The 72089-nt window shown below is 32.8% G+C and overlaps 1 protein-coding gene across 4 annotated transcripts; it reads right to left on the bottom strand.

Moving 5' to 3' along the window:
* Positions 1 to 34085: 34085 nt before the first annotated feature.
* LOC143244692 (uncharacterized) lies at positions 34086 to 45491 on the bottom strand. Of its 4 annotated transcripts, none has more exons than XM_076489801.1 (4): positions 45345 to 45491; positions 35477 to 36164; positions 34763 to 34911; positions 34086 to 34354 (listed from the first exon to the last, which is right to left on the bottom strand). In XM_076489801.1, the coding sequence occupies exons 1-4, from the start codon at positions 45442 to 45444 to the stop codon at positions 34215 to 34217; spliced, it is 1077 nt and encodes a 358-aa protein (XP_076345916.1). In that variant the 5' UTR covers positions 45445 to 45491; the 3' UTR covers positions 34086 to 34214. The 4 variants fall into 4 exon arrangements, with proteins under 4 accessions (XP_076345916.1, XP_076345919.1, XP_076345918.1 ...); XM_076489804.1 differs by having other exon boundaries at positions 45340 to 45472; XM_076489803.1 differs by lacking the exon at positions 45345 to 45491 and adding an exon at positions 42948 to 43093.
* Positions 45492 to 72089: the final 26598 nt, after the last annotated feature.

The raw sequence follows: 72089 nt of genomic DNA on the forward strand, positions 1-72089 counted from the left end.
TTCTATATTTTTTATCAAAGATAACGAAAAATATTCTTAAGTTTATTGGCAGTTGACTGAAAATTAATCAAGTAATTATTATATTTACAATAAATTTAATTAATTATAAGAAAATGAAACAATGTCTAAGGTAAACAAAGCTGTGATATGAAGATAGTACAATCAGTATGTCCGTTAATATGATTAATTTTGGTTTAGTTTGAATTTCGCGCAAAGCTACTCGAGGGCTATCTGCGCTAGCCGTCTTTAATTTAGCAGTGTAAGGCCAGAGGGAAAACAGCTAGTAATCATCACCCACCGCCAACTCTTGATCTACTCTTTTACTAACGAATAGTAGGATTGACCGTTACATTATAACACCCTCACATTTGAAAGCGCGAGTATGTTTGGTGTGACGAGGATTCGAATCCGCGACTCTCGGAATACGAGTCGAACGCCTTAACCACCGCGCCGTGCCTGGCCTAATATGATTGAAATCTCGTTCACAATGACAAACAACTTGACGCTTATTATTCAGTTGACCAAACTCTCTGTATTTACACCCCCGCCGTGCTTGCGTCAAAGTGCCACCTAAATGTTGTTTTGCACACTACACAACATGAGCGGTGGTTTCTCTATAAACCTCTTATTATCTACAGGTACAAAAGGGGATTACTGATGTAAATTATATTGTAAATCTAGACCAAAGCTTACTGATTTTTGTATTTGGTTAACTTTAAAGTAGCAACAACTTAAAAAAGTAAAGAAATAATTTAGTTTAAAATCTTTTATTGAACTTCTATTTTATTAATTTATATTACAAAACTTGATATCAAATTGTAGAATATAATTCAAACTTTACTATTATATATTATTTAATTTCTCAGTTTAAAAGTAATTGTTAAAAGAACGTGTATAAATATAGATTTTTGTGAGTTACGTAGTGTGTTGAATGCAGCACTTGTTTAAATTAGATGTTTGTAATGCCAAAATACTAATTCGTACGAATTAGGAACTTAAATTCCCGATAATGACAAGCTAAAATATAAAATAAGAAACTCATATATTTTAATGTTGCTGAGAGATGGATTATGTACTGAATCCAACATAGTGGCTCCGTTCACCTCTTTCCATTTTTGGAAATGGTTCAATATATACAACTAATTCAAGGATGTTCGCTGATGACTTTAGTTTGCTCGAAATTTCATGTTTTTTAAAAAACATAAATACAGCTTAGTTATAAAGCTTGATAAATTATATTGAAATTATATGGTATGGATACAGTAACTTATGATTTTTTTATTATTCAAGTGTATATATAAAACCTAAAAACAATTTCATTTCATATCCGTCAGTGCAAAATTTTACAAAGCTTTTCAACCTATATCAGACTGCAACTAAGCACAAAGATCATAGCCAGAAGAAGTTTGCTTTATTTGTTTCATATTTGAAGAAAAATAAATTTAATAAGTTATTTCTGAATAGTAATTATCTATATTTGTTTTGTTTTTTTTAATTTTGCGCAAAACTACACGAGGGCTATCTGAGTTAGCTGTCCCTAATTTAGCACTTTAAGCTCTTGGGCTACTCTTTCACCAACAAATAGTGGGATTGATTGTAACACTGTAATGCCCCCATGGCTGGGAGGACGATCATGTTTGGTATGAGGGGGATTCGAACCTGCGACTTTCAGATTATGAGTGGAGCGCCCTAACCACCTGGCCACACCGAGAATACGAAGGAAATTATATGGACCTTTGGCTGCAGACTTGGATGACCTCAGCATGAGATCTACAGCCTGTCATAGAATATGGCTCCGTGATTTTTTTCTTTAATGATGAAAACGGGCACAGCAGAAACAAGAAGTTCTACATTGTTCACCTATTCACTATCAAAAGAGCGTTTTTGTTAGTGATTGAAAAACCACTTATAGAGTGTGTAACGTTCGTTTCGTATCTACTAGACATCATTGATTCTTAAGATATGAGCATAAGTTTTTATGACTAATTTAAAGAAGAACCGTGCGATAATGCGATATAACATTATCATATTTCTCTTACTACAATGAAACTTATCATTTTCCCTCTATCTTTTAACAGTTCAGTTGAGGGTTAAGGTGTACGAAGTAAAATTCTGTTATTATGTTATACAGTAGTAATAGTACTTACTTAAGTATAATAATGGTCTAGGCAGGTAATACACATTTGACCAACAGTCTCTGGACGTAAAGCCCCCCCAGTGGCTCAGCGGTATATCTGTGGACTTACAACGCTAAAAACCGGGTTTCGATACCCGTGGTGGGCAGAGCACAGATAGCCCATTGAGTATCTTTGTGCTTAATTCAAAACAAAACAAACTGGACGTAAATTATTAAACTAAATATAATCACACTGATGAATGTCTGACATGTTTTTATGTGCATTTATATGAACGCGTTTTATGAATTGATTTCATGTTAGAGGATGGGTATATTTTTTTTGTGGAACATACCTTTTATAGTGATATCACAGAATTTGGGAGTATATTTTCATATTGAAAACGTTTACTATGGTATTCACAGTGCTTATTATATGTGATATAACAACATCACGGTAGTTAACGTGTTCTCCATTATTTGTATCTTACAAGAGCTTGACAGTTTTAACTCCACCTCTTTAGGAGTCGTGAAAAACGTCAACATATCGCAGTTTTCTTCAGCACTGAAGGAACTAGGCTTTGATCGTTTATAAAATATAAATGAATTATAACGTTATCGCACTACAGCTAATAGCTAGTTTACCAGAACGCTATAATGTTTACAAATTCTCAGTATCTCTGTGACAACAATGTGATTTTTACAGTTATAACTGATATTATGTGTTATTATATACAAGACGAATCTAAAACATATCAGTTTTTGTTTTCATTACGTTCAAATCTTACATGCCAGTAGAATAGGTTAATTATCAGGTTGAGATAATTGACAGCCACAAGACTAATTAAAAAACAAGTCAGGAAGAAAGCCTAATTTAGCAGAAAATATACAGGAATTGTTCACTGACTGAGATGTGCATATTGATAATTTCCGTCAAATTTGAGAATCAAAGTATCATGAACAATTAATGTTTTCTATTACTATGTAAAGTGAAATAATCAATCAACTAGGTTTACTGACTTTTAAATTCAGTGACATATAAAGGTTGGTCATCACTAATTAAGTTATAGTGAACATAGCTTACTTTGGTTGTAAAGTATATTATATAATTTATCAGATGTGTCTTTTCTTGTAGACCATATCTTTTACAGCGAGAAACAACAAAAGTGTTACCACTTTTCCTTTCTCCCAGTTAAAACCCTGATGATATGGGGATATTTTATAATGATTATGCCAAATTATTTACTAATTCAGATTTATTTTTGTGTTTTCAAAATTTTGCATTTTTTGAAGTTTTTTAGTTTTAAATAGTTTAGAAGCCTTATACACACACACACACCATTGGTACGTTTTTAATGATTCACGTAGACCAAGGAACTAATTTCACTTATTCTTTAAGTTAAGCATAGAATTCAGTGTGATGAAGGTGTGGATTTCATCTTATCATCCAAAGTTACCAACATTATATAGAAAATACAATGCAACAACTGCCATGACTTCTGTATTGGAGAAACAGACAAGAAAATGGAAACCAGCTTCAAAGAACACACACAAACACATTCACATAGTTAAATAAATACAACATAACCATAGAAAACACCAAGGTACTAAGTAGGGAAACAAATATAAACAAACGCAAAATCAAAGAAGCCCTACTTATACAACAACTAAAACTAAAATTAAACAAATATAAAGGACCACCTTTATACCTATACCAATTAATAACTTAGTAGCTCACTGCAACACCCCTACAATCCCATACCCGTTTACACTTTTGCCTCTATACCATTGTGCAAATTAATTGAAACAAATTGTCATTTTACAATATTTTAAGCATGGCGGTCGGTGCAGGCCCGCTGGACCCGCTGATTTCCTTTAATAGTCATTTTTTCACACAGACGTCGTCATTAGCTGTTTTTTTGCAGTACAGTCGATCTATTTTTGAGATATATGACGAAATGTTGAGGAATATAACGTAATTCGAAATTGCGTTAGAATGGCAAGGAGACCAGTCAAAAAACAACTTCTTACCAACTCAATGAAGAAAAAACGGTATCAATGGGGTCTGAAATACAAGAACTGGATGCAAGAACAATGGAGGAAGGTGTTATTCAGTGACGAGACTCGTTACTTCGTACAGGGTCAAAGAAGTGTGCATGTTCGCAGATCTCTAGGTGAGAAACTTCGAGAATCTCACATCAATCAGTTCGTAAAATATCCCTTGAAGAAGATGTTTTAGGGCTTTTTTCAGCTACTATGGCGTCAAGGGCTTATATATCGTAGAAGGTATGATGCAAGGACCACAGTACATTGAAGTTTTGCAGAGAAGAGTCGCTCCAGAATTGAAAAAGAGATTTCCAGATGGATCTGGCATTTTTCAGCAAGATCTGGCTCCGTGCCACACATCGAAACTTGTGAAGAATTTTATGACTACAACCCGAATAAAGGTGCAGGACTGGCCTCGGAACTCTCCGTACGTAAATCCTATTGAAAATCTTTGGGCGATTTGTGAAGAAAGACTTCGGGGAAAAGACTGTACTACGAAAGATAAGCTAATTGAGGCCATAATTGAGGTGTGGTACCGCAATCCAAAAATTAGTAAAGATTGCAGTCAATTCGTGGACTCGATGCCAAAGCGGATTAATGATCTTCTGAAAAATAAAGGCGGTCATATCATGAATTAATTTGTGATTAATTTTTGGATTCTCAGAAATAAGAGGCAAACAATTGAAAAAATCGTAATTTTCCGTCTTGTTTCAATTCATTTGCACAAGGTTGTAAGACATGTGCCCTGTAACGGTTAGTTGCAAACTTTCTCCTCGTTGATCTGAAGATGACCTAAGAAAGTTGAAACGTTGTTCCGTACTTTATGTTAATTAAAGTGCTAATACCCATATCAGTCTTCTTAATAATACATTTTTACTTCGAGTGGGCTTCTCGTCATCACGACGTACTCAAATATATTGTACTTATGGGTGATTTGAGGCTATCATGTGATTTTACACGTGTCAATAATTTTTTTTGGTGGATCCAATATAGCTTAATTGAGTAGTTTATAATCTACAAAAAAATGATAGTAAAATCGAAATTTGTTCTTTAAAGTTACAGAAAAATTTAAAACGAAAATTAGGTTTAAACTCAAAATGCATTAATTGGCTCATTATGAGTTTTCAACATTCTCCAGAAAAATAAAAGAACTAAAATCCCATTAATTAAGTGAAGGAATTTTAAGCTTGTGGAATGGAAAGAATTTGCAAAACAATTATAAAATATATAGATATGCCCTGCAACAGCTCATGGGAAAAAATAACCGGTTATTAATCATGGAGATATAGTTACAACAATTAAGAGCATAGACAGAGCGAATTTTATTTAAATGAATCCATTTTGCCCTTTGTTTATTTCTGTCTTGAATGTTGTTATGAAATTTTGTCTACTCTTATTAATAATTTGAGTCGAGTAAGGATTAATCTCACTTATTCTGAAAGTATGTGGTACATATTTAGACGAATTATAAAGAAAATATTATTTTATATCAGTTGACACATTATATCGCCCCCACGGCTGAAAAGGCGTTTTTGTTTAGTGTGATGGGGATTTTAACCCGTGACCCTAAGATTACGAGTAGAGCGTCTTAACCACCTGGCCATGCCGGGCCCATGAAGAACCAACAAACGTGTACTTCAAATAATAAAGTCCTGCAAGAATCGTATTTGTCTATGTGTGAAACTATTATAATTATTATGTGTATTATTGTTGATGACATGATTCAAAATAAAAATTAAGTAAATATAATAATGATATGTTTTTCTAATATTATTTTAAATTGATTTCGTGTAAAAGTTCTCTAAAATATAGTATTTTTTTTTTATAAATTAAATGGTCATATCTTTGTTGTAAGGAATAACAATAAAAATCGTTTGACAATAACTTGGTTTGATAGTACCAACTATTTAAAGAGTTTGTTCAATCTTAAAGTCTTTAAATGCATGACACTTACACATAATATCGTCTTTTTTCTACAGCATTCTTGAAAATGAATTGGTCCGAGTAAAGTGAGCAGATCTTTGGTGAAACACACGTCAAGTAATATATTTTATTTTGTTTCTATTTACTCATGTCATTGCATGTCTTATATGTAGCCAAACATTTTTGTTTGTCTAACATGATACGCTGTGATGACCCTAAATACCATAATCGATTTCACGTGCTTCACACTCATCTCTCTTCAATGCTTGTAAAGCATGACACAAATGTTTAGTATAAGTATTAATAAGCAGTTTTAAGCTTGTCTTTTGATCCAGTTTATTATCTGTCTGAGTGTTGAAAACAGTGTTTAAAGAAGCGTCAACATAACATGCCTGAGCACACAACCCATACAAGCTTGATCTTGATAAAACAATGAGGGCTTTATTAAATTTCATATTGGTACCATGATTATTCAAGTGATACATAAAGAAAACAGAAAAAACAGTATTAACATAATTAGCATGATTCTAGAAGATAATCTTAATCAGTTTTACATTTTACAACAACACTCACTGTTGATAAATATTGTTTAAACACTTCCAATTCTTGTGAATATAAAAAATGTAATATTTTCATGGTGAGTTCTTAATTCCCTTTTTTAAAATCCTAGAACTGAAGAATGTAATTATTCTATCTATCCCCCTGGCGTAATACTGTGATGAATTGCTCATATCTAACAAGACTAGCATGAGATAACTCAGGATCTTCTTCATGTCCTATAATGGTCGACGAACTAGACTGATGCTTCTGGTTGATGATGAAACTTGACTACTTATTTTAGTCCTTTTTTCAGCATTTTTTATCATCAGTAGCATTTTTTTCCAGTAAAGTAGGGAGCTATTATTTATGAAGATAATAATAACACTTAAAATCATGTTTTAGGTTAATGTATATAATACAAAAAATTAAACATTTTTTTTACTAAGCACAAAAAAGCTACATAAATAAATAATAATAAATAAATAAATAAGCTACATAAAAGGCTATCTGTGTTCTGCCTACTATTGGTATCGAAATCCTATTTCTAGCAGTGTAAGTTTACAGACATACTATTATGCCAGTGAGGGGCAGAAAAATAAACAATTTAGAAATAAGCACAAGTATAATAAATTTGTCTGTAACAGATTGATTCTTGACGATTCTTCAATAATTTTAATTTAGGCAGACAATGTAACTAAACACAATGTTTCTATAGATCCATACAATTTTAGCACACCCTCTGTTTTACAAAACTCTTATTTAATTTAAATGAAACAACTATTATAGTAGTGTTACATGTGTTAGTTTGTATCATTCATTCCCAATATATGAGCGAGGTAATTATTAAATTCAAGAATTTACTTTTCATACTTTTACAGTTATCCATCACTTTATATATAAAGCACTTCATCAGTTTATTTGTTATTAATGAGTTGTAAAACATTTAGTCATCCTGAATAGGATGCTTATTTAAATCTCATGTCTAGCTTTATAAGTTGATTTTTTTTCACTGAAGGTTAAAAGACATACGTAATTGCTTAACTACTTTTACCTTTCTGCAGACAACCTTTGACAAATAATAAGAGAGTAGGTATAATGCTGAGTGATACCTACTAAAACACGCCAACACAGATATATACACAGACAATACAGATATAAACAAATTTTCAGTGCAATACAAATGTAAACGAAGTTTCTTCTACAACAGACATTGATAGATAACTTCTATTTGAGTAATAATTTCATACTCGCTTTGATTCAAGATCACTGACAAGCTCAAGAAATTTTGATTGTTAAAAATACAAAGGTGAAGAGAGGTCGTCATGTGGCAAATCACTTCTTAAAACTTGTCTGGATGTTGAAAGTTTTGTAACACACACACGAACACATACATACTTATATATATTATTACTAATGGAGCTTTAGAGTATATATATATTCATTAACAAATCAGAATTTGTATGTCCATATTTTTCAAAACCAGTTTATGTAGATTGTAACAAATAAATTTATTTTGTAATAAATGATATGAATGAACAAAGTTTATAAAGAATAGAGTGCTGTTCTTGTATTTGAGTGAATCATAATTTAAAACAAAAACAATTTATATACACTAGCCAATCATATATTTTTTGATCGTTGCGTCTTTCTTTACTTACATATGTGTTTATCCATAGCTCAATAGCTGTCATTTAATTCCTATAATTCAATAAAATTCGTTTATTTACGTTAATATTTGACTTCTGAAATTTTAAGATTTCTATTCTTAATATTAACAAGCTTCTGATTCCATGTTATGATAAATAATTGGTCATTTTTAGACTCGGAAAATGTAATTTTTCATTTTTTCTATCATAGATTTTAAAATGATGTTAAGGTAACGTATTATCCTTTTAAAAAAAATTCTACTAGTCGTCAGTTATAAATCAGTGTTCTATGATTTTTTGGTTATGAAACGTTTAATCATAGCTCAATATACTGTCATAAATATATGTAAGCATAATTTCAATTTTAACAAGCATACTGAAATATTCATTAACAAAATTCAACTTAAACATCTTGTAATGAATTTACTGTCATACATTTATTTTAATATGTCATTGTTTCAGTTTAATGCATGTAACGTATATTGTTAAAGGTGAATTTTACAGAAAAAGAAAACTTTGCAGTCAAAAGAACTACTCACACTGATTAATTTTGTAGGTTCACATTTTTTATAAAACATATGTCTAATAAATGAAACATAGAACTTGGTGCCAGCGCGTTGAATGTAAATAAACATGGCCAGTGCATACGGAGAAACAAAGCCGGATATGTTTTGACTTTGTGTTCTGAACAGTGTCGAGTAGCACCATATCAATTCAAACCTACTCTGAACGAACCTAGAACAGTTACTTTTGACACAGATCTGACAAGTTCTAGTGATGAGAACAGTTCCACGAACGAGAGTAGCGGAACTGTGAGTGATACTGAAGAAATAAGATTTTTTTTTTTTTTTTTTTTGGAATTTCGCACAAAGCTACTCAAGGGCTATCTGTGCTAGCCGTCCCTAATTTAGCAGTGTAAGACTAGAGGGAAGGCAGCTAGTCATCACCACCCACCGCCAACTCTTGGGCTACTCTTTTACCAACGAATAGTGGGATTGACCGTCACATTATACACCCCCACGGCTGGGAGGGCGAGCATGTTTAGCATAAGATTATATATTAAAACAACATGCTTTATGAGGTTTATGACATTTACATTTAATATGACAATGCCAAAGTACTGTGTTAAGATTAATTTTATTATGATGAGTTATGGCAATATGTTATGGAGTTTGTATTTGATTGTTTACAAGTCTACAATGTTTTGTTTTTTTTAAATACATAAAATGTACTTGATTACTTCAACATGTTCGAGACATGATCTTATTTCAATTTATCTTGAAATGTTAAATTTGAAAAATGGTATTTTTCAAACTTTTCCATGTGTAAAAATGATACAAAAACATTTATAAAATGATCTACCAGCTTTTAAACGTGGAATATACTCTACCTGGGATAGATTTTTTCACTGTCTAGACTAGGAAATCAAGGTTTCACTGACTTTCAGGTGCTACAAATGCAAAACACGCTCATGAATGTGAAATGTGTATGTCTAGTTACATTCTTCAAAAACTTGTACTTTTTAAATTATTATATTATACTAGTTATTGTTTATCGCTTTATATTGCACACATACCTTTAAGTTTGTTCTTTTCGTGATGGCAAGGGTGGCTTCAGAGGGGTGGAACCTGTACGCTGCAGGCTGGGGTCAGTCCTCAGCTCTACACGAAGAAAGATGGTGGGGACGATCCTGTCTACTGCCGATGGTTTTTTCAGTCTCAACCTGCCTGGCTTGAAACCCACGGAATCCAAAGCAGTGGGATCCGACACAAAACATGAGCGTTTAAAGTGATCTTGACAAAGCTTTGCATGGTGTAAAAGAGTCCAGTTCTTCCTATTGACCATCCGCACCCACTGTCGCCACCTTGCCGGTTTCTCCTCCTTGCACGGAAACGAAAAGAAGATTTTGCCCGATGCCGAACCGTTTTTACAACCATAAGCAACGCAGTAAACCATGTTATCATAAAACAAACATAAAGTAGCAATACCAAGACAAAAAATAGTCTCACAAAGTATGTAATCCGAGAAAAGCACCGATGATAGATTTACATAAAAACACCAGCACTGAAAGGAACACAATGGTCGGCGCGCAACGAAGCGTGTTTGGCAACTATTACGTCATAGTTGTAAAACGTTACAGAAACAGCCGAACGACCGAGAGGAACTTGAATTCGAGGTCCCGCATATTTTGTTTCATATTTTACTCAAAAACTAAAGTGTTTAAAAATATGGCAACCACACAGGAATTATACCTAACCAAAGTACAGTTTCTAAGGCAATTATTAAACTTGTTGAAAATTCACCTTTAAATGCGTATTGCGCAAATCCCGCCTGGTTTCTAAATTTGTAGAAGATTCTCGATAGTAAGTGTAAACAATATACGTTTTACGAAAGCATCAGCGAATATTGCTGGGCTGAGTAAACTTTCTAGAACTTCTCTTAAAGATTAGAAATCGATGCACCAAGAAACAGTTTCAGAACACTATTTGATCGCTACAGCAGAACCTGTAAGCCTTGGAAGCCATAACTGTAAAAAACGCTTTAACCGGAAAGCTACAGATATTTAATGAGGAATGTATATAGATTTCGAACATTACAAACTTCAGTGAATTAACTTCGGATGCTAAGATTTCTACGAGGATATTAGATGTCTTCTTTGCTAGAAGGTGAGCTTATAAACCTTGTAAGGCCAACCAAGGAGAGAGCTAGCTAGGTTTTCTGTCAAAAGAAGTGTAACAATACCAACTCAATATTAATTCGCTCGTCTGGACCGAAATAGACTTTCGACAAGATATTCAGTTTCTGACCATAGAGAAGACTGAACATTGTTTGTGAGTTTGTAGAATGTTTGTATATTAAAATACGATTGTGTTAAGAAAGAAAATTATGTGTATCAATTTTGTTGACAAATATTATAAATTTGATACATATTGACATTTAATTAACTTCTAGCTTTAAATTAAAATTTATGGTAATTTGAAAATTAGTAAAGTTCAGTGCAAGATAAACTCGTAATATGATATCACATGGTACTGTCTTAAGTAAGAGTAATAATAAACACACTGTTAGATTAAGGAGTAAATGGTGTCTAGTAGGGATGAGAAAATAAAAAAGCTATTTTGATGTTTAATAAGTGTACAACACAGACTCTCTTAATGCTGACGACTGTAAACACTGCAGTCACACTGACTGTCTCAGTATGAGACCAAAGATACAAAGAATGTAGACAAGCACTGTAATAGTTAGAGTTTTCCTTGTGTAATATATATAGTCACAAAATCTTGTATTAAATTTATGATAAACATACATTTTCTTCCTTGAGTTCTGGGAATGTCCAAACTCATTGCAATAAGACTGATATTTATTAGTCTTTGCTACGGATTTCCAATGAAAAGAAACACGATGGTAACTGGAATGCACACACTTTGTGATGCATGCTGCTGCCAATGAGTTATTTTGCCTAATATTAGACCTCGTTCAGTTCTGTAAATGTAAAAATATTTCAGTCATAACACAATTTATATAATTAATGAATTATACAAGACTTAGTTGGTTGGATTTACGGCTAACACAATGAGTTTTGGTACTTAATGAAAGGCCTCACTGGCAGCTGTGTGCGATGCAAGGTGCATACACTCTAGTTACTGTTAGATTTTTTCTTATTGAAAATGTATAGTAAAGGGTAAGTAAATAAAGACTTGTGAAGTAATATGATGAGTCAAACTGCCATACATTTGAATATTCCTATAACTCAAGAATAGTAATTGTACATTTAGCATATATTACATGTATATTTTTATCACTCTGTATGCTATACAAAGGAAACTCTTATTATTGCAATGCTTGTGTATATTTAATAGATCCTTAGTCTCAGCATGAGATCTTGAGGCTGCCAACAAAGATGGATCCCTTTTTTATTTTGCAAAGAAAATAGACACTGCAGCAGCAAGAGGGTTCGTGTTGTATATTTCTTTACCATCAAAAGAATTTTTTAATTGGTGATTGTAAAAATTGTTCAAGATTGTATAATGTTCATCTCGTCCCTGCTAACCACCATTGGTTCCTTAACCCTATGATAACTGGCACCATCTTTAAATTCATTTCTGACGTATTATTGAGTATCCACCTCTAGAAACACTACATTAGTTAAGGCAATTCTCCTGTGTCCAATCTGTGCATATGTGTGTGTGACTATTATATTTTTTGAAATCCTATAACCTATGGAGTAGTGGACTCACAAAACTTTGTGAAAATAAATAATTTACATAATTAATATAAATTACCTGAGCTCATTGATAAATTTTATATTAAAATATGTACACCATTTTCAAGATTATTGCAATTACACTGAAGTATGGGACATGTTGTCTAAAAACGAAATTAGAATTATTTAGCTAATTATTAGTTAGCAATCCACATGTTAATTGAATATATTCTTAATTCTACAGGTAATATTAAAATAAATACTGAATTTCCTGTAATGTAATACGTGTAACACAATTTCTCTAGGCACCTTTTCTTTTCTATTTTATCTACACTCCTTCAAGATTTACGAAATTAAATAAAAATTACTCACTTTAAAATTGTCATTGCTCAGACAAACTATAATTTGTATAGTTTTCAATTTTGTTTGGTTAGAGAACTGTGAAAAATCATACCCCTCTTGCCTTACCCACGTGTAACATTCGCTTTCTCCGGATTTACTAATAGTTTTTCTTACGCTTAATTATATTATATATAACCAACAGAAAATCAAGGATTTAAGCTATTGACTAATGTTGTATTACGTTGTGTTCTGAACAGATAAACATTAGTTTCATTTATAATACAACTTTCGTTCCCACGTGAGTCAAAACGAGTAGTATGGTTGAATTCGTAACTGCTAGTGTCGTATAGTTAGAAAGCCAGAAAAATTGATTGTTAGAAAAAATTGTCTGCTTTATTGCATGTTATTATTCTATGTTATTTGGTGAATTATTTAATGAAATAAAAATTATTAATGCGCTATCACCTTTAGTATAAAAAACAAGCTTAAATATTCTCGACAATCGACAGCAAGAAAAAAGAATAGGTAAGTACATTATTTTTCGTTTATCGTATTTATTCTTTACTTATTATTATAAAAGTAACTAAAATGTAAAAATAGGGATTTTTTAGCTTAGCAAAGGCTAAATTAGGTAAAATTAGTAATAATAATAAGTTTCACGAGGGACGCAAGCAAGTAGGTGTTAGTAGCTCATGAGTGACGTAATTCGACAACTGAACTTAAGCTACACGTGCTCCGAGTGATTTACAACTTATAATGGTGCGGATAGAAGATAGACTCAGTTCAAAGTGAAATTAAGTGGTTGTAAGCTTGACCAAATTAACCTATCCTTTCTCGAAATGGGGAAGAGAATATAAAAGATAAAATATATATTTTGAAAATGTATGTTGAAAGTTTTTAGGTATCACACAAAGGAAATCTGAAATTTTTCAGAGAAGGAAAAGTATGTTTAATATTAACATGGAAATTACTTTGCACACTGACAATTCCAAAACAGACTCATTATATTCATGGCTATATATTTATTTTAGGTTATTAAAACTACCAAACTATAGATATGAATTTTAGTGTGGAAGACATAATATTAACTGAAAAACTGCCAAATTTTGTAAAAATATACACACTATGTTGAAAGTTAGAAATATTAAACCTATAAAAATTTTAAATAGCACAAAGAGGTCACGTAGTCGGTGAAATTGTAACGAGCCTGTATTGAGAGAGTTAATACAATAATATAGGTATCTGTAAATTAAGAAGAAATATGTGATAATGTGCTATGACTTTAACTTATTTCTGTTACCGCAACGAACTTTAATGAAATTTTGCAGTTTTATGACAATTTCATGAAGGATTAAGATATAAGAACTAAGTGTCGGGTTTTATGTATATATGGGCTGGATTCTTTAAATTTGGTGTCTGTGATTTGCCGGTGATAAATTTCAACAATAAAGAAACAGCACACAGACCATTTGTTCAAAATAATGTATTAAAACAAGTCAAATGCATAAACAAACGGTCACTAACTGTTGGTTATCACAGTTACATCCAAAGCTATAAATAGTTATATCTTGTTTGTCAAAACCCTTAGAGACTTGTTATTTTAAAACACAATTTCACACAAATTACTTTTGTTGATCTGTTATTACAAAGCACTTTGTGATAAATTCACTTTAAAGTCATCACTATAACTGTTGATTAGCACAGTTGTAACAGACATTTAAATAATTGTCCTCTGTCCGTCAAAGTCCCTATACCGGCTCAGTTACTTTAAAACATAACTGACAAGACAAATTCTTCTTCTCTACACTGTTATTACAATAAAATATGTGATAATTGTACTTTAAGAATCACTTCTGTATGGTTTTATAGATAAATTCAAAATTACAGTCTAGACTTATCTAACTAAGCTTTCAATTACATAAGTTCTACATCAAAACAGAAAGTAGTAACTTAAAAAAAAATATTTTTCAATATACCATTAAATAATGAGAAATTCATTAGTGTAGAATTAGCCTTCTGCATCTTTATGTAAATTATAATAACAGACAAAGTTGCTTTGTGACTCTGAATCTCAGTGTGATACAATAGTAGGTTAAGTATATACAATACTTGTGAATTTTACTTACGCGATAAAAATAACTAAAATCGCCAAAATAAGGGATTCGATTCTCTTCAGTGAACACAGAAAATAGCTCGATGTGGTTTTGCTATAAGAAAAACACACACAAACACATTAATTGAAGAATGAAGTACTTTAAAATCATGAAGTTTTATTAATTTATTTGTAGTTCAAGTGTTTCTATTTTTGATGCAAGGCCCGGCATGGCCAAGCGTGTTAAGGCGTGCGACTCGTAATCTGAGTGTCGCGGGTTCGCATCCCCTTCGCACCAAACATGCTCGCCCTTTCAGCCGTGTGGGCGTTATAATGTGACGGTCAATCCCACTATTCGTTGGTAAAAGAGCAGCCCAAGAGTTGGCGGTGGGTGTTGATGACTAGCTGCCTTCCCTCTAGTCTTACATTGCTAAATTAGGGACGACCAGCACAGATAGCCCTCGAGTAGCTTTGTGCGAAATTCAAAAACAAAAAAAAATTTTGGTGCTATTACTTTTAAAAGTTTCTGTAATATTGAAGTGATTGGATAACATGTAAGCCATTCATTTATTAGATTTAGTTGAAGTAAATAACTTCCAGAGAGAAATGCCTCTCAACAATAGTAACTTTTTTAAACTTTAGTGACTTATAAAGCTAAACATGGAAATAAGCATCCTTTTCAGAATTTGTAAAAGTATGGTTGGCAATTGAAATAAAATTCTGTTGATTAATTGATGATTCTTAGAATTTTTTTTAACATTGTTCTCTGCAGCAGCATCTGCTTATAGTAACACTATTATGCAACAGAGGCATGCGTAGGTAAACTACATAAATATAAGTATGCTGTATGCAGTCCAATGGAAATATGTTAATACCTTTGTAAAACATAGACAATACGTTTAGTAGCGACATTCGCCTATAGAACCTTTGTAACATCATTTGCCTATAGAAACGCCATTTGCCTTTGTAAAACATATACATATAAGAGAAAACTATAAAAATTCTTAAAATTAGAATATCAAATAGTTTTACTTTATATCATCACATTAAATGTGATAGTAACACTAATTAGCTCTAGATACACAAAAAGTATGTCATGCAAGTTAAATATAGAAGAAAAATATTAAATCTAATGAATAAGTGGTGTGCTTTATGGATAAAGTGATAGTATGTAAAGTAAATTAATGACTGTAATATGTGACTTATTCAAATCAGGCATAATAAAACTGACATGTGTAACACTGTTGTAATATTTGTTTTAATAGACTAATAGTTTTAATTGTAATATAAGAAAACTAGTCATCAATGGCATAATTACATGTTGAGACACTATATTTTGACATTATAATAGCAGCCTATGAATGAGACCTCTGGTTCTACTGTGTGGCATGCTTTCAGGACAACTTCCGTCTCTCCTGTCACCAGCGCCCCCTGATACTATTTGCAGAAATTGTGATGTTACGTCTGACAATACTTTCTCTATTTTCTGTCTGTCATAACGTCTTAGCAACGAACTGTCTGATGACACTTCCATCTTTTCCTATTGCCTGATTCCTACCTGGTGATCATACATCCTTTCGACACAAGTCATTATTCGCCCTAACTATTCACTATCTGCCTTTGTAAGATATATGTAATATTCGAGTAAAAACTATAAAGTTGGTAAGATTAAAACTCAGATTTAATGTTTAATTTATAAAGTAAAGCTAAACTTGTGATTATTGTCAAAACAACATTATGTAAGTTTGATTCAATCATTAATTTCAACGTTTTGATTCCTACTATAAAGTTGATGCCATGTTGATCTACATCACACTCTGGTAGTTCTCTCGCAAAATATTTGAATACTCACTGTATCAACGCACCATCTGATGCTACTTTGTAGCCTAACAATGCACTCTCTGTTGAGTAATACTTGAACTGTGTAATCACGCTTAGTAACGTGCTATCTGATAGCAAAGAACATCAGTTGTCAAGTATCATGGCAACATTTACCTTTCATGGTGGCCTAGAAACTTTCCCCTTGTGATGATCACTCAGCTTCTACTTTGCGGAAGTATAACAGCACCTCTTGAAATATTTGGGTCCAAGACGTAGTGAACAATATAAAAAATAACTTAAAAATTCAAGTCTTAATGGCGTTCATCTTTCATTCATACAACCTTCTAGGAGCAGATTTTAATGACACGTAACAGGAATGCCTTTACACCATAACAATTGTTTTTCATATAATGAGGTAGTATAAATAACTTAACAATCATTTCGGCTCGGCATGGCCAGGTGGTTAAGGAACTCAACTCCTAATCCAAGGGTCGCGGGTTCGAATCCCAGTAACACCAAACATCCTCGCCCTTTCAGCTGTGGAGGCGTTATAATGTGACGGTCAATCCCACTATTCGTTGGTAAAAAAGTTGACCAAGAGTTGGCGATAGATGGTGATGACTAGCTCCTTTCCTCTAGTCTTACACTGCAAAATTAGGGACGGCTAACGCAGATAGTCTTCGAGTAACTTTGCGCGAAATTAAAAAAAATGAACAAATCACTTCTCTTTTGTCGTTTTTCCAGTCATTTTTATGAGCCCTAGTGTCAGACGAAAAGCCTCTTAAAATACTGGATGTTTCAGATATAATAAAGTGACATATTCTTCTTTGCTTCCGCTCTTAGAATTTACTTTTCTCTCATATTAATTAGACTTGCGAAGCTGTTATATGTGTATGCGTGCAGAAAATTGCAATTTCACTTTAATTTTTATTTGTTATGAAGCCTTACAATCTATTAGTTTTTTTTAAATTTTTGTCACACACATTTCTGTGATCTAATTATCTCAGACATGAAAGAAAGCAGCTGGCAAAAATAAACTAGGCCATACTTATAGCTAGTTGCAGGATTTCCCAAATCTCGGGATAAAATAGATAAAAATTGTATTCTTAATGAATAAGCTAAAAGTGTACAGTTACAACAGAAAGTGTTCGTACCCCTGCGTCCCGAGTAGTTTTTGCTCATAACATAAAAATTATCATGATGAGGCTAATATAAGTATATTATATTATAAATATTATACGAACACACATCTACATACATTGTTATGTAAATTAAACGACAAATAAACTGTTTATAAACAAATAACCAAAAATAGGAGGAGCAGAAAGTGTTAGTACAGTTCAGAACGTGTGAAAAAACTAATATTTCCGAAAAAAAATGTTTAGTTTGGCGAATAAACTATATTATACCATTCCAGAACTAGACACTGGGTTCATAATTATTGGAATTTAGCCAGCAAAAAATTTACTTTCGGCAATTTAACGCCGTATCCGTTATTATCTGCTTGGTCATCATGGCGAACAGGAAACAACTGTCCAGTGATTTAAAAAAACGAATTATTGTAGAATACAAGTTTCGTGTGTCTCTTTACGGTATTGCTACAAAACTTAATGTGCTGAAATCTACTGTTCAAAGGAACCCTCGTTTAACACGTAATGACATACAGAAACTGTTAAGGGAAACTGGGGTTGAAGTAAGCACCTCCACAGTTACAAACATGTTACGCTCATTCTGGGTTCAAAGTAAGCCGTTCTCGTAGAACTCCATATTTAAAGCCTGTTCATTTAGAAGCACCATTAAGGTATGCAAGAAAGCATGTAGATAAATCCTTTACCTTTTGGAAGAGTATTCTTTGATCAGACGAGACTAAAATTGAGCTTTTCGGTCACAATGATGTTCGCTATATTTTCCGTAAGAAGAGGGAACGAAATCTTCCAAAGAACACTGTCCCTACAGTTAAACACGGAGGTGGCTCGATCATGTTATGAGGTTTCTTCAGCTCTTCTGGTGTAGGCAGTCTTCACCGCATCAACGGAATCATGAAAAAAGAAGAGTACGTTGATATATTAGGCACTTATATCAAGAATGATGCTCGGAACTTGCGGCTTGGGATTTTCCAGCACGACAATGACCCTAAGCACACATCGAAATATTTGCAATCCTGGTTGCAGAGGAACCATAAAAGCGTTCTGGAGTGGCCATCGCAGTCACCCGATCTCGACCCAATTGGAAACGTTTGGCATGAGTTGAAGACCAGGATTCATCAGCGTCACCCGAAAAACTTGCAAGAGCTGGAGGCCTTCTGTAAAGAAGAATGAAAGAAAATACCAGTCGAGTACTGTCAAACGATCATGAAGGGTTATGAGGAGAGATTGCGCCAAGTAATTCACCTGAAAGGCTACACAACTGACCATTAAAGTAGACGCACGAACACTTTCTGCCCCTCCTTTGTTTGGGTATTTGTTTATAAACAGTTTATTTGTCGTTCAATTTACATACAAGTTTATGTAGATGTGTGTTAGTATAATATTTATAATATATTCTGCTTTCATTATCCTAATAGTGACACGTTTTAAGTTATGAGGAGAAAACTACTCACGACGCAGTGGTACGAACACTTTCTGTCGTAACTGTATATATGCAATTATTGTAAGCACATTATTAAAAAGGATAAATTGTCACCATTGTGTCCTAAATTATTTGCAATTTCTATTCCAAGTGAGCTACTAAAGTTAGAACTACAGCAGCTCTACAGCACGCTAAGTGTTACCAAACAGTTGTTAGGCTTGGCACATATACAGCTAAAGTACTTACTTTCAACTGTGGCATTTTGAGGCCAAATGTTGTTTCTTCCTTTCCAAAACTTAAAGTCTTAAGACTTTAGATAATGTCAAAAGTTCTGACTAAAGCTTAGCATTGTCTTTGCCTAACCTAGATCTGAATGGTAAACCAACTAAAAGTGAAGTTGTGCGGGACAACCTAATCAATGTAAGTCAAGTGAATGTTGCAGTACAGGCACTGAAACAAATCAACTAACACTACAATGAAGTAAATGATACGTAAGTTGATGATATAATTAAAGAAGTGACAAAAATTACTAATACTACCACTAGTACAATGCTAGAAATACTACTAGTGATAATGTTGCTGGGTTTCGAGATTTTAGTATCAGTAACTTAGACGTTAAGTCTTCTACCGAGTCTGATATGGAACAATACGAAATCTTGATGTTGAAGAAGGCCATTTAAATAATCGACAAGAGTTTTTAATTGTTATGTGCTTCCCAGTTCTCTTTCTTATTGGGTAGTTTGATGAGTATTATCCTCGTAAAACAAAACTCTTTCACAGTGAGCACGTTAAATCATGATTGTTTAATAAAGACTTACACTTTAGAAAAGATGCCTTGTATGTGTTTTATCTATTATGGTAAAAGGAGATGAAAGATTCCTCAGCAGGTGTGTACAAGTTACTCAAGTCATCTAAGGGTCAACTAATGTCAGTAAGTGCCCTTCTAAGTAAGATCGAAGCATCTGATGATCACCTTGAAGGTAGTCTATGTACCATGCTTTAATCTGTATTTAGTACAAAGCGGTACATGTTTGTTAGACAGAGCGAGCTTAAATGGATGATACGAGAGCATAGTTCACATACACGCGCTCTAACACTTAACTGTACTGAGTACAAATCTCCTGATAAAACCAACTACCCTAGAAATATCAATAATGTTTCTCCCACATATAATATAGGGAGACTATGTACTGAAGACTATATATTAATATCTAGAATATTTTCATTAAAGTTTCACATTTTTATTTAAAAGGATCATGGGAAAGGTAAGCTTTTCTGTAAAATAAGTAACTTCTACTGAAAGAAAGAGTATCAAGCTTGTGGAGCTCCACATTATTATTTATTATTGCTAATAGAAAACACTCCACTTATTGGCAAGAACGATCCCAAGAAAGTCATAGCTTGAATTAATGAAATGATTACGTGTCATATTCCTAACGAAAATAAACGATCTTGAATTGAACAGGCTAGTTACTAAATAATAAATGCACAAATGCAGTGCATATGGCAGTTGAAGGTAGAAAGTCGGTAGTACTTTCATTATAAGGTATTTGTTCGAATTTCTACATTCATCCAATAACATTTCCTCTTTAAATCCTGTTTAGTAAAGCCTGAAGAAGAGGTTAGAGTCAATAACTATAACTCCCTTTTGTTAATGTTATGGAAAGCTAACATAAATATTTAGTTTGCAGCTGAGTTATCTCTAGCCTTAGCTTATTATGTAAGTAGCTGACAAACATTGAATATAGCAATACGCAATAAACATCGCAAGAGGTTAGAGATGCCAAAAGTGTTTACAGGCATCTTTGGAGTTTTGGCATACAACGCTTACACTTTTTCTTTTGTTTGTGTATGTGTGCATAACAAACGCGCATGTCACTATAAGTTTTCCTGTTTTGCATTTCCGATTGTTATTTCCTTTGTGTAGTTTTCTAAATGTACATACTTTGTCAGTTAAAGCAGTATTTTTCAAACTTTAAATAGTAGAACCCCCCAACTCAGCAAAAATTCTATTATATTCATTTCACTTTACTTTTACTTCAGTTTTATGGTGGTTATAATACTTGACCTATGCTGCAATGGTTATACATACTGAGTATATATTATTATTTATAGTATATTGTTGATGTTTAAAAACAAGATATACCTTGATACAATGATAACCTGGATCTGTTGTGGAAATTATAAGTGTCATAAAATTTCTATCAAGAGTTATACAGTTTCAATTAAACTAGTAATACGACAAATAACCTGTTTGTCGGGGATTACAAAATTATAATAAAATATTGATTAAAAATTGAACAATACTTTCTTTAATTACGCAGATTGAAATTCAGATCTCGAGGAAAACTCTGCAAAGTGACACAAACAATCTCTCAAAGTTTATATATTTTTTATCATGCTGCAAAATGCTTAAAGTAAATAATGGATAAAATTATTTTCTTCTTTAATTTGACATAAAGGAAAATATCTAAACAATAATTCATATCCTGATTCACGATATCGAGAAACTCACGAGAGAAATTTCAGAGTTGCACAACTTTTCAGTCAAAGTTATAAATGTTCAGTTATACTTCAATGCGATCACCATAAATAATTAGTTGTAATACAGAATTCAACACTGTTACTTCGAGGAATAAAATTTTAGTTTTTGCTAAAAAACTCATATGAGAAATGTCACAGTGGTACAAACTTGTTGCTGTTGTTGTATTAATGTAAAATTACACAATGGACTTTAACAACTGTATGAGAATCAAATCTTGGATTTTTGCAATTTAAATCTGTAAGCTCTACTGCTAATTCAGTGGGAAACAGTTATAAATTTTTCAGCTAAGATTAAACTGCGCAGCTAGCCTTCAAGTAGTTTTGCGCGAAATTAAAAAAAACAAAACAAGATTAAATTTTTTCAGGTATATTGCAATGGAACAATCTTATATATTGGGTTATAAAATAAATTTAAAACCCTTCCTCCTTTGTGTAATTGGAAAGTCTAAGGGCTTTAATGATATAAGTCGGGAATACATACCAACCGTACGCAGAACATAGATGACCCGTTGTTAGCTTTATGCTTAACAACAGACCAACAAATGTTCTTCAGTCCTGACAAAGCCAAATCATCTTTTTTGTTTTTCTATGGCTAGCTACCCCTAATTTAGAAGTAGTAGACTAGATGGAAAGCAACTAGAAAAAACCACCTATTTCCATCTCTTTGACTACTTTTGTTACTTGTGCCACATTCATGTTCTGCAGACACAACAACGGATATGCCAATGTAAACAAGCATCAAAATCTTTTGTGTGCACTCTTATCCCTCTAGAATAACTAGTGAAATACTTGTGGTAACCTTTGAGAGCGAATTCATTTTTACCGGTAACCTTAATACTGTGCCAACCAGAGTTAACAAAACCATTAACATACTGAAAGTTGGAGCAGGAAAAAACTAAAGCATTCCACTTGTTCGTGCTTTATCAAAGCCTAATTGTTGGTGATTGTATAGTCCATTTCGGACTATACTCTGCTAATGATCAACACGATTTCTGAACAGTTAAATAAAGCACAGAACACCTGTTTAAATTCAGTCACGAGATGTACTTCAGCCACACTAATTAAAACCATATAACATCTCTCAAACGCTTTAAAGGCGAAATTCTTCAAAAAGTCCTTGCGATATAAAGACTTTGCATTTTATCATGGAGCCGCTTTCCTTTTCAATTGCTTCCTAAACCAAATATAATGAAACAGCTAGTTGGACATTTTCATGATTTTTATATGAGAACAGAATAGGGCCAAGTGATATTAAATCTAAAACAAAGTAGTTTCTTTAACCTTACAAAATGTTTATTTATTCTTTTTTAATCATCAGTAAAGCCAAAATTATTTTTTCCACACAATCCTGTTTGTCTAATGCTCTCATCTGATTCGGCCCGGCATGGCCAGGTAGTTAGGGCGCTCGACTTGTAATCTGAGGGTCGCGAGTTCGAATCCCCGTCACATCGAACATGTTTCCCTTTCAGCTGTGGGGCGTTATAATGTTACAGCCAATCCCACTGTTCGTCGGTAAAAGAGTAGCCCAAGAGTTGGCAGTTGGTGGTGATGATTATCTGCCTTCCCTTTAGTCTTACACTTCTAAATTAGGGATGGGTAGCGCAGATAGCCCTCGTGTAGCTTTGGAAGAAATTAAAAAACAAACAAACAAGACATACAAATGCTGCTCATAGTAATTAAGTTAAGGTATAGTCAACATTAAATTTATAATACACCGTTTAAGAATATATCTAGATAGTAAATGATTTTGTAGAGCTTAAACAAATTATTTTCATAATTATTTAAAATATAAGTATATGTATGATATTCATGTCTTATTAATGAATGTATAATTATAAATATCGGCTTATACTTTTTATTGTAATGGATTTGTTCAACTTTTGTTTTCAAAAAACTTCTTTTCTGCTATATTGAACTTGGAATTGTACCAGCCCATCCGTTTTTAATAAAAAATCAACATACTGTCAAATGTGATGAGTCAACCTGGATTTCAAATAAAATTTTGGGTCCACATTGTTTGTTGGTTTGGGATACTTGAATTGCAATCTGAATGTCGCGGGTTCGAATCTCCATTCCAATAAACATCTTCACCCTTTCATACATGGAGGCATTATAAAGTGACGGTCAATTCCACTATTCATTTGTAAAAGAGCTACTTTCTCTCTAGTTTTTCACTGTTAAATTAGAGACAATTAGTGCAGATAGCCGTCGTGTAGCTTTGCACGAAATTCAAAACAAAGAAACCGTTCTGTAATTGTATATGTGACCATTCTATCATTAGAATTTAATGTTAACAACCTCAGACAGAAATGGAAAGAAACCGTAAATGTTAAAAATGTAATATCTAGAGAAATGTAAGGATATAAATTTCTGTATCTGTAATGAATAAACATAATAATTTATATAGATCATTTATACTTTAACAGAAACAAATCGGTACATAAAGCCAAACACAGAAATTATTGTAAATTATTTATACAACAAAATAAAAGTTTTTTTTAGTATAAATATATATATATATATAGTAAAATGTATTAATCATAGAACTGAATTAGCAATAAATTTCAGAAATTGCAAAATGTATGTCATGCAAATTAAATATAGGATCAAAAACTATAATCAGTATATTAAATGTGGTAGTAACATTATCCAGGTCTAGGAACAGCAAAACGTTTGTTGTACAAATTAAATGTAAACTCGAAAACTATAAACATAAGTTGAAGCATGTTAAAACCTGTATTCAATTCTACAGAAATACAGTAACACTGCCAGCCTTTGTAAATTATACGTATTGTACCTAATGAGATCATTCATCTGTAAAACCTAATTAACACCGTTCGGGTATTGAACCTCAGTAATATACTTTTACCTCATAACACCATATTTCTTTGCAAAACATTTGTAAGTGAAGACTATAAAGTAGCTGTCACTATGTCTAAAATGAAATATTTTGTCAATAATCCATTTTATGTTCTCTCTGTCTCCAATCGTACAATTTACTGTACATGTCACAAGACTTTTTAGTGAATTAAGTCCAAAATTTTATTAAACTAGTGTTTGCTTATGGTATACCAGTTAGTAGAACATAAATCCTAGCTCATACTCCGTATATTAATGGTATATAATTTTAAAGTTCTTGATTGCACAAACAATTTCTATCGCTTTTCTTTTGTTGCTTATAAGGTCGGTCAAATTGATCTATCTTGTATAGAGTTAGGGTTGAGAAAATAACAGGTAAAATGTAACGTTTTTCTGCAAGAAATCGCGATTAAAATGTATTTAGGCCATAAAAGACATTAAAGAAATTAAATTTGAGATTTTTGAGAGGAATAATGAGGTATTTTTCACTTAACATGAAAATAATTATGTATTCTGATTAATAAAAAATACATTCAAAGGAAAATTATTATCAACAATTCTTCTTTAAAAGTTTACTATTTTCTGTGTAATGTTTACTGACGGTCTGCCTAATTTTGTAAAGATAAACTTACTACATTAAAAGTTAGTAGTATGGAAACTATAACAAGTACAAAGTGGTCACATGGTTGGTCAGTTCGATTGAGTCTGTGTTGAAAAGTTATACACAATAAAAATCATAGTTATAAAAGCAGAGAAATAGCATAAGAATATATTTAAATCACACTTAGAGATATTATTACGAAAAAGTCCTCCTTTATAGGAATTATAAAAGGTATACTAGTCAGATGAGGTAAGACGCTATTGAATAATCAATGACCATATAAATTATGCTAACATTGTCCTTAGTAGTACCATCTACCTATGCTGATACTATCTGCTTATAGAAGCACTATCCACTTTTGTAATTATTAATTTTAAGACTTTTATTGTTATTATAAAGTTGATGACACATTGATCTATATAACATTCTGATGATTTGTTCGTGAACTATCTGCATGTTCATCTTTTCAACATGCTTTCTGATTTATAACACTCATCCTATTAAGTCACGCCTAGCAAGGTGTATTCTGGTAGCAGACATCTGCCATCAAGTGTGATGGTAGCATGACAACTTCTGCTTCTCATGGCAGTCTAGCAACGTATTTATAGCAATTCTTGTTCAACGTTTTGGAAGTAAGACGTCATTGTCTTTATCCCTATCGGCTGAGGACAACACATGTTCCATCTTCTAGTGGTATGCCATAAAACACAGGTCCTGACTAGTCATATGATTATGTAATATTTTTAGCAATACAAGTTAGAATTATATAAAAAGAGAGTTATCCTAAGACCATATTACTTCTATAGAACTTACACACTAGGAACATGATTATTTGATATTAAGAGTAAGTTAACACTGTCCAAAATATGTCCTAATTCAGATACATTACTTAATTACTAGACAAAACTGACAAGATAGATGATATTTAAATACTAAGGAGAAGTTATTCAACATACTAGAAAATAATCGGTCTACTCTCTTGTTTTATAAGCAATGATAGGTATAGAATAGCAAAATTAAATATAGAATTACCCAGTTTACAAAACATAATGACTATGTAAAAAATAAGGTTATTTAATAAATTAGAACACAACAAAGAAATTTTAGAATTAAAAATAATATTAAGGAAATGCAATGTTTACTCTAAAAAAGATTGAAACTAATTACCAAACACAAATCAGCAGTATCTAAATAAATTGTAAGAAATATCTGAGAAAAAGAAACTTAATACATGGAAATTAACAAACACGGTACTCCTAATAATTATTGTAGTAAGCATACTTCTGTATTTATGTGGCAATAAAATAGCAGTTTTCAAGTTGTTAAATCGTGATGGCCTAAGAAAAGTTTACGTTAACAAACTCTAAAAAGTATAACAAAATTTTATATGTTCTTAGTCGACGAAAATATGTAAATCAAATGATCTATGTAGACGATATTTGAACTATGAAGCAAGGTAATTAATTATAGGAATGACAAAATGTATTATGTAAGTATCAAATTTACAAATATAACTTAGAAGAGCTCTGGACTGAGTGGAAGGTGTTGTCAAATAACGTATATGATAAATATATTGCAGTTGGAATACTTTTATTATATACATTCTTAAAAGTCTCTGAGTGATTTTATATATATATATATCATTTCTGTCAAATCTCTAGGTATCCAAACTATGAAAATCACACTTTTAAATTGTTTGTACGTCTTATGAGTTAAAAGTTTGTCCTTTTTATATTTTTCCAATGAAATTTGAAAGTTTTTGGTAGCAATATGCTTATTTAATGACTCTACGCATTTGTTCATTTAATTCTCAGTTTATTGAGTGAACTTATAGTATTGCTCACGAAGGTCTGTAGACCTTTGAATAATTTTAAAATTTAGAAAGAGATAAAGCTTACAGCTACTAACTATCAAAATAATTAGAAACCCATAGATTGTATATCTTTGATAATGCTATTTTCATTCTCAATAAAGTCGTTGAGCTACATTATTTACATATGAAAGCAATAAGAGTATTGCATGACAAGACATCAGATATGGAGATTCAGGTTAGCAAATGTGGTAAGCTTGTCTGCAACAGTATTTTATTTGTATGACTACATCTTTTACATCAAATATATTAAATTAAAATATTCAAGCACAATTTGAACCATAGATATACACTGGTCTCAACTAAAATATTCTCAGTAAAATACTATGTCATGACGACATAAAAATTACACTGAAGTCATTTTGACGGGTGGCGTTATTATTTATTGATAAATGTTTGCATTCGTACTGTATGTGATGTTCTGTGAAATGTTACTTTTACTTTATCAATCAACCAATAATAAAATAAATAAAACTCTAAATTGAAAGTCTTTTATTGTTTTTCTTTCAAAACATTTTATATATTTTTCGACATTTCACTGTCTAAACTATAATATAAATTTTATAAAAGTTTTTTTTTGCCAAATTCAGGCATTATTTGGAAAGGTTTTCCAAATTTTCGTGCACATTTGAAAAATATTTTCACTATGAGAATACAAAAACTAGGAAGACATAATCTGAGCACCTGTTCTCCGTAAAGAAGTAAGTGTCCCATGGTTAATAGAACACACTGTATTGGTCTAGAATTCCTGTGGGTGAGTCTCTTACAGTCATTTGACTGGTCAGTAATGGATGTGGTGAACTAAAGAATTAATTTTCTAGTTTATAGAGGAGAAATTTATATACGAAATCTTGACATGTCTTTAACAGCTTCTTATTTGACACATGTGTGATTCCTATTAGCAAACACTAGTAGAAATCAGTTCACACTCTCAGTGGTTTGTAAGTCTTAATTATTCAGTGTAACGGAATTACTGTCATACAATTATTTTAATATATCTGCATTTGTTTCAGCTTGATGCATGTGACGTATATTGTTGGACTTGTATTGCAAAAGTCCCGCCTGTTCTATAGATTTGTAGAAGATTCTGGAGAGTAAGAATGAACAACATATGTTTTACGAAAACACTACTGTATCTTCGAATATATTGTTGAACTTCGAGAATCTCGCCTAATGAGTATAAAAGCTGACCAAGAGACTAACAGAATATTATTGGACAGCGATGGTTAGTATGCTCTAAGCCTCGGAAACTATAATTATGATTAACGTTTACTAATCTCAATACTATAGATTTCGGCCAGGAACGTTTATATATTTAAATCATTAAAAACCGTTCAACTTCAGTGAATTAACTTACGACGTTAGTATTTCTACCAGACATTAAATATCTTTGCTGGTATAAAAGTTAGCTTGTGAGCGGTCCGAGGCAAGCCAAGTAAAGACAGCTAGCTGGTTTAAGCGAAGTGTAACAATATCAATTTAGAATTAATTTACCCGTCGTGGATCTGGATCGTCAATAAAATATTTAGTTCTAGATGAGACAGAAGACTCAGTATAGTTTGTAAAACTCTTGTGTATAAACCAATAATTGTAATAACTGTTTGAAATAATCATTATTATAAATTGTATTGTATTGTTTTTTGTGTATTAAAATATATTTGTGTTAAGAAAAAAAATTTTGTGTATCAATCTTGTTGGGAAATATTGTAAATTTGATACATATCGAAATTCAATTAACTTATAAATTAAAATTAAAATTTACTGTTATTTGTAATCATAATACGTAACGTACGTAACATAATAAATCGGAGACTCGTCCGAGATAAATTATAATACGTAACATCAGTCATTCAATGGGACCTTCTAAAGGTCCTTAGCGTAAAATGCATCTATTGATATGTCACTACCACATAAGCAAAAAGAGAATGAACTTCTTTCGACTTCGAAGAGTAATTACAAAGTATGATTTTCGATATACTTGAAGAAAATACTAGTTTGAGTTGAAAAACAAAGTGTCAAATTTAACTTTGTGAAAAAAAATATGTGCACTTCTTATCACTATTTTTTCGCTCTTTATATCTGTAAATGTCACTGCAGGATATTTGCATTGTGCTGTATAACAGTGTATTTCGTATGATCTTGTAAGTGTCAACTATCAATGATTCAGGCAAATCAAGACTTTTTTGTTATGTGTTAATTACTTGTGCTCGTTGTAGTAATATTTTACAGAAAAATTCCACGTACGTTCACTGTTTCATGGTAAGTGGTTAAGGTACTCGACTCGTCTTCTGAGGGTTGCGGGTTCGATTCCCCGTCACACCAAAATGCTCGTCCTTTCAGCCGTGGGGGCATTATAAAGTTACGGTGGGTCACCTCCACTATTCGTTGGTAAAAGAGTAGCGCAAAAGTTGGCGGTGAGTGGTGATGACTAGTTGTTTTCCCTCTAGCTTTACACTGCTAAATTAGAGATGGTTAGTACAAATAGCCCTCATGTAGCTTTTCGCGAAAGTTAAAAAACAAACCAACAGAGATGGCCTAAAAAGGTCTAAATGTTGTTCTCTACTTTATTTTAATAAAAGTTTTAATACCTATACCAGCCCTCTTGAGATACAGAAACAAACAAACACTTTTGTGTAATTTGAGAAGACTTACAGCTTTCCTATATCACCTGTAACAAACTTTTAAAGAGATGGTTGAAATTATATTGTGACATATCAGTCTTAAAAAAAATTCCCTAACCTGGTTAAATAATTTTAAAGTAACTTTACTGCTGTTGTGTTTTTCACCATTTATGCTTGTGTATCCCTCTCTGAATATTTTACACTATATGTTATAGACAAGATACTGTATAACCACTTTTAATACCAATTTTTTAAAATAGTATATAGCACTGTTAATGTTCATGTTTCACCTGAATGGATTCCACGTGGTAAATGGTTGTATGGCATGAGTGCAACTGTTTGAAATTTCTATAGTTGGGTAACAGTAACCATTCTTTGATCTCAAAAATGGTCCTAAAAAGCGTATTATATCATCAAAAGTAAAAGAGAAATATAGAACATTTCATATAAAGATGTACAGACCTCCCTTATATTATAGATAATTATGACCTATTTATTCTTTAAAACTGTTGAGGTTTTAATTGTAATCTAGGTGATAGCAAGACTCTAATTAGATTACAAAAAAAAATTGTATTTACTTACAAGAAACACATTTGAACGCAACAATAACTTTTGGTGTCACATCTCTTATGACTAAAGTGACGCAGTACGAGCTGGGTAATTTCACAAAGTTTCGCTAATGCTTGTAACATACCATACACTCTCCACATTTGTAACTACATATGCTGTAAAAAGTTGACACTATACGTATTTCTAATAATTGAATAATTATCGTTCATTCTCTTTATCGGTTATCTAAGGAAGAGATTAATCGGACAGATACGGATTATTTTGTTAATTTTCATTTATTTCTTTTAGTTACTTTTGGAGCGTTATACGAGTACAGCATAGTGGATAAAAACGATATCGATTAAATAGACGACATGCCTTTTAAACGCTTGAGTTCAATCTTATTTTCATGATCTAAGTTGATTGTTCACAGCAATTCCGGTCTATTTCTGGATGGAGAATAATAATCTACATGGTAGTGATAATTTCCCATTGTCTTGAGAAGCATTTGAAAAATATATCTAACACGTTGGAAAGTGAAGAAAGTGGTGTGTCTTGTTTTATTGCTTTTTCAGAACTTCTCAATGAGTTTGTGACTGATTTGTATTGTTTATGCAACTGTTCTTTGTGTACTTCAAAATTCAGCAGGTTTTTGTATTCATCTCATAATTGGTTTGATTCTGCCTGTGAAAAGATCATCAATCTCAAACTAGCACTTGGAATATGTTATAGGAACTTTTCTCGTTACATTTCATTGCAGTTTAGAAAACTAAAAATGTAAGCCTAACTCATGAGATAATAAACATAATTAGGTTTATTTGCAGTATATGTTTTTTCTTAAATTTCTAAGACTTCTAAGAGCAGGATGCAAAAGTTGGTGAGAAGTATACATTCCATACTTTTTTCGATTTTGCACTTTGATAGAAAGTTAATGGTTTGATTGTCAGAAATTTCCTTTATTTAGGATTTTCTCATTGCTATAGCTCCCCTTATTGTTCACTTGTATTTCAAACCATTTAAACACAAGTTGTAAACATTCTTGTCCATTTGTAGTCTGATAATCTGGACTACTGTGAAGGTTGTTAACTATTGTTAAGCTTCAATTAACGCTACAACTGTTAGGTAAAACATTTCATACATTTGATACTGTTGATTATAAGATACACAACATCTATTTTTCTCTTTCTTAGTTTTGTTTGAACTGGTAGGGGTTAAAGTTCTATGGGTTGTGAGTGAATGTCATCATTATTACAGAGCTTAGAATTTCAATACTGTCAATAATTTTAGAATGATTATCTTGACTAGATTCTTTTGAAAAAAAGGATGATTAATACTCATTTTGTTAGTTCACTATCAAAGTTCAAGTTTTTCCAAAACTGATTGCAATATTTATATTAAAAAAAAATTGGGCCGTAAACCAACGAATAAGATTTCAGAACAGCTATTCAAAATAAAACTGTTAAACAGAATTATCAATCAATACATTTTTGACCTCTTAAAGACATATGGCACTAAATAGAACTACGATATCTTAATACAGTGGTTTCCAAACTTTCTGAATATAAGAACCCTAAAACATCTCACACCCTTGAATGAGGGTCCATTGAATGCATCTGTGAATACTTAGTACGTTAACAGTTTTGGATATTTTATGCATTTATTATCCGATTACTTTGAACTTAATATCACTACTTCCTTAATGCCCACTCTAATAACGATGGTGTTTGTGGTTCGAAACAAAAGGTTTTGTAGCATACAAGGTTGATTTTATTTAAAACAAACCAAACATCTGAATTTTCTTAAACCTTCACAGTGATGAGAATACCGTTACTTTTGTTTTCTGTGCAAAATCTCATTTTTATTTGTTTATGGTCCTTTTGATGAGTAGTTTTCTTGAAAAGTGCTTGAAAAATTTTTAAATTTTAAATCACTTTTGCTATTGGGTGGAATTTTGATTGGATTTTTGGGTAAACACGCGAGTTTTAATTGTTTGATAACAGTTACTACTTTGTCAAAGCTAATAGATTTGCTTGTAAATTAATTTTTCATACACGTAAGTCTGTATACTCATGAGCATTGTAATTTGTGCTAGCTACATAATCAATGATGTTTTGTCGATAAAGACATGTATAACAAAAAGTTTATGTACATAGTTAGCTATATAAGTACAAAAACGAGTATTTGCAGCTGTCTCATTATGAGATGATAATTTCTATCGAGCAAAGGTAGGTTACTATTAGAACAATTAGAATTTCCTTAAACATGCTTAGCTTAATTTTTTTTAATTTCACGCAAAGCTACATGAGACTATCTGCGCTAAGAGGTCTCTAACTTAGCAGTGTAAGACTAGAGGGAAGAAAGCTAGTCATCACCACCCACCACCAACTCTTGGGCTACTCTTTTACCAACGAATAGTGGGATTGACTGTCGCATTATAACTCCCCCACCGATGAAAGGGCGAGCACGTTTAGTGCGGTGGGGATTCGAACCCTCGACTCTTGGATTACGAGTCAAGTGTCCTAAACACCTGGCCATGCCGGGTGACAAGCTTTGGTATTGGTAAGAATAATCATATGGCTGCTGGTCATCATTGTATGATTCCCACATGGTGAAGTACATGGAAGATTATAGCAACGAGTGATTTATTGGTGGTGTCGTTTTTGTTGTTTTCTTTCCTACAACAAAATTACTCGTCAAAACAATGACGAAATCTGGCACAAAAACAAAAGTAACGGTATTGCTTATCCCTGAGAAGTTTTAAGAAAATTTTGGTTTGGTTTGTTTTGAATTACGCGCAAACCTACACGAGGGCTACTAGAGCTAGCCATCCCTAATTTAGCAGTGTAAGACTACAGGGAAGACAGCTAATCATCATAACCCACCGCCAACTCTTGGGCTACTCTTTTGCCAATGAATAGTGGGATTGACCGTCACATTCCAACGATCCTACGGCCGAAAAGGCGGGCATGTTTGGTGTGACAGGGATTCGAGCCCGCAACCCTAAAATTACGAGTCGAGTGCCTTAACCACCTGGTTACGCCGGACCTTTAAGAAAATTAAAATATCAGATTTGTTTCGATAAAACCAGCCTTGCAGGCCACAAAACCTATTGTTTTGTGTCATAAACATCATCGTTATTAGAGTGGATATAAAGGTAGTAGTGCTATTAATTTGTAAGCAATCGGATAAATATTGAGATGATGACTCAGATTTAAAAATGTAACACGCGCGCTATAAAAACAAATGAAAAAAAAAAAAGAGAAAGTAAACGAAAATTTAGTGATATGTGGCTAAACGATATTTCGACAGTGGTTCCAAGAATTCGTTTCATTTTTTTTCTAACTTCTAGTGTGTTGATGGTTTAGAGTTTTCAATATCTGTAGTGTGGCTGTTACTATGGGTGAGTTTCATAGGAGCCAATTTTATACACACTTACATTGTCTAAAAAAACTGCGTGATGTGGGGCGTGTGTGCTTACTTTTTCCTTGGCCACGTGACTCACCACTGTGTGTCTTGACATTTTCAAAATAAGAAAAAAGTTATTTTTATTGAACGTATAATTAACTATTCTTCTCTAAATTCACGTGATACAAAATAAAGTTTTTTAGAGTGATTTGTAATGGATAAATATGTTTGGTAGTTAACAAAAGCTTTAATAAGTTGATAAAAGAGTATCATTAATATATCTACAAGTCTAACTTGTGTAAAGTTCATTAACAGACGAGAATTTCACCGGAGACTTTAAGAACGTTAGATCAATTCTTTTATTAAGATAGTTTTATTAAATCAGTTCTGTAAATTGCAATTATTTATTCCATTCATACTATATAGGAAGTTTTCATTTATAATTTAACCAAAGAAAACGAAGGTATGTATTATACCAGGTCATCTGGTGTCAGAAACGTCAGATGCTTTCCTCTCAGATGAGGAGGTTCTGCACAGTAGCCCCACAAACTTTTTGGAAAATTATAGTCAAGTATCCACCGTAATTGACTATCACAAACAACAGGATTATCTGTGAAAAAAATGAATAAATATACCTTAAGTAAAGCAACTACAACATGCGAAATCTACAATTTCTATACGATAAAAAAACTATTTGTTTAGAGTTAACCAAACTGCGAAATTGGAATTGCCGCAGTTGTTTTTCTCCAAACAATGTGTTATGTCGAGTTTATATATTATTTAATGATTTGTTGAATGTCTTGTTGGTAATACATAACTACGGTGGCACACGTATGTCTGCGGACTTTAATCCTAGAAACAGAGTTTCGATACCCGTGGTAGGTTATTCTTTGTGTAGCTTTGTACTTAATAATAAACAACATATGACTTGTAAATAAGAACACTGAATAAATTTGATCATAGAGGCCATACAAGTTTCTAGTAATACAGAATATAGGTTGTTGAAAAGCCAGCTTACCGTTTAGCCACACTGAATCCAGCTGATTCCATACAGGCTTCCAGGTAGCTTCGTCTAGCACTGTTATGTTGTTACCTTCCAAATATATATCTTCTAAATTGTGCATATTAGTGAATAAATCTCGTGGTAGCTCCTTAATCTCATTATAACTACAAAGTACATAAAAAAAGCCTTTTTTTTTAAAGTAAGCTTTCTCATGGACTACTATTACACAATGTTTATACATGACAGATAAAATATGACTGTTACTAAATGGGAACAAAATAATTTAAAAATTACCCACTACATTCATTCCAAAAAAAACACCAAATTATAAATTAAATCCGATCTTGTTACTAAGAAAATTAAGCATCATCTACAAACAATATAACAAAGCATTGAATCGATTAAGAAAGAGTAAAATAAATACAGATGTTTAACAACCAAGATTTTAAAATAAATACAGATGTTTAACAACCAAGATTTTAAAAATAAATAAAAATATAAAAACAGTTTTACTAAAACCAGAGCTATATAAGCTTTAGTAAACTGTTAAGATTTAAATTACTGCTTTTTATTGCAAATCTTGTGCAAAGAACGTTATGATTAATTCAAGGGAGTTACTGACAAGTATATAAGAAAAATCATCAACATTCGAGCCCCTTCATCTAGCTTAACTGATGAAGATGAAAGTTGATGCTCAACTTTTGATAGTTTATTGTTTAAAACTGTTACCTAATATCCAAAACTTGTAGGTTATTTGGAAACATGGATCGATAAACTTTGGAAATTTTATTTTCTGAGATACTTAAATAAGTGAGATTGGTTAGATGAGCAAAGACTGTTTGACCTAAAGATTCTATCTCATTGTCAATTAAGAAAAGCTCTATGAGAGATTTTGGGCCATCCAAAAACCAGTCATCCACAACGTCGAGAGAATTCCAGATTATTTCCAGTATCTTCAAATTTGTAAAGTGACTGAAGAATAAATTTCCCGATCCTCGTCTTAGACTTTCCGTTATGTAAATTTCTTCTGTTGGCTCAGAGTTATTTTCTAAGAATGGAGCGTCTTCTTCAGATATAGGATCCAGATTCAAATGAGAAAGTGATAAGACCTTAAAAGTTATGTCTTTGAACAGTAGTTTTGGAATTCTTTGTAATTCAGAATATAATAACTCAATTTCATATATTGGGCCATAATTTTTTAAAACTTCTACCAAATCTGTTATATTTTGCAAAGACTGAATATAGCGACAGTAGATTGACAATCCTTCTGAGGAAAGAGAACAGGAACAAGGCTCTATTTTATCAGTCTCTGGGCAGTCATACGTTTTTGATGAAGAGGAAAGACTTACATGTCCATGTGTTAGTGCTAGTGCACTGCACCAAAAAAATAACACGAGAGGAGCACAGCAGTTCATGCCTGTAAAAGAAAAAAGAACTAACTATTGCAGTTAACGTATTTCTCAAATTATGTAAAGTAGCTTCATCAATTTTCGTTAAATCCCACAAATTAAAATTTTACTCTTCCATTGCTTCTCCTTAGGTTTTCCGTCATTATTAATATTTATCATTTGCCATGTAAATTTTAACACTCATTTTTTACGTAAAACAATTCTTGTTAGATTATCAAATACGCTGCAATTTACTAAAAAAGAATAATGACAAAAAAGAAAAACACATTAATGTTCATTATCCTATGAAGTGCGTCTTTACTTTCGCCCTGCGTTTGTGTTTCCCTTCATAAAACATAGGTTTGTTTGTTTGTTTGTTTGTTTTGAATTTCGCGCAAGGCTACACGAGGACTATCTGTGCTAGCCGTCCCTAATTTTGCAGTGTAAGACTAGAGGGAAGGGAGCTAGTCATCACCACCCACCGCCAACTCTTGGGCTACTCTTTTACCAACGAATAGTGGGATTGACCGTCACATTATAACGCTCCCACGGCTGAAAGAGCGAGCATGTTTGGTGCGACCGGGATTTGAACCCGCGACCCTCGGATTACGAGTCGAATACCTTAACACGCTTGGCCATACCGGACCCGTAAAACATAGAACAGAATAAGATGGTTGGATTAAAACATAGAACAGAATAAGATGGTTGGATGTGAAGCATGAGAAATAGTGAAAAAGTTGAACTCGATTCCAAATCGTCTTATTAATTTCTCTTCAATTATAAAAACTAAAACTGTAATCAGATATATTTGTTCAAATAACTAATTATAAAATTTTACACTGGTTTAGTTTTTGTTACACGCATAATTTCCTCAAAGTTTTGTCAAATTTTTCTATTTCATGGAACAGATTCTAATCAAGAAGACAGCTCTTTTTCAGAGTTTTCGGGATTCTTCGTTGTCAACCAATGAATGATATCTTCTTTAGTACTAAACATGACTAAAATCATTTAGTGTGCCTTATTTCATGACCACGAATTTTGTTTACATAGAGACATTTGAATGATAAAGAAATTTCTATATTTTACACGTTTATCCTGATACTTTACTCCGCGACCCATGGACCAGCCTAGAGATCATAACACTCATTCATAAATGCTTCTAACCTGCTGACCAGATGGAAAAAAACCAGTTACTAATATCACTCAAGTTATAGGTTTATAATAAAAACAAATGGTATATTACGAATCCAAACATTAAATCTTCCAATCCCAGTTCGACACGTTAACGTTAGGCCAGCTCTAACACTAAAACAAAAGCAAAACAAATTAGTAACAAATGTTATTGCACATTTGGCTATTTTAAATAATAAACCTCCAACTGAAGACAAATCACATTACTATTGTATGTTACTGACTACTGGGATGACTTTTAAAAATTAAATCTGTTGGATTATTTTTTGTATTAATAATCCAAAAATAGAAGTAATATTTGAAATGAAGGGTCATTTTAGTAGAAACTTGTAAAGAATACATCATATAGATGAGAGTTCGTAAACTTAAAACAGTAAGTTTCATGAATTATCACTCGGTCTTTTGTATGACAGAAAAATTAACTAATCCCACTGAAAAGATGAATATGTTCCATCTTATAGATGTATCCATTCCATGGCGCTGGTGAAGATAATCTTCACTGAAAGAATTAGCTAAGAAAGTGATTTTGGAAATTTAATAATTATATCTTAAGCGTTACAAATTGTAATGAAAATAAATGAAGAAACTGAATTCAAAGAACTTTACGTTTAAGCATACACTTACTTATACCGAATAAGAAAAAAAGATATATGTTTATATTTCTGCAGGTAATGACGATTTAATTTTAGAGGTTTTACTAATGATTACTAAATCTTGGAAATTTTATGGTGTGATGGTCAGCGTGTGGGGACGAGGATCAGAATTTTCTAGTTTCGAATTGCTAAACACCATACGCTGTGGAAAGGTCATAAATATGAAAAACAACACCGATAATCAGATAAAACCAGCCGCGTACGTGACGTGACGTGTACGTCAATTACTAATTCGCTCCGTTTTTATTATACGTGAGTTATTCCTAAACCTTAAGGGTTCGAGACATAGGCAATTAGTCTCTAATGTATCGTTCGTGTTGAAAATACTGAATACATAGCCTAGACATTTTTTTGTACATGCGAAGTTAAAATAAAAAATGTTACCCACAAGGCAGAGGAAATATATTATTTTACATAAAAAGCAAAATGCACTAAACTCAAAAGCTTTTGTTTTTGAAAACTAAGACAGATGGTCATTCTTTCAGAGAAGTTTACAATGTTATAAATTTTTGTGCTCTAGAAAGGATAAAAGAATTATTTTCAAAGTTAAATTATGAAAATTAGAAAGGCTTTTTATTAGAGAAATAGAGAAAATTCCTCAAAATAATATGAGCAATTAAATTAAACTCGAAACATACTAATCCTTGAAAAAGCATTATTTTTTGTACTGTGAACTTCTATTTAGAAGGTTCTTTATTTTTTGAATTCTACTTTAAATATTTATTCATTGCCAAATATACAATAATATTAAGTTACGAATAATAGGACTGGCGTGGCCATGTTGTGTGGTTGCGAGCTCGTATCCATGTTACCTGGCCCGGCATGGTTCGACTCTTAATCTGATGGTCGCAGATTTGAATCCCTGTCACACCAGATATATTCCCATTTTCAACGGGGCATTATCACGTGACGATCAAGCTTACTGTTCGTTGGTAAAAGAATAGGCTAAGAGTTAGCGGAGAGAGGTGATGACTAGCTTCCTTCCGTTTTGTCTTACACTGTTAAATTAGGAACGGCTAGTGCAAATAACCCATGTGTTGCTTTGTTCGACATAAGACAAACAAGCAAACAAATATTCCACGTCACCGAATATACTTTTTTTGTATGGCTGGCGTCTGAGCCATAGGTAGTTGTAAAGATTCTTAGCTTTCATACTTACCAGCCGATCTCAAGCTGGAATTAATATTGTTAAGAAAAAGAAGATTAATCTAGAAACTATAAAAATAGACAAGGTAGCGCCCCCTTTACAACTGAAAGAATTATATATCTTTATCTTTTTTTTTAATTTCTGGGTATGTTGTTAAGAGAAAGAATTATATAAAACAATATAAACTGCTTTCAGTTGAAATAACAGTAAAGACTCTTATAAGGAGATTAAGACTAATTTTACCAATGTATAAATTTAATGTTGTTAAATTTGTTACTTATTTATGGGAAAATTGGAAATGTGTATATTTTATATCTTACAAAAATACGCCTTTAGTAATTTATAGAATAATTGTAAAACACTATTATTTAATTTCTTAGTGGGATTAGTGGATTAGTGGGAGAGTAACAGATAATTGAATATACAGATATGACTGTTGTGTTAACAACATAATACTTTAAAAAATAATTTAGTCTAAAGAAGGTTATTGTCCCCCACAGTTGCACAGCGATATGTCTGAGGACAAACGATGTTAGAATCAAGGTTTCCAGACCTGAAGTTGACAAAACACAGATTTGTGTAGCTTTGTGCTTAATCACAAAACATCGTTATTTTCTGAAATATTCAAAGTGAACAAAGAGAAAGACCATATTTTCTATGTTAAGAAATTTAAAGAGAAAAATAAAATAGCTTCATGTATTCACGCTGTATTCCACAATTATAATTTATGTTGAAACAAATTTTGAAAATTCATGAAATATTTCCGTATGATTATAAGTAATATATTTCAACCAATTGGTTGATTAAATATATATTTTACCTGGGTTGAACTACAGATGGTGGAATACTCTTTTTGTAGTAGAGATGGTTCATGATGGGATATTTTGACAGATAGATTTAAAAATCGTGTACTTTTCCAGTAATACTACTGCTTGGTCCAATCCAGTGAGGTAGGCGCAATTTAACAGCTACAAAATTATTTAATCTGTTTTGCTACCTTTGACTTAAAAAGTCAATTGCTCAAAAATTAAAAGATTAATACGACTACGCTAGTTACAGCAAAGCTAAGTAAATTTTTTGAGTTTGCGGCACAGAATATACGTCATCTACAGTGACGTATCATCTGGCAATGAACCTCTTTTTTATTAATTCACAAATAAATATTCCTCTGACCTTAAAAATCATACATGAACTAGTTTCGAGAATGTTCGAAGTTAGCTTTACGATTCGGCTGCTGGCACCAGAATAATCAAAACACGCCCCCCGCTAGTACAGTGGTAAGTCTACAGATTTACAATGCTAAAATCAATGGTTCGATTCCCCTCAGTGAGCTCAGCAGATAGCCCGATGTGGCTTTCTTATAAGAAAACACACACACAATGAAAACTACCACATGTAATAACTTAAAAATACTTTAACTTATTTTACAAAGTTTATAGTCTAGATATTGAACTAAAAATACAAAAAATGGTTAAAATAGCTGTAAGTAAAGTTCTTATTTGTTTAATTCTTTAACAAAGCAATTTTCACTTTATCACTTTCGAACTGGAACATGCAAGATGTATTCTTGCTTCGAAATTTGAGTTATAAACCAAAACTATTCTGTTAAGCAAAGCTTGTCGAGAAACAATTACAAAAAATGAACAGACTCTAACGAAGACTAAAACTTTACGTAAAATAAACACTTATCATTAAAGTAATAAATTCAGTACTTTCAAATGCATTTATTATGGTTGTTGTTTGTATTTACATATGATAAGAGAGTACGTTTCATAAATAAACTAAAACTTACAAATGTAGATTTTTTGCATCATTTTCACATTGAAACTTTCTATGTCAAACTTTAGAAATACTTCGGAAACACTTAACACAATACTCTTCTTTCTTGATATTTACATATACTTACTATACTTACAAGACAATCATCTTACTACTAGTATACATTACAAAGAAATACGTTCACACACGTGCCTACATTTTGAATCTCCCCCCTCGTACAGTAACAAAGCGTCAATACCATACTAACTATGTATTGATGATAACGACTGTAAATCCAGACATGAAAACTTTCTTTTTTAAGAGCCACTATCCTTGTTCACTCATTTACGAAAGTGCCCCCCCCCGCTAGTACAGTGATAAATCTACGGATTTACAACGCTAAAATCAGGGGTTCGATTCCCATCGGTGGGCTCAGTAAATAGCCTGATGTGGCTTTGCTATAAGAACACACACACACTCATCCACGACGCAACCACCAAAACTAGCTTATATATCCATGAGTAAACACTTAACTCTACCAAGAAAAAACACACAGTTTTAATACTCATCAGGATCTCTATTAGCCTAATCTCAATTTGGAAAAAAATTTTAAAGCAGTTTTAGAGCATATAAAGTTTGGGAATAGTCAAATACATCAGTCGAAAATGTCCGACCTCGAGAGTCCAAAACTGCAATTACAGTATTTTCCCAATAAGTCTGAAAAAGTTACCCTGCGTCTTCCACGGCGAAGATTATGTTGCTCATAGACCTAAACCTAAACCTAGAGGAATCGTTTCCATACTAGACAGTAATCCAAGCCCCTTTATATGACCTAGAATGAAATGTAAAAGTTACTTGGCATTAAATAACAAATAAATAAACAAGAACAGGTCACCGCACATATGGTGCTGTAATACTGGCACTCTTTTCAACTCCCCAGGTTTAGAATAATGTTATTACTGGTAATAATACATATATTCCAGTGGTAACATAAGGTATTCACTTTCAAAGGTAGATATGATAAGCATATAGCTCATAAAAAACGAGAAGCAGGAAAGAGGATTTATTTACCATAAGTCACTAAACCATCCACGAAACATTTTGGTAAGATTGGTGGAAGTGCTTCGACCTTATTCTTATGCTTATATATATTTGTTTTTTCTAAATTTAGCTAACCAAAATGGGGTGAGTCTTCAACGCCGGGAAATACAATTGTTCTCAACTCAGTCAAGAGATGACGGAGCTATGAACTAAAAGTTTGTACTTAGAAAAAAGCAACAACAGCAACAACAACAAACACCAAAGCCGTTTTATGAATATAACAAAAACTTAGTGATCGTTTAACCTATTTTTCAATTTAGATATCTTTGTTGTCTCTGCATTTTTAACTTTATATTTTATACGTAAAGTGTGTCAAGTAAATTTTGATTTTTACATTTCTTTTGGTTGTGTAACGATTATCTTCTTAAATATGAATGATCGCCACTTGTGTGTTATTTAAATTTTAAGAAACAATTAAAATGAAGGTTTTATATTTACACAATGGCTTTTGAGTAATTTTACACGATTCCATATAACATATATGTATGTATGTTATTGCGTATAAGATTGCCAGTTCGGTATCTTTGCTGTTAAAGGTGTTTAAGCCGTCACAAAGATAAAAGTAGATGTTTATAATTTGTAGCATAAATGAACATTATTTCATCTTTATTCCTAGGTGCTGTGAATTAGGAATACTCATATTTACTTGTTTATATTTTATTTTATGTAAAATTTAGTTACAAAATTATTTTAAATAACGAAAGGTACATTAGGAATCTATTACTCAGATATGAAATAATAAAGCTACATTAATTATTTACACGATACAGACAGTGAACAAGTAGACATGAGTTTTAAACACTTTCTCCATCCACAAAAAAAAAATGTATCTTTGATAAGCAAGTTCGTATTGTTACAAATATATATTCACGTTTAAAATTCGTCACTTGAAACTTCGTATCAGTTTAGATTTATGTTTATACTTACAGAAAGTAAAGCCAAGACTTTATGAAATAGTTTACCTTATTTAACATTCAAACCCTCAGTTCTTGTCCCACTCACTGGAATCTTTTGTGCATTAATGTCTGTAGAGAGCTTGAATATTTTAGCTATATAATCCTCTTGATATGTATAAATGATTATCATGTAAGCGCATATCACAGGCAATCAAATTAATAATGAATACAGATTGCTGTTATCTCACATATGTTTACTATACGCAATTCTCACACACGCGGATATGCAATGGCGACTACAGAGAGATAAAAATATTATTATTTACATTGTATAAAATGAAACTGAAAAAGAAGATATCCGGGAAGATGAGAATAGAAGTAGAAGAAGAAGATGTATATGCAGGATAAGCAAAGTGGACAAAGAAATACCGATTAAAAACACAACAAGCAAAAAGGAAAGAAAATGAAATAAAGATAAAAACACAATATAGGTATTAGGCTACTCTCATAGAGAATATAAAGAAAGTAGAGGAGAAACTCTGACATTCAGTTGAAAAATAAATAAATGAACAGTTATTAACAAATAAAATAAATTACTCAATATATAACAATTGTATAAAAAAAAATCTAACAAAAGTAGATAGAAAGAATCTATTTAAATAGTCATCGTTTAACGTAAGACATACGAGATAATACCATTGTAGGTTGTGTATGTTGAAATTAAAGATAAATAACTATTGACCAAAAAAACAACGGACAAAGTAGTTAAAAAGTATTATTTCAAACAAAATAAGACTATTTAAAAGTGTTTAAAAGGATTAAGTTTAAACTAGGAAAATGCTGAAAAAGATAGATTTTGGTTGGAACGGAAGGTTTGGTTTAATTTGTTTTGAATTTCGTCCCTAATTTAGCAGTGTAAGACAAGAGAGAAGGTAGCTCGTCATAACAACCCACCGCCAGCTCGGAAGTTAAGGGCCCGGCATTGCCAACCGTGTTAAGGCGTGCGACTCGTAATCTGAGGGGCGCGGGTTCGCATCCCGGTCGTGCCAAACATGCCCTTTCAGCCGTGGGGGTGTTATAATGTGACGGTCTAATCCCACTATCCGTTAGTAACAGAGGAGCCCAAGAGTTGGCGGTGGGTGGTGATGACTAGCTGCCTTTCCTCTAGTCTTACACTGCTAAATTAGGGACGGTGAGCTCAGATAGCCCTCGAGTAGCTTTGTGCGAAATTAAAAAAAAAAAAGAAGTTAAGATAATATTGATTTCACAATCTAAACTAAGCAGTGCTGTTTAGCAGCAGGGACGTAGATCCTGGGGGGGGGGATGGAGTGCATACATCCCCCCCTTTCATTTTAGGTGGGCGGTATGGTGCATACAATCATCCCCCCCCCTACAGTTTGGTCTGTTGAATTGTTTTATTGCATCATAGGTCTACAAACTGTGTGTTTGTTCTTGTGATTCTCGTATTCTTACCAATCGAATTACATAATTAGATGTAGGCTTTTTCAGTAGCCGAAATGTACATCTTTAATGTAGGCGTGTTTCTAAGCTTTTCGTTCTAAGCGATAGTTCGTAAATATCAGTCAGTAGTCCTAAGTAAGTATCGTAGCAACAAGATTACTCTGTGACTGACTGCATGTTTACAGTTTTCAGGTTCACGTAATCAGAAATTACCAATCTGCATATTGAACAGTCCATGTAAGTGGTTGCAAAAATCATCCCCCCCCATCGGGTGTAAAAAATCTACGCCCCTGCTGTTCAGTATTAAGAATAGTGATTTCATAATACCAGAATCTTATTTTCATAAACAATTTTCCATTTTAACCAACGGAGTTTATAATAAAATTGACCTATATAAAACTATATAAGGCCAAAACATCCAATCACATTTTAAAGTAAAGTAAAAATTACGTTAAACAACTTCATGGGTGAATTTCCTACTCATAACTGTAATCGTTATCAAAAAACTGATAACTTAGATGCAGTCATAGCCTGAATACTCCAATGTCCCGATTTATATTAAACAAACTCTTCCAGAAAACAATAGTACTTAGAAGGTTCGACCCATAAGAAGCGGTAGCATCGAATTTAAAGTTGTGGTGTCTTTACGAGTAACATGAAACCTTATCATATCGACACAAGCTAGTGTACAGTAGATTGCTTGTCACAAATGCATAGCACGTACATACAAGTTAGAGTCTTGTCGACTGATTCACATACGTATTTTTACTAGTGATATAAAATCTTGGTGGTGTCTTGTTGACTGATTTATATATGCGTCTTTACAAGTAAAAGGATAACATGAAAAGCAAAGAAAATAACAAAATTAAATCGAATTCAAACATAAAATTCAAAATCCTAATACAATATTAAAAATAAAGAACATCAAAATCAAATTATGAAATATATTACAATAAACTCAAAATGATAATTCAAATTAAGGTATGTATATTTGTACTTTACGTTCTATTGGAAAACTACTAAGACTTCCTGCTACTGTCCTTAATTTGGACCTATGACCGGAACAAAAGCAGCTAGTCAACAGCACCCTTCCATCTATCATACACGCTGAACTACAATGGTTCCCAAAGAGTGCACTGCGGCGCTTAAGGGCGCCACGGGTTATTTCAAAATTTCAGGGAATCATAGCGACATCGACATCTGTCGAACACCGCGCGAACTACTAGTTCGACCAGGTCACAGTTTAGACATTAGATCGCGCTACACTCCTTTTGATGACGTTCTCGAATGGTTGAGATATGTTTTTGTTTACTTGTACTTTCGGCTATGTCAGTAACTTCTCGAACTTTCTCGTTTCTTAGATATTTGTATAAATACCTGTTGACTATCGGGGTCCGTCAGTAAATGAAATAGCTGAAGGGTGTTGTGATCAAGTGTCTGCGAGGTCTAACGAAGTTCAGTGAATTATTTATTTTGTTGATTTTTAGTCTTTGTGCATAAAATTTGAAAGATTTTTGAAGATTACTAAGAAGTGTTCGAGTGAAGAAAAGGATGGCGAACCACAGACCAGTGGCAAAGTTGTGATGAAACGAAAGTATGACGATAGTTATCTAGATTTTGGTTTTATTTCGGTAGATGTCAATCATGAAGAGTGTTTGCAGTGTATATTATGTCTAAAAGTTTTGGTTCTAGAATACATGCTTACAAGTAAACTAAAACGCCACTTAGAGACCAATCATATTAACATGGCTAGTAAATCCCGTCATTATTTTACCAGAAAGTTAAAACAGTTGAAAGAACAAAAAGGTACATTTTTTAAACAAGCATGAATACCAAGCAATACTTTGCCAGCATCCTACAAGGTGGTATATAGAGCCACAAAATGTAAAAAGCCTTACACCATGGCAGAAGAACTGATTTTACTGGCTGCAGTGGATATGGTGAAATTATGGTTCGTGATTTTGCAGAATGACTGCCTCCAAAAGTGCCTTTATCCAACAATACATTGTAGAATCCAACACATGGCCGAAGATCTTAACGAACAGCTAATTAAAAAAAATGAAATGGAAGGAATTCCGGTTACAGCTAGATGAGGCGACGGATAGTAACAAGGATGCTCATTTGAGTCGCTACACACGGTTTATGGATGGTGACAAAATTGTGGAAGACCTTTTCTTTTCTTAAAGTATCACTACAGATACAAAGGCTCAAGACTTCTTTGAGATCCTTGACACTTTTATGTATGAAAACAATTTAGACTGGACTAAGTGCGTTGGTGTCTATGCCGATGGTAGTAGTTCTATGTCAGAATGTTATGGAGGATTACAGGCACTCATACGAAGCAAAGCTCTGTAGACCCACCACATAATCCACAGGGAAGCTTTTGCGTCAAACCATCTGAGTCCTCTACTGATTCCAGTCCTGGAAAGTGTGTTGAGAGTGGTTAATTTTGTAAAAATTAGGCCACAGAGGGCGAAGTGTTGTTTTTTTGAAACTGTGTGAGAATATGGGATCTAAACACACATCTTTGTTGTATTACTGTAGCTCGCGATGGCTGTCTCGTGTAAATGTAGTGTCCCGTGTGTTCGAATTAAGACAGGAACTCTACTCTTATCTCAAATAATAAGAACACATATGTGCTAAAAACTTCTTGGATATTGATTTTTTGTTAAAATTACCATACTTGTGCGATCTCTTCGAAAAACCGAATGCACAGAATCTTTCTCTGCAGAGAAACAACATGCACATTCTGAAACTCGCATAGAAGGTTTCAACCTTCAGAAGAAGTTACTACTACAGAGAAGAAAAATGAACGAAGATGATGTCAAAGACTGTTTTCCTTGTTGTAGCACTTTGTTACGTCCAATGAAGTTGATTTGACCCACGAAATAAATCTTTTTTTGAGAACCACCTAACACAGCTTAGTGGCTGGTTTGAAAATTTGCATGGATCTAACACCCATTCCAGGTTAAGCCCCATCTGAAGTTACCTCTGCAAAAGAAGAAAATCTTACTGAGGTGTCTTGTGACAAGACTTGAAAAACAAAATTTGGCATCATGGAACTAACTGAAGTTTCGGATGTCAGTAAAAGATGAATATCCGCTGCTAAGTGCTAAAGCTCAGCGAATCCTAATTCCATTTGAGACGTCATATTTCTGCGTAGCTGAGTTTTCGGTGGTTGCTGTGATAGAAAGAAAGTACCATGTGGAGCAGGAAATAAGGGTGACGGTGTCCAATCTGATTCTAAGGCTGGAGAAGCTGTGCAGTGCCCAAAAGGCGCACACATTACATTAGTATTTGTGGTTATTTAAAAATGAAATTAAAATAATTGTTTTTACTTTCAATTTACGTCTATTATTTTTTCAAACGACTACTAAGTTGTTAGGACATAAATACTTATTAAGTATCAAGTTGTTTGGACCTAACTACTTAATAAATAAACGGTTAGGTTTTCTTTTTTACCTTGGGGTGCCGTGAAAAAATTGCTGAGACACTAAAAGAGCCGTGAACCAAGAAAGTTTGGGATACGCTGCGCTAAAAGATTGGCTGTAATCTTTATAATGCACCCACAGAATGAAATGCACGGCATATTTTGTGGTATTGTATGGATTCAAGATTTGATTGTCACCTTCATAATTCACAGCACTACCACAGGATCAACCAGTACTCTGAAATAAAAATAAAGTAAAATAAAACCGTAAACCACTTAACTCATCAAAATTTCTTTCTTTTAATTTCGCACAAAGCTACTCGAGGGCTATCTGTGCTAGCCGTCCCTAATTTAGCAGTGTAAGACTAGAGGGAAGGCAGCTAGTCATCACCACCCACCGCCACCTCTTGGGCTACTCTTTTACCAACGAATAGTGGGATTGACTGTCACATTATAACGCCCCCACGGCTGAAAGGGCGAGCATGTTTGGCGCGACGGGGATACGAACCCGCGACCCTCAGATTACGAGTCGCACGCCTTAACACGCTTGGTCATGCCAGGCCCAGAATATATATAACAATGTGTTAATGACACTGTAACCAGTTACGAAGAGACTTACCTCTTTTATAGGCTCATCAATCCAGCTGGAATACAAAAAACAAACAAACAGTAGCGTTTAAGACGCTGTTTATATCATCAAAGTACCTGAAAAACATATGTTAAGGCGTGAACTAGAATAATTTGGAGACTTGTACTTTTTATTAATGTTATATGAGTCATTAACATCACAATTGTGTTACTTATTTTATTTCAACGCCATTTATTTACTGTTATTGCTTATGTTTGTTTAAATTAAATTTATTCATCGTTCAGGAAATGTAAAGGAACCCCTTTATACCTATACTAATTAATAACCTAACATCCGACTGCAAAGTCTCCTACAATCCCGTACCTGTTTAAACTGTTGTCCCTAATACATGTGTCTAGCAATCGTTTGATACAAACTCTCTTTGTTAACCTGAATATAACCTAGAAAGGTCAAAACGTTGTTCTCTGCTTATAAATAAAAGTTCTGAGATACGTTTTTACATTTTAATATATTTACAATTCTACAGGTCTTACTGCAGTTTGGACTGTTCAAAAGTTTGGTATCTTTTCTAATTGTGTTGTTTTCTCATAACTCTTTTCACACTGTCAACTCATTAATCAGCATCATCAGACCAGCAACAGTTGATAAAGAAGACACTACAATTACAGGAAAATCACGTCGTTGTTTCATATGACTAATTTGTTTCTGGCTGAAATCGTTTGTGATTCCTATAGATTGTAAGGATATTCAAAGGTGTATGGCGTCATTGTCAAGTTATTTCTTCTGCCACTATCTGGTTGTCCTGATTTTCAAAGAGACAGAGGCAGGGTCAACGGCGAAGAGAGTTGTAACATTGTAAGGAGACATATTTTATTGTTAATTGAAATTAAACCAATTACTTTATGGGCAAAGTTTTTAATCTTCAAGATTTCTTAGCTTCTTTGTTCTCAACTACAACATGCCTACTGAAACAAGTTATAAAATAATTTAAACAAATGAGAAAATTCTAGACTGGATGGCTGATTTAACAAATAAATCAAGATTCATGTCTATGAAGTCTGCACAAAAATTATGGCGTAATGCTACAACTTAATGTAGTTAAGTGACATTATTCTTTGAGTTGTAAATTTTTCAGTCAGTGTGTCGTCCTAATTGTACAATAATCAAGTGGCTATCACAAAAATCGATTACACACACATCCAATTATGAAACACTGTTTGTTAGGATGAAAAGCAAGAATGTCGTTTTCTTTCAATCATTAATTGTTGGTTAAAGAGTTAAATCTAGCCATAATTATTAAGAAGCCATAGTCTCAGCTGATCAAGTGATTATGGATTGTTTCTGACCATTTGTGTTTTGAATGCTGTTTACTGGCACTTTTCCCTTCCAATTTCATTAAGGCTTTGTTTAACACAACATAATGTTTTGGAACAACAGGTGATCTGTTATTCCATTTCAGCTGTTCCACACTATAAGCCAAATTAACTTAAAAAGATCCAACAAAAAACCTTAAAGCCAACCCTTGTCATTCATATAGCTATCAAACTTTTTAAAAAAATGTATTCAAGTTGCGAGTTAACTATCATACAAGTAGTGGTGGTAATGTTTGACAAATACTACAAGCGCAAACCATTTTCAGAAACATTCAGCATACGACTTGCATACCTGATCAAGTTCTCCATATCATTCCGTACTTGTGATAGAACTGTGCCTATTCTAGTATTATTTGTATCTGTAAAAAGGATTAATGCCCACTTTCTACAAGAATAAGCCAACACAGAAATTTAGACGTATGCATGGTTCAAGAACTGGTACAAGTCCTTACATTTCTGTACCCATACAAAGCAAACGCCAGTTTCACTCTACACAAATAGAGGTACAGCTATCTTAGAATTGCTGACTACAAAGAATTAGTTATAAGACATTAAACCTAGATATCTGCAAACTTTCCATTTATTAGAAGTTGTAACTAATTTTTGACTCTTATAATTTTCACTTATTCAGTGAATACTTCATCTTTACCACATATGTGGCAAAGAAACTACACTTCTGTGAGAGTAAGTGTGCATCTGCCTTGGTTTCATTATTAAACTTTCATCCTAGATGAAAATAGTTACAAATTTCAGGTACTCACTCACTACTTGAGACATCTGATGAAAGGCAAGTGTGTAATCTACACAGATGAGACATTTCTTCCATTGTAGTAATTTAATTGTAAGTTCTATCAACTGCTTAAAGTTTCAGAGGTGTTAACATAGGTGAAACGACACGATGAAAATATTCATTTCATCCTTCTTGAATGCTGAAAGCAGTCTTATGTTTTGTTTCATCATCCAGTTTCACCTGTCAATATCCAGGAGCTAGGTCTATTGTACTAAACTAACACATTTCCTTCAATGAATCTAGATATTCTTTTATGTGTGGTAAGAAAGGCATCAATGAGCATTACTAAGTTCATCCATCCAAAGTCTGCATATAATGTTAGTACTCTTTCTTTCTTTTTCACAATAACTGTTGGAGGTAACTACGCACCAATCGAAGTCTATTTTGCTCTGTACTTTAACATTTGCTCACTTTCAGCACTGGCTGTGTTTTGGTTCCCTGAGGAAGTCTACATGGTAGTTTTTAACAAGTAATGGGTCGCCTGTAGCGATGTAATGATATTTTGTCATCTCAACCAATAAATACATCAGAAAACTTCTAAAGCAGTTCACTGCGTTCCTGTTTCTGGGATGAACTGAGATTGTTTGAACAGTTCCTCAATAGAAACTTCAAATACTCTCGAAACTATTTATTTGTTCTCAAACATGGCATACTGGATAGGATAGAAACAACCCAGTTTGTTTGCATAATTTTTGTAGATGTCATCGTGCAGATGATCATTCCAGCTTGAAGATGAATAGCGAAATGACTCTAGTTACAGACTAGCGCCAGTGAAACACCTACATATGGACAGACTATTAGTGAAACTTCACTCTATCACATCTGGATAAGCGCATGCTATTTTAAGGACAAAAGTGAACCACTGAATTAAACAATGTTATATAATAACCTTGTAGCTCGTTGTGAATCCACTGAAAAGCTTTAGGCATGAAATTTATTAAATAAAAAAGTGCTATTTACTTACTTGTGTATAATAAAATGTTTACGAACCACCAACTGTGAGTCTGGATTGATTTCAAAGTACTTCAAATAAAATTATTCGAGTTTTTAAACGCCTAAATTGTTTATAATCACAATGCGGTACTTTTAAGTCCTGTGCAAAAGTTATAATAGTTTTCAACAGAAAAGTATCAAGTTTACATTTTACCTTGAGTAGAGTGTAGTTTTATAGACTTTTAGCTATTCATTGTTCCTAAACCTTATTTGTAATGATGTGATGTTGTTGTCTATATATCAGTTTCTTGAAGTCATTGGATGCAAGTTAAATTGTTCTCTTTACGAAAAAAAAACAGGCTTTAAAAAAAAAAAGACGTTTATATTTCTCTTGCATTTGCTCAATAAATAAATAAAAATAGGAGCTTTCATGAATTAAGCTGAAGGAAATTGCAGTTAATCAACGTGTTTCCTACTACTCCATGGTCGCTCTTTCAGCTGTGAAGGAGTTATAATGTAACGATCAATCCCACTATTCGTTAGTGAAAGAGTAATCCCAAGAGTTGGCGGTGATGGTGATGACTAGCTGCTTTTCCTCTAGTCTTACACAGCTAAATGGCTCTCGTGTAGGTTTGAGCGAAATTAAAAAACAAACAAACAACATTTGAAGAATATAGCCTCAATTTTTACCTTTAAAAGTCTCTTGTTAATCAATGCCCCTCCTGAAACTGTTAGAAAGACAAAATATGGGTGCTTTAACTACTTGTCTCTTGTACAGTAATGTTTGATAAATAACCGAGACTTAAATGGAACACTATTAACAATAGTAAGATGTAGTGACAAATTATTTTCCTTAAAAACTGAAATAGTTTCAGAAAGAAAATTGGCTGTACAAATATCCGATAAATCTTTATTTTTAAACTTAAGTACGAAATCAAATTTTATTATTTCCTTAATATATTATTTTTTCTTTTCGTAAAATTTTAAAATTAAATGAAATAGTTATAGAAATGAGAAGATAGACAATAATAGTAATAACGAAAAACAAAGAAACTCGGCATTATAGTCTCAACAAATTGTGAAGAAAACTTTATTAAAAGTAAATTGCTTCTTTAAATTTCTTTACAATTAGAAGAAATAGTAAATATATCTTCCATATTTTACGGTCCCCGCTAGTACAGTGCCATGTCTTCGGATTTACAACGCTAAAATCAGGTATTCAATTCCCCTCGGTGGACTCAGCAGATAACCCGATGTGGCTTTACTATATGAAAACATACACCCATATCTTATGTTTTGCTCCCACTTGAAAAATCCAAATAGACAGAAAGCAACTATTAAAATGAACTACAGCAAGTCCACTGGCATCTACTTCTAGTTTCTTCCACGAACTAAATTTGTTATTTTGTTTGTTGAATTTCGCACAAAGTTACACTATGGTTATCTGCACTACTCGTCTCTAATTTAGGAGAGTAATACTAGAAGGAAGACAGCTAGTCATCACCACCCACCGCCAATTTTTACCGACGAATAGTGGAATTAACTGCAATACTACAAAGTTCGACATCTGAAAGAGCGAGCATATTTTGGTACGATGGGGATTTGAGCTTGTGACCCCAATATTAAGAGTTGAGTGCTCTAACCACCTGACAATTCCGGACCCGGTGTCTTGTTTCGTTACACATTTTAAATGAACGATACACACACACTATCTATCTAAATACGACAAAGACAATGTGTAGAAAATTCAGCATATTCTTCTTATATACATTGAAGTATTATATACAATCAAAGTTTCCTGTTGGAAACTAGTTACCATGACAATTGTCACCAACATTACTGTACTTTTTCCAACATTGTTTATTTTTTATAATCACATATAATATTACAAACTGCTCTCATCTTAAAACTAAATTACAACCCATTAATTTAGGCAATGAGTCAGTCAGTCTGTCATTATACAAGTCAACCAAAACTTCCCTTATATGATTTTTTCTGAACCAGCTACGAACCGTTAATAGAAAGCTATTAAAACTGCTTTAACGATAAAAAATGTTAAGAGTCGTTGATATTTACGCATGGCGATAAAAAAAAGTGAGCTCATTTTCCACTTGTCTGCAGACTTACAACACTAACAACCGCATTCCGATACCTGTATTGGGCAGAGCACAGATAGCTCATTGTTGAACTTTGTGTTTATACTGGAAACTAACAAAAATTTTAAAATATTTTAAGTCACAGGAAAATTATCTTTAAAAACAATGGTACTTAATAGGTGTCTGTAGTTGTCTTTATTTACTTATTTAATTAGCTCCTCGTACTTTTATTTACATTGGAAAAAACCAAACGAAGAATTAAAATTCGTCGTTGCTTGCCACTTGAGAATTACCTAATTAGTGGTATTAGACTACATAAAGATTGCAACTAACTTAAAATAACTTGCAATTGTTTTACAGTAATTTGACTGAAGAGTTTTCATCAGTTTAATACATAGTTGCCCCAGTAAAAAATTAAGCAATTCAAGCTAAACGCTGAGTCTTGATTCGATGTTACGCAAACACTGGGTATATTTTATTTAAGACTAGCAGTACTTTCGCAGAATCCGCAAAAACATTTGGTATCAAGAGTAAATAAAATCAAAATTAATAATAATAGATATTTTTATTTGTTGTTTTTGAAATATATATGTCATGCTGTATTGTAGCCTACAGAGTGAATATTATTCTCTTGATTTATGGCATACGCACATTTTACTGACGTTGTGACAATAAAATGACAATGTTAAGCGTCCCTTATGTGACATCATTTTAGTGTCTACTAACTGATCGAGAAATAACACACTACTGTGTAGTAGAGCAAGTCATTAAAACAGGTGACCTCTCCAAGCCGCCGATGGTTAGAAAAACAAACCTCGACACTTTCTCAAACAATAATTGTAACTGTTGGCAGCAAATTAAATAAAACCATAAAAATGAAATAAAAATAATCCTGCTAAATAAATTTATTAAAAATGTTTTAGAGCTTCTCGATGTATACCTTTCGTTGTGCATATTTACACATATATAATCAAAAAATATCTTTCAAAAGTATTCTTATAACTAAAATATTGTGTGAAACATTATAAATAATTCTGTTTAAAAACTTTCTTTTGGAAACTTACTCTTTGGTGTACATAAACTACGTACAAAAGTGTTCATCAAAAATGCTCAAGTTTGACGAAGACGTTTTCATATGGTTATGCAACAATTCATGTGAGCTGTCGGTCTAGTATTTTTACTACAGCTTTACCTAAGTGTATAATTGGGCTGTTTCTGTTTTTGTTATTTGGGTTAAAGATGGGTGAGCCGGAAAACTATAAGGTGAAAGGTAGTGGCGGATTTAAGGCTGTGTGTGTCTGGCCCCTACCTAAATTCGCCACATAAGTACTGGTTAGGTCAAGTAAAATAGATAAGCATTTCTAGTTTATGTTTTCAAAAGAATCATATGGGTGGATGATTATTATTGATTATTCGTTGCCAAATCTTTAACTCAGATTTGCTAAACATTACGAAATTATTCTAATTAAAGAGAATTTAGCATCACATGATATTAGCTTAAGCAATTAGCTTGATATGGCTCTTCTACCAATTGTATTGGGGAGATGACAAAAACTGTTGATCTAAGTTCTGTTGTATTAGTATAAATGGAGATTTAGAGTGGAAAGCTACCACCACATATAGGGTTTTGATCCTAAAGCTAATGTTGGTTACTTTTGAATGTGTTTTCTTTTTTGGTGGGTATTAACAAAAAGTCACGATATCTAATCAAAAATACCTTAATAGCTTTAAAAAGGTGTTGTCTAATAAAGGATTGAACATTCAACACAAAGGAATGAAATCAAACTGGTAGCCACACTCATAGCGTTGATAAGAATCTTACAGGAATTATTTATTCATAAGTTAGCCAGGCCCATTATTTTATTTTACCTACCATAATATTCCAAGCTGAACAAAACCATAGCTTAGCTAACTAATGAATGCTGCAAAATTCTTATCAGTGCCATAAGTGTAGCTACCAGTTTCGCCACCAATTTTGATTTCATTCCTTCAAGTCAAACTCTCAATCCTATTTTGGCCACACCTTTTTAAAGCTATATAAGGTGTTTTTGATTAGACGAAGAATAATAGAGTTAAAATCATTAGTACAATTTGTTATTTAAATATTCGACAACAAGGACAGTGAATATACCATGTCATCTTTATGTTTTCTATAAGTTCAAAGCAACTATATACACTTTTGGCAATAAATGAACACAAAAAATTGTTCAAAGATATTAAATAATACTTAATATTAACTTTGTTGTCAAAATTACCTACACAAGTGAAAGACTCTTACAAACAAACTAAAAGGTAATGACAACGGACGACGGGAAAATTATTTCTCTCTAAAACACGCCCTCCGCTAGTACAGCGGTATGTCTACGGATTTACAACACTAAAATCAAGAGTTCGATTCCCCTCGGTGGGCTCGGCAGATACTCTAATGTGGTTTTGCAATAAGAAAACATACACTCTAAACCACCTCCTCTTTTGAATATCGCTATGTCCAATATCTCTGATAAAGCAAACTGCAAGATGGAAGTAAACGGATAATTTAATCGTAAATAAAGAAAACTAGACATTACTTAAAATGTAATAGTGGCCGAAATATAATAATGAAACTCGGTTTTTACTCGTTTGTTAAAATTCAAATATTTGGTTACTGTATGTAGCAACTTTAAATAGACTAAAAAGAAGTGAACATAGTTAATAAAAGCGAATAGTTCTTTGTAAAACTATATTAAAGTTTAAATAAATTAAGGAATTACTAGTTTTTTACTTGTCTTGATCAACCATGTTTCTACAAAATTGTAACATGTTTATATAAAGTAGTAATACTGAGTATCTAACCATATAAAAAGATTTAGTATTAGCAATAAACACAATACTTCCTTGTAGGTATTAATTTAAGGAAGGTGCAATGTTTTGATGTGTAAGTGTCGTTATTATCTAGTTGCTTTAGGATTTTGTTTCGAAACTGTATACTTTACACAGCTTGGACAAAAAGGACGCTTTTTCTCAAATAGTTTAAGTTTCTGTATTACGGACTTTCTAGTCTTTCCATCTTTATTTTGAGTGATCACAACGTGAAAACGACAAATAAATTTCTTAAATCTCGTAAGTTTGGGAACTTATATTGTATAGTTGCAATAAGTCGGAATGAGCTCAACTATTATTCATATAACTCACTAGGAATATCTAAGTGGCAACCTATATTTCTTTTCTTATCAGTAATTGTTTGTTTGTTTTTGAATTTCGCACAAAGCTACACGAGGGTTATCTGTGCTAGCCGTCCCTAAGTTAGCAGTGTAAGACTAGAGGGAAGGCAGCTAGTCATCACCACCCACCGCCAACTCTTGGGCTACTCTTTTACCAACAAATAGTGGGATTGACCGTCACATTATAACGCTTCCACGGCTGAAAGGGCGAGCATGTTTGACGCGACAGGGATGCGAACCCGTGACCCTCAGATTACGAACCAATAAAATCCAACTTATCAGCAAACATTTGGTGACGTATTGTATATTTAGATATTTAGAAAGTGTTTGTACCCCTGCGTCATGAGTAGTTTTTCCTTATAAATTAAAAAGTATCACGATTAGGATAATGAAAGTAGAGTATGTTATAAATATTATACTAACACACATCTACATAAATTTGTATGTAAATTGAACGACAAATAAACTGTTTATAAACAAATACCTAAACATAGGAGGGGCAGAAAGTGTTCGTGCGTCTACTTTAATGTACAGTTGTGTAGCCTTTCAGGTGAATTACTTGGCGCAATCTCTCCTTATTGCCCTCCATGATCGTTTGACAGTACTCGACTGGTATTTTCTTCCATTCTTCTTTACAGAAGGCCTCCAACTCTTGCAAGTTTTTCGGATGACGCTGACGAACCTTGATCTTCAACTTATGCTAAAAGTTTTCAATTGGGTAGAGATCGGGTGAATGGGATGGCCACTCCAAAACGCTTATATGGTTCTTCTGCAACCACGATTGCACATATTTCGATGTGTGCTTAGGGACATTGTCGTGCTAGAAGATCCAACGTTGTCCAAGCCGCAAGTTCCGAGCATCATTCTTGATATAAGTGCCTAATATATCAGCGTACTCTTCTTTTTACATGATTTTGTTGACGCGGTCCAGGCTGCCTACATCAGAAGAGCTGAAGGAACCCCATAGCATGATCGAGCCACCTCCGTGTTTAACTGTAGGGACGGTGTTCTTTGGAAGATTTCGTTCCCCGTTCTTACGGAAAATATAGCGAACATGATTGTGGCCGAAAAAACTCGATTTTAGTCTCGTCTGATCAAAGAATACTCTTCCAAAAGGTAAAGGATTTATCTACATGCTTTCTTGCATACCTTAATGGTGCTTCTAAATGAACAGGCTTTAAATATGGAGTTCTACGAGAATGGCATGCTTTGAACCCAGAATGAGCGTAACATATTTGTAACTGTGGAGGTGCTTACTTCAACCCCAGTTTCCCTTAACAGTTTCTGTATGTCACTGTGTGTTAAACGAGGATTCCTACTAACTTCTCTGAGAACCTTCCTCTTGGTTCTCTCTGGAATTTTGGTGGGGCGTCCCGAACGAGGGAGGCTAGCAGTTGATCCTGTAAGCTTAAACTTGGCAATTTGCTTTGAACAGTAGATTTCGGCACATTAAGTTGTGTAGCAATACCGGAAAGAGACACACGAGACTTGTATTTTACAATAATTCGGTTTTTTAAATCACTGGACAGTTGTTTCCTGTTCGCCATAATAATCAAGCAGATAATGACGGAGACGGCGCTAAATTGCCGGAAGTATATGTTTTGCTGGCTAAATTCCAATGATTATAAACCAAGTGTCTAGTTCTGGAATGGTATAATGTAGTTTATTTGCCAAACTAAACAAAATTTTTTCGGGAACATCAGTTTTCTTCACACGTTCTGAACTATACTAACACTTTCTGCTCCTCCTATTTTTGGTTATTTGTTGATAAACAGTTTATTTGTCGTTTAATTTACATAACAATTTATGTAGATGTGTGTTAGTATAATATTTATAATATAATATACTTATATTAGCATCATCGTGATACTTTTTATGTTATGAGCAAAAAACTACTCGGGACGCAGGGGGTACGAACACTTTCTGTTATAACTGTGGTTGGTTTGTTCTTCGGTGGGACAGAGCTAAGATTACGGCCTTACCACGCTATGATCTGGAATTATATTCCTTGCGGTGGACACAGAAGATATGTAATATTTTGCTCTTGGCCTTAAAAATACTTTACTTTTTTCTATTGACTTTAGCGTTATTAAAGACGTGAACAAATATACCGAGGAGAAGAACTTTTTTATTCCATATAATTATTTGCATCATGGAACTTTAAGTACTCTTTCATGATTATTTACATGTGATTCCAATATCAAATCGACAATTTTAATAATAAATAATGGCAGGATTGAAGAGAAAAGAAGAGCTAATGTTTCATTGGAATCACACGAACTCTTATGACCCTGAGTAAGAGGTTTTTATTTTACAGTTTGCGATCATATTAAGTTTCTAGCTGCTCTTGTGTTTCTTGTACAGCTGATACCAGGAATTCCTGAAGAGCAGCGTTCTTATATTTTTGTAAATATATCTAATAAAATGTTCTTGGAAAATGTTGAAGAACAGCATATCCCCGTCATGCACATCACCACCTTCTCAGGGTTTGATTCAGTATCTATCTGCTTTTTATAGCTTCTTTATGTATCAGTAAATGTTCGTAACTAACATCTCTAATAAGTTAAGCAAAATATGATCGCAAATTGTAAGATAAAGACCAATTAATCGGGACTATTAAAGTTTGTTTTGTTTGTTTTTGAATTTCGCACAAAGCTACTCGAGGGCTATCTGTGATAGGCGTCCCTAATTTAGCTGTATAAGACTAGAGGGAAGGCAGCTAGTAATCACCACTCACCGCCAACTCTTGGGCTGCTCTTTTACCAACGAATAGTGGGATTGACCGTCACATTATAACGTCCCCACAGCTGAAAGGGCAAGCATGTTTAGCGCGACAGGGATGCGAACCCGCTACCCTCAGATTACGAGTCGCACACCTTAACACGCTTAGCCATGCCGTGCCTCTTATTAAAGTTAATGTGATTCAAGTGAAACATCAAATGCTAAAAACGTTTTTCATTTTTATTATCCCTTTTTTTATTTTCATCTTTCGAAGCTCTCCTTAAATAAGTGGTTGAGTCGAACAACGCAAAAATGCATATTTTTTTCTTTATGTTCATTGGCCTTAAGATTTTGGCCAACAGTGTACGTATAGCCATATATCAAGAATTCAGGTTGTAACTCAGTGATGTCGAGAAAACCCACTTTTAGAGAAATATATATTCTCAACCCAAACGAGCCGTTTTTACATATATATTTCATATTGTAACTAATGAAATGATGCACCTGACTCCATAGAATGATATTGCATTGAAAATAAAAGAAACTTTTTCATTCTGCAAACAAGAAAGCTTAAATTAACGCTTGTTATGTTTTCTTTATGCAGACATTAAAAAAGCAAACAAGTGCGATTTCAATACGAACACTTTCTTACGTGATCTTTTATTTTTCACTGCAAAAGATACTTATACAGTTTATGTTTTACATGAAAATTAAAGTATTTTTTCATTTTATAAATTTACACCTGTCTTGTAACATACGATTAACTTTTCTGATGTAATTAGTCTTATTTGATATAAATAAGTATTTTTTATCATTGTCTCATGTTGCTAATTAGACAGACAGTTCGTTATGTAGTTTTGTTCTTAACTACAAAAGAAACAAACAAAAATGTATTGTTATTAAGACTAGTAAAAAATTTATACGCTTAATAAGATACACTATAAAATTATAATTCTATAACTAAGATAAAGTTAAAATACTAATGCGAAATTTCAATGTATTCAATATAACAAAGTACATTCGATCTTTCATTTGCTTACAAAAGAAAATGATTAAGTAATGAGCTTTAATTCTTGCAAGAACTCTTAACCGCTGCTACTAATCTCCATACTGGGCCGTTAAAACCACAAACGTAGAATGTTGATGAAAGATTAAAACTTGGTGACATTTCTTATTATCATCATAAATAATCACTTTGAATCCTCCGTTTGAAACGGATGGAATTTGATAAGCAATTCAATATTATATGAATGTTTCAATTTATATCACATAATACTTTATTTTTTTAGAGGCAAACAAGCGATGTTAAAGTTTTACATGCAGAACTTAAAAAAACAAGCAAGTAGATGTTCAAGTTCCTATATTAAGAATATAAGAGAACCAAAATCCACTTGGTTTGGGGTTTTTGATTGTATCAAACCTCATAATTGCAAGAATTCAGAAACCCAAATCACGTGGATTTTCCACGTCGAAATTAAGGAACACTTGTTAAAGTCGTGACATGTAGCGAACAGTCAGCTAAAGAAGTAGGTAAATATTTCTATATGTTTAGACACAATCGTGCAGAAAGCAAGCTGGCAAGTTAAAAACATGTATTGAGGTTTCTGTACATACAATTCAGTCTTCATGTATTAATGTTTCTATACCAGAAAAATAGCAAGTTAAAAAAGTTATTACATTTATTTTTTGTATGTTTCTCCAAACGGATATTCACTTTGTGAATAAGTCAAGTAGTTGTTGTCGTCGATTTGATAACATGTACTAAAAGTTATCATTATTCATAAAAATTATACTAAATTGGACGAATTCCAAAAATAAATTTATAAACAACTTACATTTCCTGACGGGAAAACACAACTTTCAGCCTCGACTTTGTCGTTAAGAATAAACGGTCATTAATTTATTTCAGAACGAAAAAATATTCAAGGCTAAATTTGTGTCGAACTGGTAAGATACTTTGACAACAATACTGCTTCCCTTAGCAATTACTTTCAATCATCATCATAGACTCTCATATATTAAAGATCGAATATTCATAAAATTTGAAAATATACTACTATAACAATGATTTTTAAACAGCAATATATTTACACCAGTTTCATGAAAGTGTTCAATAACTTCAGATATTGCAGCAAGTGTTACTTCTACTTATTATACGCAGCCTTATATATGCTTTCAAATAACTGCAGAAAAGCAAAACATGACATGCAATTTAGGATTTATAATTACTTTTAAATTCTTTCCATAAGCAATTGGCCTGGCATGGGCAGGTGTTTAAGGCACTCGTGTCGTAATCCGAGGGTCACGGGTTCAAATCTCCGTCGCACCAAACATGCTCGCCCTTTCAGCAGTGGGGGCGTTATAATATAATGGTCAATTGCACTATTTGTAGGTAAAAGAGTAGCTCAAGAATTGGAGGTGGGTGGTGATGACTAACTGCCTTCCTTGTAGTCTTACACTGCTACATTAGGGACGGATAGCACAGATAGCCCTTGTGTAATTTTGCGCGTAATTCTAAGCAATTAAAACAGGTGAGAGGTGAAGTAAATTTCAGTTATGCTCTTGCTGGACAAAATAAGCAGTATTTTTTAATGAACGACCATAGAGGTGGAAAGGTAAACAAGATTACAACAGATATAGACCGTAATCTAACTAGTGTTATTGTCGGTTATCAATAAAACCTGTGTTAAGGTTTCTAATAGACAAAGAATGAAAGTAAACAAAATAAATAACGTATATTGAAGTTGTTATATGTAGAAAGCAAGAAAATCAAATGAATCATTTATTGATATAATATATTTTGTGTATGCATGATTATTTATTATATAAATATACAAGCCTGATCCTTCTTAATTCTGGCTGTACCTCGTGAGATATTATTGAGTTTACACCCAAAAATACTGATAATATCAAGTGTACCCAGCTGATGAACGACGCACTCTAATTGATTTTTTCTTTATGACATTGTACACGTATATTAAATTGGCTACATTATTTACTAGGTTAAGTTTTAGTTTTAATTTGGATGCTTGTTTTAGTTAGAAATTATTTGCGAGTAATAAACTTAAATACTTTAATATGTGTAAATATAATATGAATTTGTATTAGCTTTAACAATAAAGAATACATTGTCATTAAATATACTACTAGATACTGTCACAACAATAATATTTCCACTGTCACTTACTTGCTACTAGTGAGACTTATCATGAATCAATAAAGATAAGAAACGGCGAATGTTGATGAAAAGCTTAAACTTTGGTGACAGTTTCTATCATCATCATCATCATTGATAGCCGATCTAAATGAATTAAATTTGTTTATCAAATGTGAGATTATATGACTCTTTATATATTTATGACACGTAAATGATTATGTTATGAAATACACCTTATAAATGTAATTATGGGTAGTTTAAATACATCTTATAAATATAATTACAAGTAGGTTAAGTGCACCTTATAAATATAACTACAAGCAGTTTAAATAAATTTTAAAGACGTAAATATCAGTAGTTTAAGCAGACCAACTAAATTTTAAACGAACGGGAGGAAAGCTACGTCCATGATACTGCAGGTCAAAAAGAGTAATGGAACAGAACAGAACAATATTTTGTACGAGAAAAAACAACAAAAACATAAGATATTAATAGATACTTGATAGAAATATGAACAATTAATAATAATTAAAAATTTGGTTGTGTACTGTCTAAAAGAGAGACAACAAATTTCTAATCTTCAGCTCCAGTTGAAAAAGTATCAGTAAGCTTGCATACTTCGGTTTGAAAAGAAAATACAAAGTTTTTGTCAAATACAGTTTTTCATCACATAGTTTTATGTTAGGTATGTTTGAAATAAAATAATATGTCTCCATACTTTAATGCTACTACTGGAATGGCATTTCACCGTCTTTATACCTGCTCAGAGATACATACATGACCATTCATCTAAGGGAACCTAGGTTCTATCATTTGGAAATAATAGTTTAGTTATAGCTGGTAATTTTTTGAAAATATACAATGAAATAATTTCGTAATATAGTTATTTATCCTTTTGACTTCACAGTGAATTTTATTTGATTAATTTTCTCCATAAATGTGTTGAGTAATACGTCTAAGCAAATAAAGTCCTTTTGAGGATCATAGTAGAACGTAAAAAAAGTTATTCCATATCATGATGTTATATGCTACTGAAACCATATATAAAGTATCGTAGCAGATAATAGTAAATTAGCAATATCAAATTAAAGAGGCTAATATTAGTAGGCAAAAGCAACATGTCTCCACAACACAATCCCAACATGGTCAATTTTGACACCTGAGAAATCGTGAAATACACAAAAAAATGGGCAAGTCCAACATTTTCTATCGATGTACCTGTGCTTGTAGAAAGTACCTTTGTACCAATTTCCATGCACGTACGTTAGTCGAAATAAGACTAAGTAATTGGCTAAAACCCTTAAAATTGTGGGATTATTTAGTTTCCTGGCCACTCCTAAGATTACCAAAATTAGTTATATCCTACATTTTTGTATGAACATGTATGAGCCCTTTAAAGAAATATCATTGTACCAAAAATCTTGTCAATTGGCCGAAATACAGTGAACTAGTCGTCACAAAACCCTAAAATTATGTTTTTGTGGCATCTTGACCCTTTTATAATTACTAACAACAGCAATACCAAGCGTGGGGCGCGTGTAAAAGCGATTCAATTTTATTATTTATCAAATTTTCTACCAGCCTACTCTCAAATTAAAATTCTTTTAGGTAGAATTAAAACAACTTAATCTATGAGACCTTCAGCGTAGTAAAGTACATTAGTGAAAGAGTTTGACCTTCTGAATCTAAACTGTATTTAGATTTCAAATCAGTCAAGATATGATGGAGCTAAAAGATTTAGTTGACAAAAACAAAACAACAACTCAGAAACGTTAGTTGCTATGCTGCTTTTGCTTGTTGATGTGTGGAATCAGTAGAAAAGTATCTTTGTTCAAAATCCCATAAACATTACTCAAAGTACAGTCGTGTAATTGACCCCTGTAAAACCGCAAGATGAGTTCATTAAAATTTATATTTGTTCAAATTTTAACTTTTATCGCTGTAAATATGACTACACAGAGAATGCTAATTGTAACAGATTTACTATTATGTATTTATTTTACTACCTGTGTTTGTTTTAGTTTAACATATGTATAGAAATATACATAACGTATACTGATATGTGTGAATTGCGAAAGTTCCGTCTGTTCTTTAAATTTGTAGTACTGTAAACCTCGGAAGCTATAACTGTGATTAACACTTAGTAATCGGGAAAGTGCAGATACTTGACAAGGAATTTTTATAGATTTCGAACATTGCGAAACGTTCAGCTTCAAAGAACTAACTTCGAATGTTAGTATTTCTATAAAAACATCGCATAACCTCAATGGAAAAACTCACGTGTGATCAGCGAGAGACAGCTTACCTCTTAAGTGAACAGTGCTGATATCAGCATAGGTTTGTTTGTTTGTTTGTTTGTTTATGAATTTTGGGCAATGCTACTCAGAGACTATCTGCGAGGTTTTGTCCCTAATTTGTCAGTGTAAGACCCACCACCAACTCTTGGGCTATTTTTTTACCAGGGAATAGCAAGATTGACAGTCATATTATAACGCCCCCACAGCTAAAAGGGCGAGCATGTTTGGTGTGACAGAGATTCGACCCCGCGATCCTCAAATTACGAGTGGAAGGCCCTAACCACCTGGCCATGCCGGGTCTATCAACATAGAATTATTCGTTCGTCATGAACTGCCGATAAAATATTCAGTTCTATACCAAATAGAAGACTCAGTATTCTTTGTAAGCTTATAAATCTTTTGTATATAAATCATTATTTGTAATAACTATTTATAACAATCGTTATTATAAATTATTTTGTTGTTTGTATATTAAAATATATTTGTGTTAAGAAAGAAAACTGTATGTATCAATCATGTTAGCAAACATTTAATTAACTTCTAAGTTAAAAGTTCCGGATATTTGGAATTGTAATACGTAAAATAATAAACTGAGACTCGTCCGAGATAAATTACAATACGTAACACGAACTAGTAACTAAACTCACATACTTATTGTTTTAAGTCGTATTTGATAACATTGTTTTTTTCGTTCCAAAATTTGGGTAACAAACAAATAATTTGTTATTAATAAATTATGTATAGTACGATCCTCAAGCAATAACATTAATGGACAGGATTTAAAAGTTACTTCATGTGCTCAAGAAGGCTTGTCAATAAGGGATGGAAAAAGATTAAATATCACACTAATAGGAATTGTGCAGTTTGTTCTTTGACCGCTTTCTAAAGGAATTTCGTGTACAATCATCCTAATAGTGTTTGGATAGTCTTTTTATAATTTGAAATAAACTGCGTATAATTTTAAAGCAGATTCTCTAAAAATGGCGTACTTTGGGTGTCTCCGTCCGTGATGCTACATTATATTACTTGTCTTTTTATCCTCATATAGTTATAATGAGTTAGGTTTTTGTTATTTTTGTTCTGTTAACGATGGGTGAATAAAAGGGACAAATTACAGATTCAGCTCTTAACAGGATAAAAATATTTAATTTGATAGAACATTTCCTTCCTACACTTTCAAACCTAGACCTTATTTCTTCTATTTCGTAGGATGTTCTGTGTTACTAAATTAAGTCTACGTTACATACTGAAAGGAATATCATAGAATATAATGCCAGTGAAAAGCAAATAAAATTTGATTCTGATATACTTTACTGTTTCAACACTTTACTAATCTTGTAGAGATCATAAACTTTCTGTTATGTCACACATCCTTTAAATCCATAAACTAGAATGAAATTGTGTAAAATAGACAAAGTTAAGAGGATTTTACTTTTTACCCATTACTGCTGTGCAAGGTATTTTGGAAAATTACTAGATGATAATATGTAGAAAACTAGCTGATATGAAGACATCACACCAATGTGTGTTATGATTATGAAGACTTGTAACACACATGCATCATGTGATAAATGTAAGGAAAGTAATAGTAGCCAAAAATTAAAGTTACTTGTTTAATAGTTGTGAAAATGGAAAGTTTGCGTGTGTACTTATTCCGACTGAATTCGCTAGGTTTTCTCGTGAAGTTGTTAGATGAGTTGCTCAGCCGTAATAAAAACGTCTTGTTGCAAGCTGTTCAACCAAGTTTCTCAGAAAAGTTTAACCTTTATTACACTGCATTTATAAGAAATACAGAAAAATGCGGACTCTGTTTTCAAAATGTCTTTAACGTTGAAGGTACAAAAAATGATATACTGTATAGTTTACTTGATTTTATTCCTATTTTTAAAAATAAATCTAAGTGGAATTTTTGTCAGTTACTTCTAGTGTATTAAATATTTAAAGTTTTATATAAGTTGTCTCAACAATTATCAAAATACTGGTTTTCTACGTCACATCCCTAACTTTTTTAACGTTTTTAGTGTTTATTTGTTTGTTTTTTGAATTTCGCACAAAGCTACTCCAGGGCTATCTGTGCTAGTCGTCCCTAATTTAGCAGTGTAAGACTAGAGGGAAGGCAACTAGTCATCACAACCCACCGCCAACTCTTGGGCTACTCTTTTACCAACGAATAGTGGGATTGACCGTTACATTGTAAGCCCCCCCCCCACGGCTGAAAGGGCGAGTATGTTTGGCGCGACGGGGATGCGAACCCGCGACCTTCAGATTACGAGTCGCACGCCTTAACACGCTTGGCCATGCCGTGCCCCGTTTTTAGTAAGCACATCAATGAAGTGGCTATAGCTCTGTAATTTCAATTATAACTATTCAGACGAGTTTTAACAAAGCGTTTTTAACACTGCATTGTGGTAGACGTAACAACGCGCAAAAAAACAACTTTGTTCTATACTTAATTGCAAAAGTATTCCAAAATATACATGAGCAAAATACATTAAACAGTTTTAACTCTTACACGTGTTGAATATATTGAAGTTTCTTGGTTAAATCCGCTAATCATTTTCAACGGCCCATTAGTTCTAGAAACATTTCACGATCCACGTTGTTACATTGGACAAAGCAGTTTTAAACTCAAATATACTAGTCGTAGCTACAGAATTATCTAACAAATAATGATGCCTGAAGCTACCAAACATTTATAACGTCTTACCATAAAGAGCTATATGTCTAAATTATATCAGACAGTTTGAACTTTCTGGCATACAAAGAATATTTAGCTAAGATAAATTACTTAGCCTCTAATTTAATCGTTTTTTTGCAAATCTAACTGTTATTGTGGAAACTAAATTAATTATTTGTTGCTTGTAGCACACATATGAGTACGAAAATGTAAAACAAAACAACACATGACTGCTTTTATTAGCGACAGTATACAACTTGGTTGTTGTGAAAATAGACTATTTCTTTCTTTTTTTGTTTCACAAACACAGTATGTATACAAATCCTTGCATCCTTACATAAGCAAAGATTAAATGGATTGTTAGTGCTACACTTGAATATGTTGTATTCTTCATTATTCTGATAAACTGAGTAATTAATAACAACTTTCAAATCGCTCAAGAAAGCTTGACTCTACTTGGACGCCACTCGAGTATAACATATATCAATTAAATAACACTATATTTTTACTTTTTCTTGTTCCTGGGCAGAAAGTGTTATTTCCCAATTGCTTATGCCTAAAGTAAATGGAAAAGACCTATTTTTCTTTTCAAACTTTACTTTTCTGACCTGAGAGCATATAACGAAAACATGATGGAGGACTATAGTTGGGATCTGATACGTGAAAGTGATTTACATTACAGTCGAAAATTTCGAAAAACTACTCACTACTCTAAATATTTTTGTTCATTTTTGTATAACTTTAATATAAATACATGTAAATCTCGATTCATATGTTTTATGCAGACCTTATGTAAATAAAAATGTGCAAATTTGTCCGTTTTTACACAGAAAATAGGTTAATTTCTAAATTTCATTTCCCAGGTCACAAAAGTAAAGTTTGAAGAGAATAATGGCCATTTTATGTACTTTTACAACCTAAGCAATTAAGAAATAACACATAATATTCAAGAACAAAATTTGTGTTGCATAGTGTAATCGGTAAAATAAAAAATAAAAAAATATAATCAAAATGTTGGTATGCGCTATCGTCTCAGTTACTCTGTGTGTTCCTATCATGTTTCGCTGACAATAAAAAAACAAACACCAATTTTCTCTCTTCGCTAAGAGAAAGAAATTGATAGAAGATCAACTGTGTTTTCAACCAGGTAATTAAACACGAATCTTTAAGGGTTCGTTATAAAAATATCAGTATGTAGTGCATTAAGTTATTATAGCTGAGAATTAAAACCAGCGTTTCGAAAGTGGTTTAGATATTAAATGCTTACCTGGACTCCAGGCAATCTCAAATGTCACGAAGATATTATTGTCCTTCATTTTCTTACATTTTAAGAATAATACAATAGAAACAATATCTTAACATTTGTTTACGTATCTATAAAGTTTCATTAACAAAATTGGCTACAAAAATGCCTGTTTTTCTATAAGAGTAAAACATACACACACATAAACACAAAAATCTTATATAACAATAAACTTAACTAACATTTATGTAAACAAAAATGCCAAATGAATTGAAATTTATTTGGAAAATCTTTATAACTGCTATATTTGCAAACAGAAAGCATAGTAACATGTATAGGAAAGGATAAAAAGAAACTAGAATGTCAGGAACCCACCTTAACAAGAGAAAAATTGACTACGTATTCTTTTTTATATATAATCGTTATATCGTGTTGAAATATACTACAATCAAATGTTTATTATGAATTCAGCGATGACATGGTAATCAAACAACTATTATCCCATTACATTATTGGATGAACCATAAAAAAACTATCGTTTTGTTTTGAATACTCAAGAATTAAAAACATTTCTTAGGACTAGAAGTAACTCGACATGACAGATGGTCTTGTGTATCTGAAAATACTTTATTTTTTAAACGACTCTTACTCTAAATCACTATATATTCTTGCTATAATGTTTTAAGTTATATTCTAAAACAGTAGTGTATATCTATATCAATTTTATTTTTGTACATAATTATTATTGAATTAGTGCTGTGCTTGTTTTGGAACATCAGCATTAGTGCAAGTACGCTGTGCCATTTTAAATTTGGAAAACAAGTCAGTTTGAAGTGTAGCCTGGTCCATTTTGTCAAACAATATTTTCAAGGAAATGTGAATGAAATATCTGACGCATAAAATATTTAATTGCTTATTGACAGTCTAACCTTATAATTTTGACACTAAACTAAATTACCCCTAGTGGGTCAACGCTAATAAGTATAATCACGTATAAGGCACGTGTGTTCAACACACACACATCTTAAACGCACATGGCGACAGAGAAAGCTGTTGTATCCCCTGTTACTACTAAGTATAAGAAAACATATTCTGGTGCAAAACTAATATTGAAAAGATCAACCAGTTAATAATTCTATCCAAAACTGGTACAGACTGTTTCGAGAATCAGGCAACGTGTTACACAAGAAATGGAAAGCTATAGCCCGATATCTGAGTTGTCACTTTCGCCACACCTATTATTAAGAACTTTTCCTCCATGATTATCTGAAGAACTTTGTCTGCAGAACATAGGTAACCGATCAGGGGACACTACAGAAACGGTTCACCAATACAAACATTACTTTGATGCATAGACATCAAATATTGACTCGATAAAATGAGCCCCATAAACGAAGTGCATTTACAGAGTAATACGTAACCTTCAGTAAAGTATAGTAAAAATTGCGTACATGTGTCATTCATTCACCACAAACTACAAGTTCGTAACTGTCGTTGTCATTTTATGATTTAAGATTTTAATACGTCACATAATGTTCGGATACACTTTAATTCTTCTCTTTAAAAAGATTGTCCTTTCAAGCTTGCTCTTATTCTCTTATTTCATTTCTACAACGATATAATTGTGTTTGTTAGATGTCATTTATGGGATAAAGCAATATCGGTGCAAATTCTAGACCTCCAGCAAGCAGGACAGAAGACCCTGCTGTTCTTGCATTCAGAATAATGATCTATTATTGAAAAGAGCTCGAGGAGGAGTTAGAATATAATCAGAATCCGCCCAAGAAAAGTAATATCAGCCAGTAAATGCACCCAAAGTTAACGTGATGAATATCAGGAAGAAGTGTAAGTATACCTTTCAAAGATATTTATTCTACGCGCATGTGAGAAACATATCTCAGAGAGTGTTTTTATTAAGTCATTTCGTATGAAATGCCGGTTTTCGCTTAGTTGAAGAGTGACTGCAATTAGAATAGGTTGGATACAGTAATTTGACTGTATGCTATTCAGTATTAACGACAGTTCTGTGCTTTTCATTTGTCTATCATGCCAAGTTGTATTATAATTGTTTTTGTGTTTCTTTGGAATCCTATACAAGATGATGCTTTCAAAACTATTTAGAGTAGTTTTTATGAGTTAAAATTCGGAAAAATTGCAGCCGAGGCCCCTAAAACACCAATTTGGCGTTTGGACAAGTGACTACTCCTCAACGGACTATTCGGCGTTGATTGTAGAAATTTTTTTCCATTGATATGAGCTTTGAGAATAGATAGTCCATTATTTGCTCTGTGATTAAATTCAAAATTTTTAAAGTAATTGTTTTTGTTTAGAATTTCACGCAAAGCTACTCGAGGGCTATCTGCGCTAGCCGTCTCTAATTTAACAGTGTAAGACTAGATGGAAGGCAGCTAGTCACCACCATCAACCGCCAACTCTTGGGATACTCTATTATCAACGAATAGTGGGATTGACCGTCACATTATAACGCCCCACGGCTGAAGGGGCGAGCATGTATGGTGCGATGGGGATTCGAACCCGCTACCCTCAGCTTACTAGTCGAACGCCTTTACCCTCCTAGCCATGCCGGGCCTTTTTAATGTAAATAAAAGTAACAAAATAAACGGTATTAAATGGAATTTCAGTTTGATTTGTAAGTAAATTGTTTTGCTACTTCATTCAAGAGATTACGAAAGATGCAAGAAAGAAATACTGATGAGACTTAGTTACAAGAAAATCCTAGTGTTTCAAGCCAGAGAAAATGAAAAAGACACTTTTGTGCATTAGACATTTAGATGTCTTCTAAAGACATCACAATGATAATATATTTTTGCCATATGCTAGTGTAAGGTTTCAAAATAATTTATGATCTAGAATCACAGTGCTACTGTTCACAGTGAGTGTATAGTACAAGATTATCTCGTTCAGAAAAACTTTAAAAGACTGTCAGGGCCGGCAGAGAATCCAGACAGTAATTTCATTAAGAATTGTTGGGCAGAATTGAATCAGAAAATTGTTAATCACGATCAGCGCTTTTTAGTGAAAAGTTGTCATGAAATCACGATGGATCACATTTAATAACTTCATCGACAACATGTCACGTCGCCTTGCGGAGGTTATTAAAGTACAAGAAGAATAAATCAAGAACTAAATGCTTAATATGAACCGATATAAGATTAGATATGATATTTATAATAATTTAATGTTATAATTTGTCATTATTTATGTTTTGGTAAGATTTTGT

This window comes from Tachypleus tridentatus, chromosome 2, assembly GCF_004210375.1.
Source record: "Tachypleus tridentatus isolate NWPU-2018 chromosome 2, ASM421037v1, whole genome shotgun sequence".
Classification (NCBI taxonomy): Eukaryota; Metazoa; Arthropoda; class Merostomata; order Xiphosura; family Limulidae; genus Tachypleus; species Tachypleus tridentatus.

Coding starts and splice junctions, on each gene's coding strand:
- LOC143244692 (XM_076489801.1), bottom strand. CDS start 45,444: ATGATAGATGGAAGGGTGCTGTTGACTAGCTGCTTTTGTTCCGGTCAT. Junction 34,912..35,476: donor CTACAAGTTTTGGATATTAG/GTAACAGTTTTA, acceptor TGTACTTTGTAG/TTATAATGAGATTAAGGAGC. Junction 34,355..34,762: donor GGATTCAGTGTGGCTAAACG/GTAAGCTGGCTT, acceptor TTTTTTTCACAG/ATAATCCTGTTGTTTGTGAT.